The 72,089-nt window shown below is 39.8% G+C and overlaps 2 protein-coding genes across 3 annotated transcripts in view; both read right to left on the bottom strand.

Moving 5' to 3' along the window:
* Positions 1 to 26,383: 26,383 nt before the first annotated feature.
* On the bottom strand, positions 26,384 to 67,118 carry PARP15 (poly(ADP-ribose) polymerase family member 15). Its single transcript, XM_077767734.1, has 12 exons — positions 67,064 to 67,118; positions 52,666 to 52,782; positions 49,060 to 49,296; positions 47,057 to 47,278; positions 45,862 to 45,940; positions 44,335 to 44,484; positions 41,647 to 41,709; positions 38,146 to 38,313; positions 34,838 to 35,044; positions 30,560 to 30,693; positions 26,984 to 27,158; positions 26,384 to 26,673 (listed from the first exon to the last, which is right to left on the bottom strand). Exons 1-12 carry the CDS (start codon positions 67,064 to 67,066, stop codon positions 26,384 to 26,386), a joined length of 1,845 nt encoding a protein of 614 aa, XP_077623860.1. The 5' UTR covers positions 67,067 to 67,118.
* A 4,864-nt stretch (positions 67,119 to 71,982) lies between these two features.
* Positions 71,983 to 72,089, bottom strand: part of DTX3L (deltex E3 ubiquitin ligase 3L) — an 11,827-nt gene continuing 11,720 nt past the window's right edge. For both annotated transcript variants that reach the window (XM_077767606.1, XM_077767607.1), the window contains exon 5: positions 71,983 to 72,089. This exon is cut by the window's right edge and continues 2,269 nt beyond it. The gene's annotated coding sequence lies outside the window, so the exon portion shown is untranslated.

Here is a 72,089-nt window from a genome sequence, read left to right as displayed (position 1 = left end):
GATTCTCTTTCCCTCTGCCCCTCTCACCACTGCTCTCTCTCTCTCTCTCTCTTAAAAAAAACAATAACAACAGAATTTCTTTAATTATCAGCAGTGCCTGATGGCTGCTCAGACTCAGGGCCTGTTCATCAACCCTGGGTGGACAGGGAAGGAGTTACCAGAGGATCAGGATGGCATGTCTTAAAAACCAAGGAAAGAAAATTCTAAGAAAAGCAAATTTCTGCTCATCAACAGCCTCTGAAGTACTTGTCTTTTCTCCTAAATGGTTTTGTCCCTATTCACTTGTTGAGCCTGTACACTATCCCCTCCCACTGTGTGCTTATCCTCTCTTGATTCTCTATCTCCTTAAACTCATTTCCTTCCTAGGAAGCAAATGTCCTCTCAGGGCCTGGGAGGGAAGTGGGGGTGACCAACATGGAAGTGGCTATGTCCCTACCAATGTGACAGGTGAAATGAAATGGAGTCATTATGTCAGGGGTTTTAAAATGGAGCTGGGAGGGGCGCCTGGGTGGCTTAGTCGGTTAAGCGTCCGACTTTTGCTTAGGTCATGATCTCGCGGTTCGTGGGTTCGAGCCCCGCGTCGGGCTCTGTGCTGACAGCCAGCTCAGAGCCAGGAGCCTGTTTCAGAGTCTGTGACTCCCTCTCTCTCTGACCCTCCCCTGCTCACGCTGTCTCTCTCTCTCTCCCCTAGAAGTAAATAAAAAAAACATTAATAAATAAATAAATAAAATGGAGCTGGGAGACCACTAAGGAGGTGGGCCTGATGCCCGTCCTCACTGGGTGGAACTTCTGAACTAAGCCAAACCACAAATACTCCATGGACTCTGCACACCTACAGACTTCCTACATAACTGACTTTTGCCCTGAGATAGGCTGAGTAGCCAATAAGGTTTAACCAAGACTGGTTTTCTGCCACCAACACCAATCAGAATTCTTTGTAAACAACATACACAACACTCCGTGCTTTGTCTTTGAAAACCCCAGAGTTTTGCTCCTCAGGTAAACTCTATTTGGGGTGCTGCCCAAATCGGTGTACCCAGAATTGAAATTTTAAGACCCCAAATAAATGCTTTTGTTATAATTCTGTTCTGCCTCTTTTCTTGGTCAACATCCCTCATAGCTACAGCTGATCTTGATATTACAACCCACATCTGCATTTTGGGGCTAACTTCCCTTTCTCTATTTCATCTAAATTTCTCCTTTCAACTTCTCTACAAACAAGCATCAAGTCCCCACTTCTCCCATTGAAATGTATTTTGGGAAAAGGGTGGCTTTCCCCTCTCTTGAATCAGTGAGTTATGAGCACCTCATGCCCATCTCTCCACCTCACTTTGGTCCTGAGGCTCCTGGCCTGGTTCCTTAACATAGGATATGACATCAGAAAGAAGGCAAGCCACCCTCTGTTAGCACTCCAAATTCAGTCCTCACGGGGAGTAACCGGGGAGTAACCGGATGGACACACCCAGTTTCTGGCCGCACTCCCGGTATTCAGGTCCCTTTCAGAAGCTTTGTGTTCTTCGAACTTCCACAGGGTAAGTCCCTAATACCCCTCACTCCTCCAGCATAGTAATCTCCTACGGTACTTTTTCCCAAATGGGAGTCATTGAGGTTCACTAATAGTATCACTGAGGGGGAAGTAGAGGGAGGATTCTGCAGAAGAGTCCAGAGCAGTCTAAATCTTCCAAGTCTGTGTGAGGTGAACAGTAAAGCAAAGCAACAGTCTTTCCTGGCCACAGAATCAGATACGCATGCATGTCTCAAGACGGGCATTAACTCTCAGAAAGAATACACTCTAGATCATATTTTAAAAGAAAAACATACAATATTTTATTCCCATTTCAAACATGTGACCTCCACCAGTGACATGCTGTTAAATATTGAACAACCAGCTCTCTGGAGAAAAAAAAATTGCATGTACATTTTGGTTTATTATACATTTTGTGGGTATAAACATTGTATAGCACATAATTTGCAAATAATAATAAAATATACAATACTCTTTAATGTAAATTTCAAATAATTGATCCTCACAGAACATTTCAAAGATTTTTGCCCAACTCTTATGTTTGTAGCCAGTGTATGGTTCCAATTATGAAAGAGTGTAATTCTTACATAAAGTTGGTTGATGCTTCTGTTTACATTAAGTGAAATGAAAATGAAACAAGGAAGACATATTTCAGAACTCTTATCTGTCACTGACATGAGCTTCTTCTATGCTGGATTGGATAATAGTTTTCAAATGCTGGAAGATTATTTCTTCCTTGGTGCTCTTTAAAATGTGATGGATGCAGGGGCCCCTGGGTGGTTCAGTCAGTTAGGCGGTTAAGCGTATACCTTTGGCTCAGGTCAGGATCTCACAGTTCATGGGTTTGAGCCCCACATTGGGCTCTCTGCTGTGCATGCAGAGCCCGGTTCTGACCTCTGTCCCCCTTCCTCTCTGCCCCTCCCCTACTTGCATATGCTTGCTCTCTCTCTCAAAAATAAATAAAATAAAATAAATGTAATGGATGCAGACATGAGAAACATTTCAATTTAATCTGCCTTATTAACATCTTTCCATTGTTTTCTTAAGTCTAGACAATTAACAGAACAATAATTCAAGCCCTGATTTGTAGTGTTTGCCAATTCTATGGTGTAAATAATCCCACTATGGCTGAATTGAATTCCAATATGATATCACTGAATGCAGAGTTGGGAAGAGGTAAACTGTAACACACTATTATATAATACTTTACCATACAGATATAATAGACAGAAATAACTCAAATATAGACAATAAAATGTAGTAAAATAATTAAGAAATGATGAATTTACAGTATTTATTATTTTTAATATAATCTATTTTTATTTTATTTTACTTTTAAGGAAATATTAGGAAGTAATAATATATAATCTATTTTTATTTTATTTTACTTTTAAGGAAGTTTAAGGAAGAATTGTTTTTACTAAGGAAATACATGAAAGTGGTTACATAAAATCAAATGATTCCAAAAGTCTTGCAGTAAAAACAACAGTCTCCCCAATCTCAATTGTCCTGATTTTCACTGGCAAGCATTNCGCCCCCCATTTAATTTCTTTGGTAGTTTTTCAGATGAATGGATGTCTTAAGATATAAGACATACAAATTTTTTTGGACTCTTATTAAAGTTTATAAAAAACCTGAGCAGTCTCTTGCCCCATATCCTCCCTAGTTCTCCAGATTTATGGCTTTTAACCTTTAGCAGTTTCTTCTGCTGTTTTTTCTCAAATATTATTTGGTCACATCTTGACTTCTTACTTTACACACTAGTGATTTCCTGATATGACAGATGAGGATTTAGCTCATACCACTCTGCCCACTTTTCCTCCCATATTGTCCCCAAATAGTTATCAGTAGTTACTTAAGTATATTATTGACCGCTTAGATTGCTGCTACATTCTTCTACAAATCTCTAGTAGATATGTAGACGGTTTTCTCTTGGTATTTATCCATGAGTGAAACTGCTAGGTCAAAGAGTATGTGTTTTTGCATCCTTAAAAAATATTGCCAGCATTGTAAAAGGCTGACCATGTTAAGTATTGGTGAATGCCACATGGGATGCCTGCGGGTTGGCACCTTACTGCAGATTTAATTTGCATTTCCCCAGTTACTAGTGAGAATATATATCTTTGCATGTATTTATCAGTCATATGAGTTTCTTCTTCTCTAAATGGCTTGCTTCTTTCTCTTATCAATATCTAAGTTCTAAAAATTCTGGCTACTAATAGTTTGCTGCTGATGTTCCTTGCAGGAAGCTCCATTGTTTTCCTATGGTTTGTAAGTCTTATGCGGTATTGATTCCTATTCTTCTCTGTGATCTGTTTGTTTTCCCACCCCTCTAGGGAAGATTTTAATAAGTTCCTTTTTACTTTTGTTGTTCTATATCCTAATTTTACTGCTGAATGTAAAGAGCGCAGTTATTACCTTAAGTAATTGTTTATGAAAACAAACACATGATGCTTCAAAAAATCTCATCACAATAGGCATACCTGATGCATGAAATAACAACCAAACTCTGATGCTGTCGATGGTTTACAGCATACACTTTTCTATAAATACTACATGCATTTATTAAAAATTTTAGGTACTATACACATTTGCTTCTTTTACTTAGCAGTCTTTGGCATTTTTCTGTCATTATATTATTAATACAACAATCTTTAAGAAAATTAATATCAATTCCATCTGACTATGAGGAAACTGAGGTGCAGGAAGGTTAAATACTTGCCCCAGCTTCACACAGCTAGTAAATGGTCAAGCTGGGGGGGTGCCTGGGTGGCTCAGTCGGTTAAGTGACCAGCCCATGGTTTCTGCTCAGGCATGATCTCATGATTTGTGAGATGGACCCCTGCATCCTGTTCTGTGCTGACGGTGCGGACCCTGCTCAGGATTCTCTCCCTCTCCGTCTGCCCCTCCCCCATGCACTCTCTTTCAAAAATAAATAAACATTTTTAAAAATATTTTTATTTATTTCTAGGAGAGAGAGAGAGAGAGAGAGAGACAGCGTGAGCAGGGCAGGGTCAGAGAGAGAGGGAAATACAGACTCTGAAATAGGCTCCAGGCTCCGAGCTGGCAGTCAGCACAGAGCCCGACGCGGGGCTCGAACCCACGAACCGCGAGATCATGACCTAAGCAAAAGTCGGACGCTTAACCGACTAAGCCACCCAGGCGCCCCTAAACAAACATTTTTTAAAATGGTCACGTTAGGATACAAACCTAAGCTAACATGATGCTGTACCTGCTAAGAGCCCTTCTTCAGGGTAATAAACCAGTCCTCCAGCTGTTGGCAATATTGGCTGTCAACAGCTCAGGGCAGTATCTCACAGCAGCATCCTGCTCTGGCCTTGCCTTTCCTCATGGCAGAGAAGATTTCTGTCTCCTACATTTGAGTCCAGTTCTACCCCCAGGCCAAGTTAACCATATTGTATTTTTTATGTGGCCTCAATAATAAAGCTGTGGTAGTGAGCTTGTGGGGAAATGGAGTCTCTCCTGTGTGGTGGGTGGTTTGTTCACTTCTTGTAATTTTGCCACCTTGTGCTTATCTTCTTTTGCTTTTACTTAATTCAAAGCTGTTTAGGCTTGAGATTTTTATGTCATCCAAGTGAATTGTTCCTTTTCATCATTAATGTATGCCTGTCTTTCTCCTTTATTGATTCTCATTGCCTTAAAAGTCCATTTGTTTTATATTAACATTGCTATGACCACTTTAATTTGGTTGGCCCTCGCTGAGTGTGACAGACACTTTGAGTAGGTTGGTTAGACTCAAGGGCAGTCTCTCCCTTGTTAGAACTGCAATTTTGTTTAGATACTCAGCAGCAAAGTGCTTAGGTAAAGTAGATTCCCTTTCAGACTCACTACAGTAGGTACCCTTTCAGACCTACTAAAACTTAGCTAAGCCAGTTTTAGTCATCTAATTACCTTCTAGTGGGATTGGTTTAAACATGGTCATGTGACCCAAGTGGGCAAAGAGATATAAGGGGAAGTATGCTGTCTGTCCTGGAAAATATTTTCTTCCTCCGTAAAGAAACACTTAGGAGAAATCATTTTTCCCTCTTTTTTTGAAATGTTATCAAGTGGGGTGTAATCATGGGAGATGCAGCAGCCATTTTGTAACCATGAAGCCCAATGTCTCAGAAACACTGAGAATGGCAAATTGGAGAGATAGAGCCTAAGTCCTGGATGGCATCATTAAACTACAGAACCAGCCCTAGTACTACCTACCTCCAGATTTCTTATTACATGAGTCAGTAAACATCCTTGTAGGTTAAGCCTGTTTCAGTTAGGTATTCAGTTGCCTACAGCTGAAAGTGTTCTGATATAGCTGAATAACTTTTTAATTCCTTTTCCGTCAAACGTTCTATGTCCTTGGTTTACTTGTATCTCTCATTAGCAGAATGTGGCCGCATTGTTTTTAATCCAATTTCTTCTAATTAGCAAATATATATGTATAGACATTATATATGACTAATATAGTAAGTCTTATTCTTACTATTTTGTTTCATGATTTTTTAAATTACCTATGTTTTTCCTTGTTGATTTTTCCTCCTTGCTTGTTTCATATTAGATTGATAGCTTTTCTTTATTCTATCTTTCACTCTATTTGGTCTGAATTCACAAATTCTATACCTCTTCTTTTGTAGATCTTAGACTTAATAGTCTAAAATTAATCAACACATCTTCTCAAACCTGAGAAAAATGTATCCCTATCTTGCTATCCATTTGTTATTAACTGTTTTTAAAAGCTTAATCTTTTTAAAACTAGTCAATGTATATTTAGATTTAACAATATGTTTAGCAGTTTCTTTGTTTTCGAAGTCCTCTCTTTTTCATTCAATTCTCTTCTTCCTCAAGTAGACAATTATCCTTTACAGTTCTCTTTTTGAGAGAGCTTATGGATGAACTTTCTCATTCTGTTTGTCTGAAAATCTCTTTAATCTTAAAGATTTTTTTATTTTGAAATAATTTTTGCTTTACAGAAAAGTTGCAAGTGGAGTACAAAGAACATTTTTTTACATTTTTTAATGTTTTATTTATTTCTGAGAGAGAAAGAAAGACAGCATGAGTTGGGGAGGGTCAGAGAAAGAGGGAGACACAGACTCTGAAACAAGCTCCAGGCTCTGAGCCAGCAGTCAGTCAGCGCAGAGCCTGACATGGGGCTCAACCCCACGAACTGAACCGTGAGATCATGACCTGAGCTGAAGTCGATCACTTAAATGAGCCACCTAGGCGCCCCTAGAACATTTTTTTCTGAACAATTTGAAAATAAGTAGTTGATGTGATTATTTTATTTCCCAAAATGTATAATGGTATTAATGTGTCACAACTGTTTGATATTTCATTTTATTTAGAAAAGCAAACCACAATATGAGGTTTAATTGGGTCCCTAGAAGCAAACTCTGAGACAGACAGGAGAGTGCAGAGGTTTAGTAAGGATCCCTCTAGGGAGATGTATCTGTAAAGAATTGGGTAAGGCAATTCTGGGCACAGGGAGAAACTGACTTGCAATATAGTTGCAACTGAAGCCTCAGGCGATCCTATGAGGAACTCTGGAACTAAGACAGGTTTGGTAATTGTCCCAAACTGAGGAAAAAGATCTTTTCATTTAAATCTCTGCATCAGCCAGTCATGAGAGGGGCAGTTCTCTGCAGGCTCAGATCAATTTCCAACGAGGGCTGCAGCTGTGACCTGTCAGCAGCAGATAGTTCTACCAGCTGGGAGAAAAGATAGTCATTCCTAATCTGGGGATCTGGATGGATAGCCCTATATGTAATATAATGGTGAAGGTCTAAGTCAGATAGACTTGAGTTCAAGACTAATTCTGGATTTTACCAGCTATGTGACCTTAACCAAAATCTATAAATCTTAATTTTCTCATCTTTAAAAGTAGGTATAACGTTACTTTCCAGGAGAGGTTGTTTTCAGGACTATGTAGGATAAAAAGATAAGCATATAAACAGCATTATGTAGTGCCTGACTCATAAGTTTAAATTATGTTATTATATTTAATTAGTCTGCTAGAGGTCTGTTAGAGGTCTATCAATTTATTAATGTTTTTAAAAAACTGGCTTTCAGATTTATTGACTTTTTTTCTCTTTTTCTAATTTTGATTGCATTGATTTTTGCTTTTCTCATTATTTCCTTTCTTTGACTTGTTTTAGGTTTAATTTGCTCTTCTTTTTCTAGCTTCGTAAGACAGAAGTTGATGCCATTGTTTTGAGATTTTTCTCTTTTTTAAAAATTATAAGCATCAGGGTGCCTGGGTGGCACAGTCGGTTAAGCATCTGACTTCGGCTCAGGTCATGATCTTATGCTTTGTGGGTTTAAACCCCACATAAGGCTCTATGCTGACAGATCAAAGCCTGGAACATACTTCGGATTCTGTGTCTTCTTCTCTTTCTGCCCCTCCCCGCCTCTCAAAAATAAACATTAAGAAAAATTTTAAATGCCAATTAATAATAANAAGGCTCTATGCTGACAGATCAAAGCCTGGAACATACTTCGGATTCTGTGTCTTCTTCTCTTTCTGCCCCTCCCCGCCTCTCAAAAATAAACATTAAAAATATATATATATATATATATGTATAGGCATCTAACGTTATGTTATACTGCTTGAGCTACATCCCACCCTTTATTGAGGTGGAGAGCAGGAAAGGGTGATGAGGAGTGATGCAGTGACGCCTTCTTTCTGGACTCCTTATAGGAAGAAAATAGAATTCTTGGATACAGATTCTTGGTCCCAGTCTGTATCAGTCCTGTGGAAACGGCTAACAGTGAATATAGCTATTTCCATATTAGCCCTTAAAAATCTATCCTTTGTCTTCTGTATTAACCACAAAACTTTCATCTGTTTAATTTTATGAGTGAATATGTATATTTCTGGCTTAAAGAAAAAGTATAATTGAGAACTTACGATTTACATGTGTAGACTGTCAGAAAAATGATTTAATTACATGTACAATAACATTGTGTTTGGGGTCCCCAAGACCACCCTACTCATTCAGTAATTCTCTAGGATGACTCACCAGATTCAGTATGTAGTCATACTCACTGCTGTGACTGATTACAGAGAAAGGACACTAAGCAAAATCGACAGAGGGGAGAGGTCTATGGGAAGAAGTTTGAGGAAACCAGACTTGAGCATCCCAGGGTCTTCTCCCAGATGGGTCACATAGCATTTGCTTAATTCCTCAAGCATCGAATTGTGAAAATGCATATGAAATGTTGTCTACAAAGGAAGCTCTTTGGAGACTCAATGCCCAAGGGTTTTGGGGAAGCTGGTCATGTAGGCAGACTTTGCCAAGCCTGTACCAAAATTCCAGATACCCTGAAGGAAAGCAGATGTTCAGCACAAACCATGGTGTTTATACAAACAGCTTAGACACTCAAGAGCCAATTCTCTTATCAGTTAGGGAATTGAGGGAACCCTCCCGAAATCTAAGCTCATATGCCAGCCGGGGGCCACCCTTGCAAGCAGGCCTTTCTAAGGGTAACAGGCCTGCTGTGTTAATTCTTTTCTACACAAGCATGTTCCTGTCAAACCAAGGGGACTAAGCCATATTCTTCAAAGTAGAAACTCGAAATACAATGTGATCACCTGGGATTACAAGCTCCTATAATTAAATAATAGGGTACAGGAAAAGTGGCTTTTCACAATACAACATCCAAATCCTTTTTTTTTTTTTAATTAAATCTTGCATCCATAGTAATTTTACTTAAAACTTTTTTCATGTTCAGTGAGCAGTGAAAGATGTGGTCAAGTCTAATCTCAGCCAAATAAAGTCATAGAAATGCAGTTCACAGCCAGAACCTAAAATATTCCGATAACCTTGAGCTGGCACAAATTTTGACTAGAATTTGGCCACATAGCCAGAAACTTTAGGATAATTTAGAGGTTCACGAAATCCTCCCTAAAGCTCTATGGAGACTTCGTCATCTTCTTGAGTCTCCTGGAAGCTCAGGCAGTTCCACTTGAACTGATTGCCCTGGTTGGAATCCTCACATTTGCACTCCCAAAACATTCTTAGAAACAAAATGGATGATCCATACTAAGCCCAAGTTTTCATCTCTTTTGAAGTATTTAGCAACTTGTGGTGGTCACAGTGATGAACCACAAAGAGTGACCTAGAAGGAGGGACTTATGGACTCAGCTGCTGGAAGCGCTATCAGTCAACAGCCTTTAGCTCCTAGCCCACTAGGGATTGCACCAGCTGCACAGCTACCTTGCCCAAGGTCATGCCCTTCCTGGGGCAGTCCCCAGCCAGTGACTGGGTCTGGTAGGAGTATAGAGGTTCAGCCCTTCCAGTCCAATGCAGAGAAACTCGGATGGTGCCTTTTAGTGCTCAGACATCCCCTTAAAGTTGACTCAGGCTGTTTTCAAGCCCCCATGGCAGCTTGACCTCTTGTCCCAATCTTGCTTCCTCTGTCTCCCTTCTGAAGGTGCTCCCTAATAAACATCCTGCACATCGCATTTCAAGTTAGAGGCTGATCCCTAGAGAAGCCAGCCTTTGGCATAACGGGGTATGACATTTTAAAGCATCTTTTCATTCTCTTGAATGAAGGCAGATCAGCAACTGGGAACAAGGGCCATCTGCTCAATCATGTGTCTTTCACAGCCCAACCAGAGCACCTTCTGAAGAAATCCCAGTGTCCTTCCGCCTTGCAGCCTCAGATTCAAGGTAATTGGAGGTTATATCTATCATCAATCTGAAAGTACAATCTTGTTGGTTTTTCTATGTACAGTAAGGTGGTATCTCAAAAAGCCCTTAGATTCTAGAAGTCATTGATCTGTCAAAGAGGCTTGGTAAATTCTATTCTGTAAGTTAGTCATAAGCCTGAATTAAAATAAATAAAACCCCCATCTTACATATCAACTTCTTCTCTAAATTCCATAATCTGTAAGTGAAATAAAGACTTGAACGTAGAGAAATCTTAATATAAATTACTCTTCTATATCAGGCAGTCAACCTCACTTTTAAAAATTCTTGGCACAGCAGGAGATGAGTAAGTTATTCCAGTTATCTTTTGATACTGAACAACACTCCTCAAAATTTAGTGGTATAAAATAACAACAACTACTTATTATTATTATCTCTCAACATTCTCGGCTCATGCTGACAGTCTCCCGCAAAGTCTTTCAAGATTGGTAGTCAGACTGTGACTAAGGCTGAAGTCATCTCAAAGGCCATTTTACTCACACCTGTCTGGTTGTTAGACTGGGGCAACTAGAAACAGCTCGGGGCTCCTCTGGCATCTCTCTCAGTATGGGCTTACCACATGGTGCCTCCAGCATGGTGGCTCCAGAAGAGCTCAGTAACTAGGGCATGTGGGTGGGGACAGGCAGAGAGAGAGAAACCCAAGCTGTATCATTTTTTATGACTTAGCCCTCAGAAACGTCATTTATCCAGCATTCTATTGCTTGGAAGCATGTCACTAAGCCCAGCCTATATTCAAGGAGAGGGGGATTGGACTCCACCTCTTCATGGGAGGAATGTTTTGAAACCATCACATTGCCCACACATTTTTCTTTTGAGCTGAAAAGCTGTTGAGCTTCCTTTGTTTCTTTCTTGGCAGGTATTTTATCCTGGCCAAGTGGTACGTGTTTTCATATGTATTCCAGAAAACAATAGTTCCCAAGTTCTCTATCCTGTTTTGATTATTCCTCACTTACTATCCAAATGAAATATCCCAAGTCCCCCTCCAGTGCACTGCAGGAAGGTCCAGAACCCTCTCCAAAATACTGCTTTTCAAAGGACTACATTTTCCTAGAGGAAGTCCACACTGAAATCTGCTTCGTGGCTCCTATTTCCACACCATAAGAACCATTCTTAGCTTGCAGGCAGTGGGCTGGATTTGGTTTGCAGGACACAGTTTACCAACTCCCATGACAGGGCTGGAGACTCCATATAAGGTGTTTTCCTAAAAATGATGAAACGTGGATTTTGCCACTGCCCTGGAAGCCAGGAGTCAGCGGCAGTTAGTTTTGTGTTTTAGATAGTCTTTCTACCATACATATTTAGTTCCTGTCTTAATTTCCTGGGGCTGCTGTAACAAAGCACCACAAACTAAGTAGCTTAAGACAACAGAAATTTATTCTCTCAACATTCTAAAAGCCAGAGGTCTGAAATCAAGGTCTCTGCAAGGTTAGTTCCTACTGGCGGCTCTGGGGGAGAACCTTCCAGTGCCTTTCTCCTAGCTTCTGGTGTTTGCCTACAACCCTTAGCTTGCAGCCACATCATTCTTTTTTTTTTTTTTTTTTTTTACAAATAGTTTATTGTCAAGTTGGTTTCCATATAACACGCAGTGCTCATCCCCACAAGTGCCCTCCTCCATGCCCATCACCCCCCTTCCGTTCTAGCCCACACCCATCAGCCCTCAGTTTGTTCTCATCATTCAAGAGTCGCTCATGGTTTTCCTCTCTCCCATTCCCCCACTATTTCCCCCCTGCTTCTCCCCCATGGTCCGCCGTTAAGTTCCTCCTAATCCTCCTATATGTGCAAACATATGGTATCTGTCCTTCTCTGCCTGACTTATTTCAATCAGCATAACACCCTCAAGGTCCATCCATGTTGCTACACATGGCCAGATTTCATTCTTTCTCATTGCCATGTAGTAGTCCATGGTATAGATAAACCACATCTTCTTGATCCATTCGTCAGTTGGTGGACACTTAGGCTCTTTCCATGTTTTGGCTACTGTTGAGAGTGCTGCTATGAACATTGGGGTCCATGTGCCCCTGTGCCTCAGCACCCCTGTATCCCATGGGTAAATTCCTAGCAGTGCTACTGCTGGCAGCCACATCATTCTTATCGCTGTGTCCTATTGTTTGCCCAGTGTCTGCCTGTGTCCACATTCCCAACTTCGAATTAGAACACCGATCATCAGGTTAGGGCTTCCTCTAATCCAGTGTGAATTCATTTTATCTTCATTACATCTGCAACAACACTGTGTCCAAATGTCACATTCACAGATACGGGGGTTAGGACTTCAGCGTATCTTTTGGGGGAAAGGACACAATCCTACCCACTGCAGTTCCACTTCTCAAATCACTTTCCGGCAGTGGCTAGGACTTAGCAGTTCCTTTGTGCTCACCAACTAGAAAACACTCTTTTTTGCTAACACTCAGTTGCAGTATGCCCCCTCAAAATATGGTTGTAGGAATTCAGGACACAGCACTCCCAAAACATGCTGCATTGGTATGTTGATTATTTTGAGCATTTGTACAACAACAAATGCAGGGAGAGGCTTTCTCTGAACTTCCTTTATCTACCTAAAGACGGATCCTCCAAGAGGGACTTGGTTGTCATAAATCCTCCCCGCCCCCACCCAGGAGTTTCATCAACCAAGGAGGATTGACTTCACAGGAGAGCAGACTAGAAGTCAATACCACACGCAGACAAATTGTCACAAACTATCATACCTTCCATCTACTCTTGGAAGGGTCTACTCATCTTTCCTAAAGAAGTCATGTACTCTCCCCTAAAAGAGCCCCAACCGCTTTCCTTATTAATGTCTGAATTAATAAGGATGACTTCCTTATCTAAGTCTGAATTCTGAGCCACATCAGGTAGTTGTTCATTCTCTCTAGGTATCTCCCACGTATACATGAGGTATACATATTAACAAAGTTTTGCTTGCTTTTCTCTTGCTAATCTATCTTATGTTACAGGGGTCTCAGCCAAGAACTCAGAAGGGTAGAGGGAAAATTATTTTTCCTCTACTAAAGAACATTCCCCTGGAGGGGCAGACCTACCCTGACCATCGTTTACCTCTGACCTATTTTCTATGAAAACATTAGCTTCAATAAGGTTCACATAACTGAATGGAAACACCATCATCTTTCCATCTTGTGTAGTTAAGCAGGCAGCAATAACTGTATTTCTATAAGCTAGTGAGCTGTCCTGCAAAGAAAAATCTTTCTCTCATTAGAACAATATTAAATTCTTTTAAAATACAGTTTCAACAACCTTACAGGATAATTCACTATAAATCTGTTGATCGTAACCAACTTGAAACATTTCCTATTCTGTCCTTTTGACTCTTTGGCCTTTACATATTCATGGTTATATGATAGTTATAAGGGATATGTATACACAATTTGGTATTCATCCCTTTATGTAACATGATTTCACCAAATATTCTCCATTTCCTGTATCATCTTCATATTTATCATTTTTAGTGTGTCACCAGAGTATATCATTTTGATACAGTATAATTAATCTCTATATTTCTGTATTGTTGGGATCTTTGCTTTCTTCCAGTGTTTTATTATCANGTCGGACGCTTAACCGACTAAGCCACCCAGGCGCCCCAAAACAATATTAAATTCTTTTAAAATACAGTTTTNCCTGCAAAGAAAAATCTTTCTCTCATTAGAACAATATTAAATTCTTTTAAAATACAGTTTCAACAACCTTACAGGATAATTCACTATAAATCTGTTGATCGTAACCAACTTGAAACATTTCCTATTCTGTCCTTTTGACTCTTTGGCCTTTACATATTCATGGTTATATGATAGTTATAAGGGATATGTATACACAATTTGGTATTCATCCCTTTATGTAACATGATTTCACCAAATATTCTCCATTTCCTGTATCATCTTCATATTTATCATTTTTAGTGTGTCACCAGAGTATATCATTTTGATACAGTATAATTAATCTCTATATTTCTGTATTGTTGGGATCTTTGCTTTCTTCCAGTGTTTTATTATCATAAAATAAACATGGTATATGTATAGTTTTGGTTTTTATTAAACATTATTTCCTCGGGACACATTCTATTACTTGGTCAGGGGTTAGGCATATTTATGATTCTTTCAATAAAGTAGCATTTTGCCCTTCAGGAAAACTGGATCCATTTACCTTGCTATCATTAATGCATGAACATATCTGCTTTCCTGAAGCCTTGCAGGCTTTGGGGTCTGTCACTTTTCAGAAGTTTTTCTCATTCTTTTTCTAGTACAGAATGAAACTTCATAGAAGGTTTAATTTGCAGTTATTTTACCCACAAGGTTGGCTGAATATTTCAGCCAAGAAATATCACGTTTCTTCTTGTGGTACTTCTTTTTTAATCATTTGTATAATAGATGGTTGGTATTTTTACCCATTTATATGAGCTCTTCATACTTTTATTTGTTAGACTTCTGTGTTTATGGGCAAGCATTTTCTGCATTCTTCTGAATTTTTAAATATCAGCTTTATTGGTAATCTTGCCATCAGAGCTAAAACTATTAAAGTAATGAACATGTCCATCTCTTTTTCATTTCTATCCCATCCATAATCGGCATAGAATGACCCCCACTGGTGCTAGTCTGTCCACATACATGGGAGTGTATTTATTTTATTTTCAAGTTTTTAACTTCCAATCCACTTGGAATTTTTTTGGAGAGTAGGGCGGAAAGTGTAGGTCTTTTGAATATCCTCATTATTGATATTCTTATGCACCAAGAGTCTCAAATTGGTTACCAGTACATTTTAATGTCTGCTAGCACAATTCTTCTCATGATCCCTTTTGAATCTGGCATACTATTTGACATTCTGGCTTATTTATTTTCCCATATAAATAAAAATTACGTTAATTTTATGAAGCATCTTATTTCTGAATAGTGGCTTGTCACCTGAATCCAATAATGTGCCGTGCTGAGTTGAGGCTGAGTTGCAACCCTGGTTTGGCCTCAGTTTACCTTGATTTTACTCCTGTCTCTTCAGGATATTCAGTGAAAATCCCTTGGTAAATCCCAAATTCTAATCTATGTCTTACAAGATTTCTAAAACTCTCTTCTGCTTCCAGGAGATTCTGCTTTTGTTTAAAAAAAAAATGCTTGGGGCACTTGGTGGCTCAGTGGGTTAAGCGTCCAACTTCAGCTCAGGTCATGATCTCACGGCTCGTGGCTTCTGGCCCTGTGTCACGCCTGCTTCAGATTCTGTGTCTCCCTCTCTCTCTGCCCCTTTCCCAGTCATGTACTGTCTCTTTTACTCAAAATTAAATAAACATGAAAAAATTTTTTTTGGTGAGATCATGACCTCAGCCAAAGTTGGTCCTTCAACTGACTGAGCCACCCCTGCTTTTATTTTTAAATTCCAGCCTCATGCATTCCCTGAATTTTACATTCTGAAGGGAACTTTCAAATCTCCTCCAATAGCTCTGCTGGTCTCTCTCTGCTGGTCTTTGACGGGCATGAGGCCCTGGATGGCCAGCCCTGACTCAGCCTAGGAGTCAGCAAAGACCCCTGGGTAAAGTGGTTGTGGGAGTCAGTTTCTCCCTCATGAAGTTTCCCCTTTTCTGGACTCTGAACACTTCCCCTTTTCAGTGACTCAGCAGCTCTCCTCTGCCTTAAAATAGATGATCTCTCTTTTGTTTGGACTTTTTGGTTATTTGAGGTATGAGCATTGGTCTATCACTAGTTAATCCATCCTACTTGGAAACAGAGGTTCATTTCACATGAAACATTTTCATTTTATCTTCTTATATATATATATTTTTTTTAATTTTTAAAGATTTTATTTTTAAGTAATCTCTACACCCAATATGGGCCTCAAACTTACAACCCCCCAAGATCAAAAGTAGCATGCTTCACTGACTGAGCCAGCCAGGTGCCCCGTCCACCTTCTTCTATTTTTTTTTAAAGTTTATTTATTTATTTTGAGAGAGAGAGAGAGAGAGAGAGAGAGAGAGAACCCCAAGCAGGCTCCACACTGGCAGTGGAGAGCCGGATGCTGGGCTTGATCTCACAAATCTTGAGATCATGATCTGAGCCTAAATCAAGAGTTAGACCCTCAACCCACTGAGCCACACAGGTGCCCACCCACAAACCAAATCCTCTTCTTCTTCTTATTATTATTATTACTGAGATATAGTTGACATGTAACATTGTGTACATTTAAGGTATATAGGGGTTGATTTGATACAGTCATATATTGCAATGTGGTTGCTACAATAACATTAGTAACACCTTAAAGTCTTATTTCTGTTTGATATAGTCCTGTAAGAGGGAAAAAGTCTCTTCCTCTTACTTATCTTAGGTTTTCTGCCCATGGCCTGTGTATTGGACTGACAAAAGACAGGTTAACGAGAGAAAAACAAGTTTATTAACTTGTGCATCATGAATGTCACACACGGGTGTACCCAGAGATGAGTGACTCAAAGATTTGGTTAGCACTTGAGTTTAGATAGCATCCTAGCAAAGGAACAATAAAGTTTTAGAGAAGGAAGATTAAGGAAAAGGGCCCTGAGTGTCAATGGGTGGAAAATCATGGGAACGCAAATATATGAGAAACTATTGGTAGCTAAAGACTAGTTAGCATCTGTTGCATGGATTTCCCTGGTGCCGCCTCCAGGCTGAGAAGCCTCCAGTGTTTCCAGTGATTGAGTTTTGTTCTTCCTGGTAAAGATGGGAAGGGTGCCTTTGTTAATTTGTATACTCTGTTTTTAGGCACATAGAGAAAGAGTAGGGAGCTTTTCTTGCACTTGCTGCTTCTTAATTGCCTTCAGCTCAAGATAATTGTTAACGTCAAAAGGCATACTTTGGGGTCACATTCTGGTTTCCTTCATTCTGAAAGAAAGCCTCCCCTGACTTCTCAGACTTGGTTAAATCTTCAGTTAAGTACATCTTACAGCACTCTCTATTTCTCCTTTAATACTTACTACAATTTTGACTAATTGATTCTGTAATTATTCCTATAAGGTCTCTTTCTCCCCTGCTAAATTATGTGCTCCTTGGAGGCAAGAACTTTATCTGTCTTCTGTATTGTTAGATCCCCAGTACCTAATATAATGTCAGTCATAAAGTCAATAATTGTTGAATGAATCAATGAATATCACTTGTTGAATTAATGAATGATATTCAGATCATTTAAAGTAGTTTTGTTTCTTTCAATTTCTTCACGGATTTTCGGATTGTTCTATTTTATTGCCTCGTATTTTGTGTTTGTTTTTTATGAATTTAAACTTATTATTTACTTAGCCATGTATTTAGTAATCATTAAAGATCTAGTTTACTGCTTTTTGACTTAAAAATATATTTACATTTGATTGCTATGCTTTGATCAGCTTTTAAATTTTGGCCTCTCTTCCTCCCCCCTCCCACTCCCCCCACCCCATCCCTTCTTTATGTAAACCCTAAGCAGCAAATTGGTCTTGTGTGATGCAGCAGCCCTTCCCCCAACTATTATAGTTACAGGTGGCAAACTCAGGGACTAGAATGAGTGATTTTTTATTGTAATGATTAATTTTATGTGTCAACTTGGCTGGGCCATGACGCCTAGGTATTTGGTAAAATATTATCCAGATTCTTCTGTGAGGATGTTTTTTGGATGAGATTAACATTTAAATCCAGAGACTAAAGTAGATTGCTCTCTACCATGTGGAGGGGCCTCGCCCAATCAGTTGAAGCCCTCACTAAAATAAAGCCTGACCTACCCAAAGCAAGCAGTCTGTCAGCAGACTGCTTTCAGACTCAAACTGCAATTTATCCCTGAGTATCCAGTCTGCCAGCCAACCACATCAGAATTTGGACTCACCAAGCTTACACAAGTGTGTGAGTCAATTCTTTAAAATAAATCTCTCTCTATATGTATACACATCTTCTTGGTTCTTTTTCTCTAGAGAACCCTGACTAAAACAGTTATGTACCTCCCAGGCTTTTTAATAGTAAATTTAATAGTAAAGGGCTTTTCTAACTTTTATAATTGAAAGGTAGAACTGACCTGGAAGCTCTTTTAGCAAAATATGGTCTAAAAGTTATGATAGATATGACACTTATATATACTGAAAAATTAATTGTTCCTACATTTAATTTTTTCTTTTTCTTTTCTTTTAAAAAAAATACCTCAGGGTGATAGCTGAATGGAAAGGAAGGAAGGAAAGAGGGAAAGAAAAGGAAGGAAGGAGGGAAGGAAGGAAGGATAAGAATCACCTCCCTCAGGGGAGCATAGGTGGCTCAGTAAGTTAAGTGTCAGACAGACTCTGGCTCAGGTCATGATCTCATGGTTTGTGAGTTTGAGCGTCGCGCATTGGGCTCTGAGCTGTCAGCAGATTCTGTCTCCATCTCTCTCTGTCCGTCCCCTGCTCATGCTCTCTCTCTCAAAAATAAATAAACATTAAAAAAAAATTAAAGAACTACTTCCCTCAGGGCAAAAATACTTTCGTATCCTCTTCCTTCCCTCCACCTTCAGGCACTCAGCTTCTTTCTGACTCCTCCTACCCTGCAGCCTAAAAGGGCTGGTGAAGGAATGGCTCTGACTTCCAAGCAATGTCATAGGTTGTGAAGATTTTGCAGACGTTAAAGGAAACATGGGCCTTGCTCATTGCGGGGGAAAGGCCCATAGTCTGGGAAGGGAGGGAAGGCTCAAAGAGGGGAGGAATAGAAGAGGGAAGAGGGGAGAATGAGGTAGCGGAAGGAGAGAGGAGGACTCCTTATTTTGCATGCTTCACCTGATGAGAGTCTTCATGAGGAGACTGTGTGTATGGCCCCTAGGGATGGGTTATATCAGAGATATGTGGTCTCCTTGTTCCCCTGCAGTGAGGCTTCTTCCCTGGGGAACCAGGAGTAAAGAACATTTGGAGCATTCTTTACGGGGTGGCCTACATGTGTTCACACCACAGAGAGAGGGGAATAAAGTAACTCTCTCACTCCCTCCTCGCCAGTAAGTGACAAACCTGAGCCACCTCAATGCAGACAGAGCCCACGCTAGGGGATGATGATGCCAGGGTTTGGATAGAGTCAAATTACCTCAATAGGCTCTACCCTACATAGAAGGGAAATGGAAATTCTCCCAAGGGCAAAGAATTGTTGAATCCAACTTGAGACATTTTCTTCTTTAATTTGGGAATTAGTTTACATGTGGTTTCTACATGTACAGTCTCTTCCATCCTTCCTCTTACTTTTTATTTGGTATGTTTTTAATTAGGCCTTATCTATGGTACACCTGCAGACCCTGACTTGCTTTTCATAGTAGCTGCTCTAATTTATGATTCTATATCCCCAATACTTGATATTTTCAGACATTATTACATTTTCCAAAGCTGATAGATGTGAAATAATGTCATTACTGTTTTAATGATGTTAATCATTTAAACAATCTATTTATTGATCATTCTAGTTTCCTCTTCTGTGAACTGCCTTTTCAATGGTCTTGTTCATATTTTTATGGAGAAAAGCATATTTATGCTTTTTCTGCTGATGCATAGTTCTTTATGTTGTCATGGATACTAGCCCTTTACTGGTTGTCTGCATTACAAATCTTCCAGTGTCTTTTTTACCTTATTTATTGCCTTTTAAAATTATTGTACAAAAGTTGGGTTTTGTTTTTTTTTTGAGCTGCTATAACTTAAAATTTATTCCAGCACATCAAATCAAATGCCAATTTACAAATTCTTTACTAAAATTTCAGTTTAAAATTATTCTTGTTTGGGTCTTTAAATTCTGATTTTATTTATTTATTTTTTTNCACTTAGGCTCTTTCCATGTTTTGGCTATTATTGAGAGTGCTGCTATTAACATTGGGTGTACAAAAGTTTTTTTAAGTTTAATGGATACTATTTGTTTTTTAAATAGGTAATGCATTTGTGTGACATTCAAAATTCAAAAAATATGGAGGTATGCAGTGAAAAGTCTCCTCCTATCCCATATAGCCATCTAGTTTTCTTCCTTGCAGGGAAGACGATGCAAAAATGCTATGATGCTACATTAAGTAACCTTCTACATACCTTATTCCTCACTTTGAAAGAAAATTTTTTTAATATTTATTTATTTATTTTGAGGGAGACAGGCACAAACGGGGGAGGAGCAGAGAGAAAGGGAGAGAGGGAATCCCAAGCAGGCTCTGTGCTGTCAGCATGGAGCCCAGTGTGGGGCTTGACACACTACTCTATGTAGGATGCGATGTAGGGCTCTGTCTCATGAACCGTGAAATCTTGACTTGAGCTGAGACTGAACGGACTGAGCCACCCAGGTGCCCCTCTCACTCCTCACTTTTATATGTATGACAAATTCCTAGCAGTCAGATCGCTGGATCAAGGATAATGTGCTTGTGGGGCGCCTGGGTGGCTTAGTCGGTTAAGTGTCCGACTTTCGCTTAGGTCATGATCTCGCGGTTCGTGGGTTCGAGCCCCGCGTCGGGCTCTGTGCTGACTGCCAGCTCAGAGCCTGGAGCCTGTTTCAGTCTGTGACTCCCTCTCTCTCTGACCCTCCCCTGCTCATGCTGTCTCTCTCTCTCTCTCCTAGAAATAAATTTAAAAAAATATTAAAAAAAAAAAAAAAGGATAATGTGCTTGTGATTTTGATAGTAATTGCTTCCTGTGTATCCTTCCAGAGATATTCTATGCATATCCAAACATGCATGGGATTTGGAAAAATTTCTCTTATTTGCACAGATTTATATTTTCTCCTGCATTGTAGTCTACAATGACCAGAAGGCCCTTACCAATATTGACTGTTAGAAATCTGTTTCTGTTAGAATTTTGAAATCATTTGCTTCACTGTCTTTAAGCTTCCAGTGTTGGTGTTGCGAAATCTGAAACCATTCTGATTCTTGATCCCTTGTATGTTTTATTTTCTTCCCTCTGGCAGTTTGTCGTTCGTGTTCCTGAAAATTTTTCACTGTGTACCTTGGGATTAGTCTTTTTTTTTTTTTTTCTGTTGTACTGAGTACTAACTATAGACTTTCAGTCTGGAAACTCATGTCCCTTAGTTTGGGGATTTGGGGAATAATTTCTTTCATTGATGATTTCTTCTCTGCTTTCTGATCTCTCATTCTGGAATTACTATTAATCCAATGTTGGGCCCTTTGGAATGGCCTTCTAATTGTATCCTCGTTTTCTTTTCTCCATTTTTGTATACGTTTACTTTCTGAAATTTCCTAAACTTTATCTTCTATACTTTTCATTTCTGTTATAACACTTTTTAATTGTAAGACCTCTTGTTTCTTTTTTTATTTATTTTTGAGAGAGAGAGAGAGCAAGCAAGCGAGAGAGCGCACATGCCTGCGAGAAAAGTGGGGGAGGGGCAGAAAGAGGAGGGACAGAGGATCCGAAGCCCAATGTGGGGCTGAAACTCACAAACTGAAATCATGACCCGAGCCAAAGCTGGATGCTTAACTGATTGAGCCACTCAGATTTCCCCTCTTGTTTCTTCCTTCCTTCCTTCCTTCCTTCCCTTCTTTCTTTCTTTCTTCCTTTCTTTCTTTCTTTCTTTCTTTCTTTCTTTCTTTCTTTCTTTCTTTCTTTCTTTCTTTCTTTATGTTTATTTATTATTGAAGGAGAGAGAAACCAAGTATGAGCAGGGGAGGGGCAGAGAGAGGGAGATACAGAATCTGAAGCAGGCTCCAGGCTCTGAGCTGTCAGCACAGAGCCCGACACGGGGCTCCAACTCAGTCCTGAGATCATGACTTGAGCCAAAGTCAAATGTTTTACCAGCTGAGCCACCCAGGCGCGCCTCTCTTCTTTGTTTCTTAAATGTTCCTTGTAACAGAATTCTTTTTTCCAATAATAGTCTTTTTCTTTAAGTTTTACATTCTGTGTGAGGAGCTTTGCTAAAATATTTGATAAATCTTGGTTGTCTGTTCTCAGGAGTCTACAAAGCTATTGGAAGCTCTGAGCCAGTGAATGAGGCTTATGGCCTTCAGGTTTCACTGGATGTGCTTTGATGATTTGTACTGGGGAAACTGTGCTGTATCTTTTTTTTCTTAGTGTTTATTCATTTCTGAGAGACAGAGAGAGACAGAGCAAGGTGAGCAGAGGAGGGTCAAAGAGAGAGGGAGACACAGAATCTGAAGCAGGCTTGAGGCTCTGAGCTGTCAGCACAGAGCCTGATGCAGGGCTCAAACCACGAACCATGAGATCATGACCTTACCCAAAGTTGGACGCTCAACCAAACTACCCAGGTGCCCCAGCTGTCAGTATCTTTAGGGTAAAATTTCCTCTTGACATGGACAGGTGCAAAATAGAAATGTCCAGTGTCTTGCCCAAAGAGTAAAAGTGTGGGGAGTCAAATAGGGAAGAGGGCTTTTGGAGAACTGTCCTCTCAGGATTTAGTATTTGGGATGCATTTGGCCATTGACTCCTATTTTTACTATGATACATAAGACCTCCCTCCTCTTTTGCTCTAAAATTTGGTCTTTGACCCTAGTTCTTGACCCAGAATTCCTAAGTACCTTGAAATTTCTTGTGTGTGGCAGTAACTTTTGTTCTAATGAAGTGACTTTTGCTGGTTTCCTGGATTGGAATCAGTCACTAAAAAGGCCAAGCCGTGATTAGAAGGTTGGAGCTTTCTGGGTGCCTGGGTTATCGAACTCAAGGAGGGGGATGTGGGCACACTGGCTATAAATCAGTAGAAGCACAGTCAGTCAGAAGTACAGGTAACAACGTGGGTTTTGAGACTGGCATCTGAAGTGCAGGGGAGGTGAGACAGTCTTGTGGGGCTGGGCTCTTGTGGGATCTGATGCTATTAACAGGGAGATAGTGTCAGAATTGAGTTCAACTGTAGGACCCCCAGATAATATTGTAGAGAATTACTTATATTGGAGAAGACCCCACACATCTGTTGTCAGAAGTGTTCTGAGTGTGGAAGTAGTGTAAATAAAGGAGAAATAGAATGCAAGAGTTTTTCCACACAGCTTGTAAATGTAATAATTTAATCAGGTAAGCTCATAAAGCATGTTTACTATAAGAAAATGTATTTGTTCTAATAAATTGTTCAGCAGAAATTGAATTGGTTCATATTAGCTGCAAATGATCTTACCAGCATTATGATAATTAGCCCACCAGCTGAAAATGAATTCACAAACCCTCTGTTCAATTAACCCGTCAGCATATATACTACATGGAATCTGTTTCTCTACTATAGATTAAGAAAAAAATTTAAATGTTTCCCTTGATTCATCCAAGCAGAGTGTGAGTCCTCATCCTTCCACAAGGGAGGGAAAGGATTAGACGGAAAAGAAAGGATGAGAAGGAGAAAGATGCTAAGAGAAGTAAACAGAGAAAAGGAGAGAAGATACATGGGACAGGAAAGCCATCTGACTGCCAGTCAGAATTGTCGTTTAGGGTCTCTGGTCTCAGATCAATCAGGTACCATCAGTCTGAACTCTGAAGATCCATAGAAAAGAAACCTATTTCTTCAGTCATTAGCAAATTAAAGACTTGTAATTTTGGTTAACCTGAAACAGCAGGTTATTAAGAGAGAAGTAGAGGCTATCCTAGTCATATGGCTAGAGAATACCAAGCCAACTGGGAAGGAGAGAGATATAAAAGGTGGAAAAACATGATTTGGCTTCAGACTGATGGAAGCTACTAGAATTTATAATAACTATATAATTATTGGGGTGCTTAGGTGGCTCAGTCGGTTAAGCGTCCAACTTCGGCTCAGGTTCATGATCTTGCAGTTCATGAGTTTGAGCCCTGTGACAGGCTGTGTGCTGACAGGAGCCTGGTGCCTGCTTCGGATTCTACATCTCCCTCTCTCTTTCAAAAATATAATTGCTACATAATTATTGATTGGCTTGTATTTTCTTCCTCAAGAAACCATCATGGCTTTAATAACATGGGTGTATTATATTCAAGACTTCTATGTCTCCTAGTGAAGTGGGAGTGTAACAAAATAAATTGGGGAGTCATTGAATATTGGGGGAAACAGAAGACACCAGTTTACATTGCAAGTAAACTACAATGTAGCTGCGGTATTCCTACCTAACCTAAGTAAAAAGAGTCCTTCCATGTTTCAACCTGCCTCACTAGGATTCTACACTGGAGTTGGGAGCCAAGGCCCACATAGTAACAGGACATTATTTAACCTTGCTTTGTTCTCTAGGTCTATATTCCCCTCAAGAAGTTCAGGAAGTGGTGTCTCGTTGAAGGTAGATTATGGTCCTTTGCATCTCATAATCCAATCATACCTTTATCTAGAAATATAGGGCACCCTACTTTGACATGACATTTATGTAGAAACAATGAAATACTATGCAATCATCAAAATTATATGTAAGATATTTAATGACAGGGGGGAAATGATACAGATATATTATAAAAGAAAAACTGGATTATTAAACTATGAGGAAAATGATGACATTTCAGAACTTTATAATTATATATACATAGCAGGAAAATATATAGTGGAATAACTGGCCATTAAGATTATGTTTACAGTAAAAATTAATAACATGAGAGTAATACTTTTAATGTTAAATGAAAAGAGGGAGACGCAATATTGCATAATGAAGTAATTGAATAAAGTACGATTTTGACTTTGTTGAAGGTGGATGTTGAAGAAACTAGAAGGGAATGCATAAGAACTTTGGCGGTGGTTTCCTCTGAATGTGGCAGTTATGGGTGATAGAGTACAGTAAAGAGAGTTATTTTCTTTATACTTCACTCTTTTTAATGTGCATGTGCTTATTTGTGATGATGTAAACCCTTCTTAAAGTCTTCAACTTTTAAAAAGTGATGCTTCAGGATAAATAAGCTGCTAAACATTTCAAGAATTTACCTAACTCTAATCTAATAGAGGGAAGAGATGAATCTGAAGGGTAACCATCTGTAAAAGGAATGAGTTATGTACTGTGTCCTCCAGAAGGTGGGACAGTGATCAACAGGCAATAGATACAGAGCAGATTGAATTCAATGTAAACAAGAGTTTTCCAGTAACTGGAACTGTCTCACAGTGGAATGTTCTCAAGATGTGGAGTGTTAGAAGTGGTCAAGCAGAGGCTTAAGGGCTTTTGGCCCTGGGAGTAGCAGAAGGTGAGAGAGAAAGATGAGATGACAGTGGGCCTAGATGACCTCTAGGGCCCTTTTCACTGCTAACATTTTATCAAGGTATCAGTCATTCTCTCATTTATGCAGCCTCTAAGATGGTCCCCAATGATCCCTGCCTACTGGTGTCCATGCCCTTGTATAATTCCCTCTTACACTGAATGAGCTGATCTGTGTAACCAATAGGATACTTTGGAAAAGATGGAGCATGACTTCAGAGGCTAGATCATAAAAGACATCATGGCTTCTTTCTTTCTCTCTCCTGAATTGCTGACTGTGGAGTAAGCCAGCTGCAAGCAGTCTAGAGAGGAGAGGACTCCTGCCAACAACCAGCAAAAACTGTCTAGCTATTTGAGTGCTTTGCCTTAGAAGCAGATCTTCCAGCCCCAGTCAAGCCTTCAGATGACTGTATCCCTTGCCAACATCTTTACTCAACCTCTTGAGTCAAGAGACCCTAAGTCAATATGACCCAGCTAAGCCATGCCTGAATTCCTTACCCAAAAAGTCACCAAATCTTGTAGTAATTTGGTATGTAGCATTAGATAATGGTACAACACATTTTTACCTGATTTTTTCCACAACAGATTTGAAGTAATAGTCTTTGATTCAGTCATTAAAAGCTGAGCTATTGCTGATAAGTATTCTTAAGGAGGCAAAATTCATGGCTATTACAGATTCACAACAGCAGCCTATTCATTCAATAGTACAGTTGCGCTCAACACAGTTTGATGTCTTAACGTGTTCTGTAAGAACAACATCTTGGTCTTAAAGTGATTCATCTTATTTCTTCTCTGCTAGAAAAAAGTAATGTGCTCTTCATTCTCCTACAGACTTGGTATCTGTAAATAGTTGTAGCTATAATTGTGTCTTCTACATTTCTTAGCTTCCACCCATCAATATGCTCAGAAAAGAGGTATGCTACAAATTGCAATAGAGCAATTTTAAAAGGCTGTTTTCAGCATTTTAGCACCTAACAGACAAATTTTTATCTATAAAAATAAGCCAAGGGCAACGACAAAAACCCTATAAATTGTTATTTTGAATAGATGACTAAATCATCTCTGTCAGGTAAACACACACACACACACACACACACACACTCAACCCTATTTTTCAATTCCTAAAAGTTATGAGATATTTTGGGTAAGCTACATTATCAGAAAATACCACAAATAGAGTTGGATGTTGTGTATTATCTGTGACAGAGTCAAACAGATCTATGGGGTTGTGAGGGTCCTTTGGTGGAGGCGTAACTAACCCTTCCTTTCCAGTTGTGTAGGCTCCTGTAAGTACTTGTACCACATAAATATACTTTCTCCCATTGCTGTCTGGTCTGGAATATTTATCATTAGCAGAATAACGAGCATCAACAGCAAAATAAGTTCCTTTTCCATAGGCTGCACCTGTAAAGAGAACACAAAAGCCTTCCTAAGAACATAAAATCATCACAGTATGCAGAACCATGCCCAAACCTGACACAAAAAATTTTTAATATAGTTCTTGCCCACCAAAACCACTTTCCATCATTTCTAAAATTTACTCCATCTATCCTCAGAAGGTTGCCAGTCTCCTTTCTGATGAAACACAACGAGCTTTATCCTGGTGATGACAATATAGCTGCCATATATGGTTCTACACTGCTTGGGTGTGAATAGTCAACACTAGAACTATCATTCACCTCATTCTGATCAGCCAGATTACACACTTCCTTACCATTCTTCCCAGCATAACTGCGATTAAAACCATGCTCATTGACATATGCCACTGAGTCTGCATCTGTCCCATGAAATAGGACTTTCTCATTATCTGAATGGCCATTCTTGATGTCCATTTGAGTTTTCTTTAGCTGGTAGCTCTCCCAGAGACATACATTCTGTATTCTCTCTATCTGCAAGTGACAAAAAAGCAAAACATTTTGAAAATGACTTTATAGCTCAGTATGTTGTGTTTGTTGTGGATTTTTAAAAAAGCAATTTGGAGAAGAAGAGAAGGAGGAGGACTGGAGGAAGGGAAGGAGAAGTAAAAGAAAAAGCAAATGCAAATAAACAGCAACTTCAGAGAGTAGATAGCTTTCCACTTTTAGAAAAAGGCTAGATTGAGTCCTTATACTTTGTAATAGTGCTGATTATTATCTATTTTATATAACAGAACTTAGTACATATAAAAATGTTTACCTGGAATTCCTGGAGATTCACTAACATTCAAATTCCTACTCAAAAATTTGTCATCATTGAGTAATGATTTCCTTAACTCCCTCTGATCTCTAAACCCATTCCATTGGCTTCTTCCAGTAACAGTTCTCTTGTATTGCTCTAATTATGGTCACAAATCACCTCATAACAGCCTAACTTAATGACTACTTCTTTCTAGGCCCTCAATAACATATCAAACTATAAATCATCCCCAACTTGAAATGTTGTCTTTCTTGAACTTTTTTTTCAAAATATCATTCTCTACAGTCCTATTTTCTTCTTGAAAATGAATTTAACATACATTCAATAACCATCTATTGAACATCTACTACAAATCAAGCTCCGTGTTGGATCTCTGCCCTCAAGAAAGTCTAGTGGGGGAGAAACACAAGAAAAAAAATCACTACATCTCAGAGTGATAAGGGGTGGGCTAGGGGAACACACACAGAGTATGACAGCATAAGAAAAAGATCCAGATGGGGCACGTGGGTAGCTCAGTCAGTTAAGCGTCCGACTTCGGCTCAGGTCATGATCTTGCAGTTCATGGGTTCGAGCCCTGCATCGGGCTCTGTACTGACAGCCAGCTCAGAGCCTGGAGACTGTTTCAGATTCTGTATCTCCCTCTCTCTCTGACCGTCCCCTGCTCACGTTGTCTCTCTCCCTCTCTCAGAAATAAAAAATAAATAAAACATTTAAAAAAAAAAAAGGAAAAGGATCCAGACAATCTAGATCCAGGGAGAAAGGAAGAAATCTGAAAGAATATGTTCTAAAAACACGAGAGTTCAAGAAGAATTGAGTGCACCTCCATGTTCACTGCAGCATTATTCATAATAGTCAAGATACAGGATCCACCTAAGTGTCCATTGATAGATGAATGGATAATGAAGATGAGATATATATATATTCCATAATAGTATTCCATTATATATATAATTCCATTATATATTTATATATGAATATAATTCTATTATATATATAATTCTATTATATATATAATTCTATTATATATGTATATTCTATATATAGGAATATACCATACACACACACACACACACACACACACACACATATATATAATGGAATACTATTCAGCCATTATAAAGCATGAAATCTTGCCATAGATTTTGAGGATATTATGCCAAGTGAAATAAGTCAGACAGAGAAAGACAAATACCATATGTTTTCACGTAAATGTGGAATCTAAAACAAATAAAACCCACAAAAAACAAACTAAAGCTCAGAGATACAGAAAATAGATTGATGGTTGTCAGAGGCAGGGGGTGGGGCCTAGACAACATGAGTGAAGAGGACCAAAAGGTAGAAACTTCTAGCTATAAAAGAAATAAGACATGGGGATGAAATGCACAGAATGGTGACTATTTAATTATACTGAATTGCATATTTGAAAGTTGCTGAGTATATCTAAAAAGTTCTCATCACAAGAAGAAAGTTTTTTCATAACTATGTATGATGATGGATGTTAACTAGACTTATCACAGTAGTCATTTTGCAATATATACAAATATCAAATCATGTTAGATACCTGAAACTAATATATGTCAGTTATTCAGTAAATAATAATTTCTGTAAATTTCAGTAAATAATTAAAAACAAATACGTAAATAAGAAGAATGAAGTGGTAACTTATAGCAGATGTTGAGGGGAAGCCAAGTAATAAAAGGAGGAAAAGTTGTTTTGAGAGAGATGAAGACCTCAAGAAGAGTGTTGAAGTTTTGCAATGGAGAATATGTGAGGGAGTTGACTGGAGGAAGCAATAAAGGATTTCAGGCACCCTGATGGTCCAGCAGAGGTTGGGGACCATGAATTAAAATGGTTTTTATCTAGGGGCAGCAGGAGAGAAAGTAGGCTATGGAATTAATCCAAAGTTGAGGTGTTTCAAAATGGATATGATAGAAGGATAAGAGCCAAGAAAGTTGAAGATATTGGGTAAACACAATCGAAAGAGGTTCTTGTACTCTCAACAACTTTTAGCATCAATGAAGCATCTCCTCCTTTAAATTGTCTCCTTTATGCAGGACTCTCTCTCTTTTGATTCTTTCGTAGGAATTAAGTTCATCTAGTAGGTATTGTGTCCCACAATATGCTAGGCATCATGCTACGTACTAGGGATGCAACTCCTACCGTAAGAAGCCCACTGTCTAATGGGGCAGTCAGGCATGTGAAAGCTTATGAAGGCACAATTTCTTAAGTGCCATGATATGGTTAAGTACACAGTTTTATGGAAGTAGCAGCTAGATTTTTAAGTGACTAGGATGGAAAATATCAATTTCCACACCCTACTCTGATATACATGGTATGATAATGACCTTCTAATAAATTCCTGCACTGGCTAAAATTTTTATGCAGCATAGTGGATGTTGTAGGAATCTCAGAACATCCATTCCACTTCATCCCCATTGTACAGCAATTCCTGTTGGGGTGGAGTTGGCCTCACCTACAGTTCTCAGGTGGAGCCTAATTGGTTTAAACCAGTCTGGATAATCTCATGATGGGATCATACAATGATGGCATCTGATAGTGGAGGTACAAGTCTATCAGCATATAGCACTCTCCAAACACAGACTGGTTGGAGTGATACATTCAACACAAAGCCTGGGACTCTAATCCAGTGGTTGTATTCCTTCCATGGTATATGAATGAAGGACGTAAAAACCCCGATTGCCACCAGCAGCCATTCCACAATTATGAAGGGAGTCCAGCCTTCAGATGAAGATGACAAAGCCAAAGAAACTGGATCTATGACATCACTGAGTCACTGGATTCATCTGTTCCAAAGACCATCCTACTTCTGGACTTTGCATTAATTTCAAATATGTTTCTTCATGTTTATTCAGTTTGAATGAGTTTGTTTGAAAATTGTAGGTAAAAGTATCCAAACATATATATGTCACTTTTGAGAATCTCCTTCATTACTTCTAATGAATGAACCATGAGATTTAAAGTCTAAGAGCTTGAGTGAGTCAAATTAAAATAAATCTAGTAAGCTATAAAGAAAGGAAGAGTGTTATTTTAAAAAGATGGTTTTCATATTAGTTCTTCAATATTTAAAAGAAGCAATTTTTTAGCAGAATATTACCTTCTCTATTTTGTATAAATGACAGACCTCAGAGACCTTGTCCTTTACAGTGTCATATTCTGATTGTCCAGGTTGTAGCTCAACCACACAAGACCGCTGCTGATTCATGTCAGTCCAGTGTTCAGGAATATTATCTGGAAAGTCAACATTTGGTGAAAACACAATATTCATTTTGAGGGGTCACTGAAAATCACAGCACTTCCTGTGCTCTTGTTTCTCATCCATCTAATCCTGGTCTTTGAGGAAAAAAAAAAAAACCCAAAATGCTACACATTTCATAATTGTTTCTTTTATCATCCTCAATTTGCCAAACACAGCTGAAGTGAATTGTTCTGACACTAACACGACATATATTAAGGCCTAGCTAAAATGTTTAGGTAAACTTAGGTTCACTATAGCTTGAAATTATAATTTCCTTAGAGAGCACTATGGAATTAATTCCATAAGAAACTGATATACAAATATGAAAGCTGATTTATTGATGTCTTCATGTTTATCAGTTTTATTTAGCATGATTCTTTATTATTTTTCTTTTGAAACATGTACCTTGCCAAAGCTATTTAAAACACATTGTTCTGTGCTCTATCTTCTACACTAAATAGAGAAAGTGCTATATAAATAGTGAAAATACTAAGTGAAAGCTTTCATATAAGGTGATGATGCTCAAAATTTTCCTTTGCTTTCCAATGGCTTCCAGAACCTTCTAACACAGTGAGGCTACACATCAAGTTGCTGAGATGGCTTGACTAATAGAAATATAGACAGACTGTATTAGAGAAGAAAATGCCAGAAAATGGCACAAAACCACAGATAAAGGCCAAAGGATTTCTCCTTACAAACAAAGCCAGAATTTGCTCATCTTTAGTGAAAGATTATAATATACGGGCCTGGGAGAGGGATCCAGGATCTCTCTTTCTGTTTAGCGAGTCCATCCAGGGAATGAAGTTCTGATGACAAAAGGAAGCATCAAATCCTAATCTAGAAGCGTTTTTCAAATTCCACTTTAAACGCTTAAACAGCAGGGTGTGTTGTTTCTGCAAGTTAAATTCTTTCCTTTCTCCCATTGTCCAGTCCCTCCAGACCTTTTGGCCTAATCATGTCTAGTCCCAGGGCTTAGAGTCCTCTTGCACATGCTACATTCTTTTTTCTGAATACAGCAAGCAAGCCTAGGAAGTAAAGAAAGTTTTTCTTTGGAATCTCTCTTCCTTTCATGTCACAGGGTTGCAGAGCAGAAAATACCAGGGCTTGGAATCAGAAGACCTGATCAACCTCAATCTGTGACCAGCCATAAGGCATGGAACAAGTAATACCACTTCGAGTGAATTTTCATGTTCTCTTTTGCAAAGTGGAATTGATAAAATCTGCTGTATTTATCACCTCATGGGATTGTTTCAAGTTTAAAATATAATGAAGGGTGTGAAAGCATTTTAGGGAATGCCACGTCCTTAATAACATGGTTATTATTCTTAAAAAACACGATTAAGCTTGGTCTTTCTTACATCCCAGAGGCATATTAAAGAAGGAGTAAAGTTTAAAGACAAGGGTATTTTCTTGAGAGCTACAATTTAAACCACACACTTAAACCACACCAAACTGTGCTGCTTACTCTGCGGACAAAAGGTGACTCTGGTTGAACAATTTAAAGATGAGAGACCCTAGTCCCAGGAAAGCTGAAAATTCACACATCCAATGTTACATGGAAGGCTGCCATCCAAAGAAGGAATAGAACTGTGTTCTATTGACTTGCAGCCCAGTACTTCATGGGAACCAACACAATGGCTGCCTTTCTTGAAGTGTTTACTACGTACCAGGGACTTTCCCAAGTGCTTTTCCTATAAATCTCTTTTAAAAGATAAATGTCACTCTACTTCTCCACTCCCGATGTTTGGGATAAATGCCCCCCTGCACCTCTCCTTGTGCACCCTGCCACTCTTTCTTCTCCACAGGTAAAGGGGGATTACACACCAACAATCCTGGCTCTGCCTTCAGCCTTCACTCTTTCCACCTTCACAGTCTCCATGGATAATCCAAAAAATCCACACTCAATGGCTTCCACTCCCACCTACATCCACGACTCTCAAGTCCATGTCTCTAGTTTCTGATATTCAGCTGGTGCTTAGTAAAAGCTCTCTGAATCAATGAATAGCTTTAATGTGCATTGGAAAAGCAAGTTTGGACCATCTGCTCAAATGAAACTCTTAAGTTGTCCTCTGTAAGTTCTTTTTTAAAGAAGGCCACATGATAAATGCTTACTAAAATTCAAGTTTGTGTCTGCCAACAAACTTCCTCTTATCTGACATTTTATCTGCTTATTACTTTCATCTAACAACAAAGATTATGTAAGGCAGTTTTGTCGTTTGTTTTTGCCCCCAGTGCCATAGGGTCTCTGGTCTGCTCATTTTAGTTACCTTTTGTTTGTTTATCTCTTTAACTTTCCTGTCTATTTTTTAAATTTCATAAGTCAATTCAAATTCTCCGTGTAAGCAGGGAATGGATGAGCCAGTTTCACTTAATTTTTTACTTTACTGATAATGACTTATTGCTCTTGTATTTAAATACAAATTTTCCTCTACAAAGACCAAAGTGGGGGGAATGTGACTTTATACATCCCTAGATACTTTAGTAGGTATGTATAATTTTTAACTATCCAGCACCCTTTTCCCCTTCTGGTAAAAGCATCCTGAATTTCCTTTGGTGAACAACCTTTCCCCATTGCTTCAGAGAGTGATCCCCTTCAGTTCAAGTATAGAGCATATCACTCTGTATTGCTAATTAGTTTAATTCCAATTCTCTAGCTGCAATCATGACCAAAGCTGATTCAATCAGAAGTAATTTCAGCTTTATGTGAATACCTCTGTTCCCAGGCATCATGTTCCTGATGATAAGTATATATACTTTCACAGGATATACTTTTTCCTATTGGACCTGACCATGTAGGGATGTGAGCTTGAAGCTGCTGGCAGCCATCTTTCACCATGTGAAACCTGAGCATAAAGACAACACAGCTGACAAGAGAGTGAGAGATGAAGAAAGCCAGGGTCTAGATTATATAATATGAGCACCTGGATCAAATTGGACCTGAAGCCAAGTATATGTCAACTTTATAGTCATGTGAGTCAATTAATTCCATTTTTTGCATAAGCCAGTTTAAATTGGATTTTCTATTATTTGTTATTGCAAAGTATTAACAGATCCTACTATTATTTTCATTTCATTTCATTTCATTTCATTTCTATTTAGTGTGTGTGTGTGTGTGTGTGTGTGTGTGTGTAATTCTTACATGTGCTGTATGTGGAGGCACATTGAGAATAGATGTCAGAAAATAGGTGTAAGGGTGCCTGGGCGGCTCAGTAGCTTATGTGTCCAACTTTGTCTCAAGTCATGATCTCACCGTTCCCAGTTCCCAAGTGTGAGTCCCGCATTGGGTTCTGTGCTGACCACCCAGAGACTGCAGCCTGTTTCAGATTCTGTGTCTTTCCCTCTGTCTCTGCCCCTTCCCTGCTGTTAATAAACATTGAAAAAAAATTTTTAAAGAGAGAAAATAGCTGTAGAGAGAACTGAAATTTCTACTGGCAGTGTCAGACAACAATTTCCAGTTTAGGGAGGCTCCTGATGACAGGTACACTTCATCACTAGTAAAACTCACAGTGCCCTATGAGTGAGTGCTCAGAATGAACAAAAACAGTAATCGCAAGAGGAGGCTGTTTTTCTAGGCAGTCACAGAAGCCACAAAAGGGGGGACAGAGGAGCAGGTCAGCACAGATGCTTAAACATAATGCATAAACACACACCTTACAGAGAAGCAACTGGGAATCTGCTGGCTCAGGAAGTAGCACAACCAAATGACCTGGACCACTCCCTTCTTCCATCTGCTTCTATTGCCAGGCTAACTTGTCTAGCGGTGGAGAATCAATAAACCAGTATTGGTCCACTGGTTCACAGCTACAAGGGGGCACTGAGGGTCAATACTAATCAATAAGTATATATTGAGATAACCGCCTAGGATTTTCAAAGCTTATCTTCCTCTTTCTGGTTTCTCACTTCTATCTTCTTTCTGGTCCTTCCTTTGCTATTCCTGTTTCCCAGGACTGGTTTTGCCCCTTGGAAGAATAATCAGCTGACAGGAGGCTGTGTTCCATAGTTCTTGCACTTTTCCCACATATTATAGGAGGCTCTCTGTAAAATCCTAAAACTGATAAAACACTGAGCCTTAATATCTAAACATTTGCTAAGTGATATGAGAGAACCGCATGATCTTTTTAAAGAAGAACATCTTACTTGCAGTCTCAGAGAACGCGGACTGAAAGACGGATGACACGAAAATGTCTCTCTTTTTTAAGTTGTCATAGAATACATTTAGCAGTTCAGGCAGAAAGATGACAATTTTAACTTTTTTTAATGATGGGGTGGAATGTTTCCGTGCGAAGTCTATAACAGCACTGATCATGTCATCAGCAACTTTGACTGGGTTTTTCCTGGCGTTTCCTGAAAAAAAATTTTTTTCTTAGTGACAAAAAGAAGCTTCAACTGGTGTTAGTCGAGTGATGGCAAATGCAGTTTTTGGTGTTGAGAAAGAAGAAAGCAGCCCCCAACAGCCAGAAACAGATCTGACACTCACAGCTGCGTATTGGTATCTCTGGCTGAACTCAAACAACTTCACAGAACATCATCGAATGTAACCACTCTGTGGCTGTGATGAGTTAAGTCAAAAATCACCACTGAATAATCATGTCTGACCACAGATAAAAACATGAACACCAGTTAAACCACAAAAATAGCCAAACAATCCCCATCTTGACTAATATGAGCAAGCACTGCCTCATTTATAATCACGGCTTTAGCCACACCATTCTCCCGTTCCAGGTAAGATACCTAGTCATAGAACTATGTCTGCTTCCTTCAAGTGTCCAACCTAGAGCAAATCCCCACTTACCTGAGACTGCCGGAAAGTCACTCAATACAAGCTCATATCCGTTAAGGATTCCTGAACAACCCCTTGGTGAGATGCTGCATGGTTATTTATAGTGTGTGCTCCTGGTGGTCTCTGACTGAAGGGGTTTGGCCGCGCAGAGAAAGGAGCAGGTGACTGGGGTGCAGAAGATCTAGGTGTGTGTTCTGGCTCTCTACTGATGAGCTGTGTGATCTTGAGGAAGTCATTTGATCCCTCTTATTATTAGTTTGCTAGGGATGCCCTAACAAATTGTCATGACTGGTGGCTTAAGCAACAGAAATTTATTTTCTCACAATTCTGGAGGCTAGAAGTCTGGTGTCAAAGTACTGGAAAGATATCAAGGTGCTGGAAAGATTGGTTTCTTCTGAGGCTTCTCTCTGAGGCTTGTAGATGGTGGTCTCCTCCCTGTATCTTCACATGGTCCTCCCTCTGTACCTATGGGTGCTCTAATTTCCTAGCAAGGACACCAGTCATATTGGATGAGGGAGAACCCTAATGACTTCACTTTAACTAAATTACCTCTTGAAAGACCCTTTCTCCAAATACAGTCACATTCTGAGGTACAAGGATTAGGGTTTCAACATATGAATTTGGCAGGGGGACACAACTCAGCCCAGAACACCTTCAAACTTCAGTTTCCTCATCCATAAAATTGGGATGATAATAGAAGGTAATAGCTAAAAGAGATAAGAATGTGGCAGCTAAGAATATAGTAATTAAGAGCATAATGGGAATAAAAACCACATAACATTAAAAAAATGTAATGGTTGCAATGTACAGACCAGGTTTCCTGAGTTTGAACATTGCTTACCAGCTATATGACCTTGTGCTTTAATACTTCAAGTTCTTATCTGCAGAACTTATCAAGTTCTTACGAGTCAGGGATGGGTCCAAGTTTTGTAGGATTTGAAACTTATACATCTCAGAAAAAAAAAAAAAGACAAAATAAAAATATAAAATTATGCATACAAGTGAATATTTAGACTAAAATAAGAAATCACAATAAAGTATAAATTTTAGAATGTTGAAAATCATATTCCCAAGTCAGCTTTCCTTAATTACCTTCCAAAAATGCTTGTAGCCTCCCCAATGCCCAGAACCAGAAAAAGTCTGAGGAGTCAAAGCTGGAAGAAATGGTGATCCTAACCCACAGTGGTTAAGATGCCTTACTTTTGAAGCTTTACTAAGTCATATAACCATGTGACAGCTTTATTAGGGCCCTCCCAGTCCATTTTAAAAAAACGGTGGGGGGTGGNAGCCTATGGGGGGGGGGCGGGGGAGGGCGCCTGGCTGGCTCAGTCAGTTGAGCATCCGACTTCGGCTCAGGTCATGATCTCACGGTTTGTGTGTTCAGGCCCCGCGTTGGCCTCTGTGCTGACAGCCAGCTCAGAGCCTGCAGCCTATTTCGGATTCTGTGTCTCCTTCTCTCTCTGACCCTCCCCTGCTCACGCTGTATCTCTCTCTCTCTCTCTCTCTCTCTCTCTCAGAAATAAATAAAACACTTAAAAGCCTATGTAACTGGGCATGAATGAATCAAGGGGTGGGTCATTAGCATCCCCTTCAACTGAGAGCAAATTACTGTATGTTATGATGGAGATGGGGTGGAAAGTGTTCCTTAAAACTGAGCAGGACAGACCTGAACTTGTTGCTTAAAGGATGGCAACTACATCCTACTCATTAATTTTATTCCTAGGGACTTGCAGTGGGCCTGGGAAACAGCATTTCAATCTGGTGAATGTGACAATGAGGAGCCAGTGGGAGATGCTGCCATAAGCCCAAAGGGGGAGGGATTAAGGTTTTGGAAACGAAAAGGAAGGCTGAAAAGGAACAACCCCTGGAAGAAAGATTTAGTAGAATGTGCTGACTGTGCGGTCCGGGGGCACAAAGAAGCAGGGTGCAGGACAGCTGGGAGCATCATGGCACCCCTGAAGGAGGAAACCAGGAAATGAGGCAACTAAAGAAAAGTGGCTGTTTGCAAGGGATGATGATGATGATGATGATGAATTTGGATTCTGATGTAAAGTTTCTGGTAATAGAAATCTCCAAGAGGAAATCTGGGAGAAGGAGAAATGCTGATCTGAGAGTAAGGGCAGAAAAGCCAACTGACATAATATGAGAAATTATCATCCAAAGGGAAAAAAAAAAGTGAACAGTAAGAAAACCATGAAGTTAAAGACCAAACATGGAAAGATATTTAGGGACTATACAATTAATAATATAGATGTATGACGAGCGCGTGTGGGCGGCTCAGTCAGTTGAGCGTCCGACTTCAGCTCAGGTCATGATCTCACGGTTCGTGGGTTTGAGCCCCGTGTCAGGCTCTGTGCTGACAGCTCAGAGCCTGGAGCCTGTCTTCAGATTCTGTGTCTTCCTCTCTCCCTCTGACCCTCTCCTGTTCATGCTGTCTCTATATGTCTCTCAAAAATAAATAAAACATTAAAAAATTAAAAAAAAAATAAAGATGTATGAAAGAGGCATTAGGCCCCAAAGATGGCCCTCAGGGTCTGAAAGTTTGCCTACTCTGGTTTAACATTACTGTTGCTGCCTGGACTCAACACGGAGTTCACGAACAGTAAGTCTAAATCTAAAGGAATCTGGATTATTCAGAATCTCTGAGTGACGAGAGGCTACAAACCTGTTCCGATGGCTGGAAGGGAAATGGAAGTGTAGTTTCTCTGCTCGCACTCTTCTAGAACAGTGGAAACTGTATTTCTGACATCATCTTCCCCAGGAACATGAATTATTATCTTGCATTTTAAGTGCCCGCCTTGTGTAATAATAAAATTTCTGTGAGCCTGTGCAGCTGGAACAAAAGAAGGAAGGAAACACATAGCACGTTACTTACAGAAAGCCACACGATGATCACTGAGAAATGCAAGCAGCTGACGTCAGAAAAGCTGTGACAATTCCTAACCAAGTTCAGCCTTCCTTCATCTAGCTGGCTTCCCTCACTGGGACTGTGACAGGTTCATTTTCTTTACAATCAGGATTCTCTACCCCCCCACCCCCGCCACCCTGTTTTATTATTGTTTTTATTTTAATTTTTTCATTTTTATCCAAGTTAGTTAACATTTAGTGCAATAATGATTTCCCAAAAAGATTCCAGTGATTCATCCCCTATGTATTATACCCAGTGCTCATCCCAAAAGTGTCCTCCCTAATGCCCCTTACCCATTTAGCCCATCCCCCTCCCACAACCCTTCCAACAACCCTCTGTTTGTTCTCTGTATTTAAGAGTCTCTTATGTTTTGTCCTCCTCCATGTTTTTATATTATTTTTGCTTCCCTTTCCCTATGTTCATCTGTTTTGTAACTTAAATTCCACATATGAGTGAAGTCATATAATATTTGTCTCTCTCTGACTAATTTCGCTTAGCATAATACCCTCTAGTTCCATCCACGTTATTGCAAATGGCAAGATTTCATTCTTTTTGATTGCTGAGTAATACTCCATTGTGTGTGTGTGTGTGTGTGTGTGTGTATACCACATCTTCTTTATCTATTCATCTGTCGATGGACATTTTGAGCTCTTTCCATACTTTGGCTATTGTCAATAGTGCTGCTATAAACACTGGGGTGTATGTGTCTCTTCAAAACAGCACACCTGTATTTTTTGGATAAATAGCTAGTAGTGCAATTGCTGGGTTGTAGAGGAGTTCTCGTTTTAATTTTTTGAGGAACCTCCATACTGTTTTCCAGAGTGGCTGCACCAGTTTGCATTCCTACCAACAGTGCAAAAGAGTTCCCCTTTCCCCGCATCCTCACCATCTGTTTGTGGCCTGAGTTGTTAATTTTAGCCATCCTCACTGGTGTACAGGATTCTTTTACCCAACAACTATATTGTTGAATACTTGGGGTACTTTTTGAAAGCATTGTACCTGCATTAATCCACTCAGTCCTCAAAACAAGGCTATCAGGTAGGCACTGTTCTCTCCTTTCACAGATTAAACAGAGGCTCAGAGAGGTAAGTTCTCCGAAGCAAAGGTTGCCTGGGATTTGAACCTAAGCAGTCAGTGTCCAGAGCTCTTAACCCCCACGCTGATGTCCAGAAGAGCAATTTATGTGCTCATTTAGCTAGATTAATTTTTCTAGGAGACAAAAGCAATGTATTCAGTGATGTGGAGGTGTGAATGGATGAAAATTCCTCCCTCTCTCTGGACCCTGAGACCTCTTGAACACATGGAAATCACCAGAGCTTGTTTAAAGGCACTGAGTAAGTACCTGAGGAAGGCTGGCCTCTGGCAAACACAGGAGGAGGAGAGTGGGCCCCTGCCCAGGCACTCCTGGCTGCCCCTCGGGTGTCCCAACCCATGCTATCCCATCCCAACCAGCCTCAGTTTCCAGCTTGTCCAATACCCCGTTTCATTCTCTGCTTCTGCCTTCCAAGGCACAGCTAGCTTTTCCAGGCCACAAATTCCTGCTAACAGCCTCATGTTAGTGATCAGTACTCCCTTCCTCTGACCCCTCTCCAGGAATATATTCATTCCAGGGAAAACGTCTTAATCAGAGGAGAGCTACCAAGATAGGAGTTTCGGGCACAACAGCAAGTCAGTTGTGGGACTGTCAAACATGGGACCTTGGGACTTCAAGGTCATGTGGGACCTTTAAATCACAGTCAAGCTAACAGTCTCCTCAGCAGGGCATGAGTCCTGGCTTCAGAGGATAAATAGTTTAGCATCACTCTTACAGGTTCCCCACTGTGATATAATAAAAAACAAATATTTGATCTTTGTTGCTGGTTCTTGGCTCAGAGTTCCTAGAACACTTTGGAACCTCCTGAGTGATAAGTCTTTTGTAAGAGAATGGGATCACCCTTGAGGGTTGTGGGGCTAGATAGCTTCAGAATAGGGGCTCATCTCCAGAAAAACAAAGCCAGAGCCAGAGCCCCACCCTCTGACCTCTGCGGACCTCCATCACAAATCCAATGACTTAGTTAATCATGCCTACATAATGAAACCTCCATAAAAACTACTAAAAAAAAACCAGGATCTGGGAATTTCCGGGTTGGTAAACATGTCTCGGTGCTGAGAGGGTGGTGCATCTGGAGAGGGCATGGAAGCTCTATGTCCCTTCCCATATACCTTCCCCTTTGCATCTCTTCCATTTGGCTGTTCTTGAGTTATATCCTTTAAAATAAACTGGTAAATGTAAAAAAAAAAAAAAAAGTGTTTTCTTGAGTCCTATGAATCATTCTAGGGTACTGTCAAACCTGAGAAGGGGTTTTTGTGAATGCCTGAATTTATAGGGGATGAATAAGAAGTACACATGGTTCCTGGGACTTGTGACTGGTGTCGAAGTTGGGGGAGTCTTGTGGGACTGAGCCCTTTACCTTGCGGGATCCAATGCTAACTCTACAGGTACATAGTGTTACAATTGGAGAATGACTGGTGTCAGAAAACACCTCAGACCCACCCCGGCTCCACATTCCTTCATAGCAGGTAGATGTTGGGCTATAAGAAGTAGAACAAGGCTGGGAAAAGTGAAAGATAACTTATACAGGACTTTGCAGTTTACATAACTTTTCACATTGATTGTCCTGATCCTCACAACCACATGTAAGATAGCCGTTACCATACTCTGTAAGAGCCATCTTACAGATGAGGGAAACAAAGCTCTTACAGACTAGATGTAAGACGGCACACCCAAGAGCCTTCACTAAATGGTTGAGCCTGGACTTTTAGGACCCAGTTCTTTCTTTCTTTTTTTTTTTAAATTTTAATGTTTATTATTTATTTTTAAGAGAGACAGACAGAGCACAAGCAGATGAGGGGCAGAGAGAGAGGGAGACACAGAATCCAAAGCAGGCTCCAGGCTCTTAGCTGTCAGCACAGAGCCTGACTCAGGGCTTAAACTCATGAGCTGTGAGAGCGTGACCTGAGCCGAAGTCAGATGCCTAACCGGCTGAGCCACCCAGGCACCCCAGGACCAGTTATTTTAAATAGTCATGAAGAGACAGGTGGGATAGTGGGAGAAAGGACCTTTGAGGAAAGCCACGTTATACCATCTGTATCTGCTCTCCCAGGGAATGGACCTTTTTCCAAAGCACTCAACACTTACTCCTCCCATAGGTCCTGTTAGAGAACTCTCAGCTCTTTAATTTGCAGTAGATTGTAGCCAGAAGTAACATGTGACCATACCTAGTACAGCACATTCATTTTCCACAGCTCGTCCAGCCCCTTCCAAAATTGCTTTTGACACCCCTAAATAAGACATGTTAGTGATAAAAAGCATTAGTTAAAATCCAATACACGACTGTAGCTGTTGTACATTAGACTTTTGTTCAGCTCACTCCTTTGTGCATAATTCATTGATATCTCCCACAGAAAAACCCAACTTTTCTATAGCAACCTCCATTCAGCAGCTGATCTGTAAACAATCTGAACTACAGTGTGATGGCACTGCCCAATAGCTGACAGTCCCCTGTGTCTGCAGTTTTATAGACTCTATTTGTACAGGGATAGTTTTGCAGTTATGTGAAATTATTTGCATTCTACTCTTACTATCTTATAAAACTGAAAAATGAAAACATGAAAGTTCTGATGCTAATGAGAAGCATGGATCTCAAAACTGAAATACAATTGAGCATGTTGCATAAATTCTTTGGTTTTAATGTTGTTTTGTTCAGCTTTGTTTTTCACAGGTAGGCAGATTCAGTCCAGTGAATCTTCCAATCAAGGCTGTGGCTTCACCGCTTTGGTAACCACTAATAACAGCTAGGTTGAGTGATTAGAAACACAACTATGCATTCTGACAGACTATTAAAGTTGCCTCCACCACTTACTGGTTAATATGTGACTAGTCACTTTCTAACTTGTTGTACAGAGGCTAACACAGTACTTCCCACACAGGGTCATTTGAACATTAAAAGAGACAATGCATATAAAATGCTTGGAATGGAATCTGGCACACAGAAAGCACTGAATAATTATTTGTTATTTTCTTTTTAATGATCTATCTTCTATCTATCAACTGTCTATCTATCTTCTATCTATCTATCTATCTATCTATCTATCTATCTATCTATGTCTCCTTGATTATGTAGGTGCATTATGAATTGTTTCTTTTTTAAAAATTCCTTTTTTTTAAATTTTGGTCTCTGACTTTGTGATAATGGAGGTGTTCCCCAAATATCAGATGATCTTCACCAGTCCATTCATATTTAAGAGTGAGTTTGGGAGTGCCATGTAAAGGACATTTGCTGACTAGTAGGCTTTAGTGTAAGGTAAGCAGGCAGTAAATACTAGACTTTAAGGCAGTCGATTTCTCCCCAGAAGGATCCTCCAATTTCATGTCTTGGGGGCATAAGCCGGTGTGCTTTTCTGGGACCCACACAGGGGCAGGGGCTGGGCACTCAGGGTTCAGTACAAAAACTTTCACTTGAACACTATCCAGCTCCCCACTTTCATCTCACCTGTGCCTGCTGCTAAGTCCAGAATCTCTCTGGTTCTGTTTCTCCAGAGAATAAACCTCCCATCTCTGGCCAAGGACAAACAAGGAAAGTTACTAGTGCATTGGATGGATAGAGGAGAGAATGAAGGATGTAAGTGCTACTCATACAGAATTGCATCGATTCTGTTTTCATCTCTTTACTTGTCCCCTACCTTCCCAGGTACTTACTGCCTCCAACTCTTGTGTCTCTAGCGCCTACCATTCTCTCCTGCTGATGCTAAGCTTTCACCACTGGCTAGCTGCTTCTCATATTCTAAAAATACATTGCTGTCTCTTGTTCATTATTGGTTTCCCTCCCCAACTCTCCTTTTCCTTGTGGGTTTAGGCCCTTTTATTACCTCTCCTATTGCTTTTTTAAAAGTTTATCTATTTATTTTGAGAGAGAGACAAAGAGTGAGAGAGAGAGAGAGAGACCGAGAATGTCCCAAGCAGGCTCCTCGCAATCAGCACAGAGCCCAGTGTGGGGCCCAATCCCACAAACCGTGAGATCAGGACCTGAGCTGAAATAAGAGTTGGACGCTCAACCAACTGAGCAACCCAGGTGCCCCTCCTTTACTGTTGTTTTCATGGAATTTTAAAAAGGGGCATGGACAAATGCATACAGTCAATTTATCATGTTTCACATAACCGAATGTTCTTTATGTCTACAGACCGATACATTGGATAGATCTTCTACATATTCATAGTAAGTTCCATAATATTTTGCAGTTTCGAAAATATTTAAACTTCTGTTTCTATTTATGTTTTATCTTACCCTTTTAACTTCAAATTTAATTGCTTTATAATAAAAATACATTAGCATAAGCTTATATGTACGTAAGCTATAAACAAATAGACATGTGGGGAGGGCATGCTCAGAGATGTTATATCAGTAGAGGTGGTCAGATATTCCAGGAAAAATCGAGAAAAGGCTGAATTTCATTTCTGGATCAGTGTAACATACAGAAGGGAAGAGTTACAAGAGGTGAGATATGAGTACCAACTGAGTTACATAAAAAGGGAAATAAAAATAGAACTTAAACTTATTAAATTATAAGTGTGGCATTTTGATAGCTCAGGGCTAAAGCAGGGACAAGAGCTAACAGAGACCAGGTCTGACATGTCAGTTACACCTACCTCACCTTTACATCGTTACACCCTATCTAATCCCCCTGTGGGAAATCAACTTTTGACAGGCAGAGAAACCAAGGTTCAGAGAGGTTAAGTGATTTTTCCAAGGCCACACAATAGTAAGTGGCACAGTAGGGATTCGAACCTAGGTCTTTCTAATTCCAGGGCCTACCTATGTTCCACCTAGGTAACATTGGCCACAACTTCCCTCCCAGACATGAGTCATATTAATAGTTACAGTCAACTACATTGCTTAAACAAAATACCTGATTTCACAGTAAATGTCCTTGATGTTGAGTTTACAATCACATCAGCCTTTTCTTTGGTAATATCTCCAGTAGCAATCTCAAAAGTAACTACACCAATTTTCATTTGATATGCTGTGAACTCAGAGTTGGAGGTAGTCTTGAAGATTCCTGAAAGAACACAAGCAAATGGAAGAGTGGTGGAGAAAGAACAAAAAGAATGGGGCCTTATTCTCTTCCCGGTCCTGTTTCTCCCAAACAGTACCATCCCTCCCAGCCTGTTAAGCTGCTGGGTTTTCTTTTTTAAGAAAATTAGAAAATAATGCTTTGTGGCAGTAGGAGTATCATTTTCTGAGTTAAATAGGATGAGGCAGAAACATCTGATTGGACCGTCTGCCAGTCTGCAAAAGTTGCTGTAGCATCATAAGAAAGGCAGGAGGAAGGATAGAGGGCAAAATGCTCTCTCATATCATCTCAACACCTCTTGGAGACTTTTCAGCTTTTTTGAAGTACGATTAACAAATAAAAATTTTAAGTATTTACTGTGTACAATGTGACATTTTGACATTCACATATGTTGGGAGATGATTATCCAACTGAGCTGGTAACATACCCATCGCCTCACATTTCGTGTGTGGGGGTGAGTGTGTGCACATGCACGCAGGAGTGGTGAGAACACCTGAGATCTACCCTCTTAGTAAACTTCAAAAATATGAAACATTCAGGCACCTGGGTGGGTCAGTCAGTTAAGCGGCCAACTCGGTTTCAGCTAAGGCCATGGTCTCATGATCTCATGAGTTCAAGCCCCACGTCAAGCTCCATGCTGTCAGTGTAGAGCCTGCTTGGGATTCTCTCTCTCTGTCTGCCCCTCCTTTGCTTGCTCACTCTGTCTCTCAAAATAAATAAATAAACTTAAAAGTTAAAAAAAGAATACAAAATATTGTTATTAGCTATAGTCCTATGCTGCACATTTGGTCTCTAGAATTTATTCAGCTTATGACTGAAAGTGTGTACCTCCAGGTGATTCTTTTATTACTGTTTTACAGAAACAGAGCAGAATGTGCAGAAGAACATTTTGTTCAGTGTTCAAGGTCAGGAGCTGTGTGTGGAAGGGGTGGCCAACCCTGAATGTCTCTTTTATAATGAAGAGTGTCCAAGTATCAGGACGAAGGGCCACTAATAGTTGCTAGGTAAGTTGCTGTGATATGAAAACTAGCTGCATGTAGATCCCAATTGCCGCTCTTTGACTCTCTGTATGTAAGTTTCCCCAGTAAACCTATGTCTCAGTTGGTGTCTCTGGGTCTTTTATTTTGGCTTCACTGGACCAACACTCACCCTAGGCTTAGAGTTTGCGGGGGTGCAGCAGAACAAGATCCATATGATTTATTCTTTGTGTGCTCAGAAAATGGTACATGCTCTAACACTCCCTCCATCACTGATTTGTTCCTCATGTGAATTAGCTTTGTCTCCTTCTATAGGCCTTCAGCTACCACTAAGAGCTACTAAGCAGAGGGAAATAATTTCCTTAGCAGAACAACTTTGCCAGACCTTGGCCACTTCCAGACATGAGAATCTTGTCCTTGTTGGGATTTCCTCTCAACCTTTTATTGAATTCATCTAAAAATGCCTGGAAATAGAAATATAGTTACCAACGACAACAATATTCTGTAAAAATACTAATCCAATTCTTTAGAGCACTGATCACCAGACATCAATTAGGAACAAAAGTTCTCCCTAGATTTCCACTTACCCAGAGAATAATTAAAGGATTGCAGTTCAACCTAGGACTTTTCTCAGTAAATATCAGTGCTGATTTACTTTATTTCATGGGAAGCCCACAATTCTATCTCAGATACCTGAGAATAACTAAGAACTTAGAAAAGAACATTATATTTGATATCTTCTTAAAGTACCCATGTTAGTAGTTTGTAGCAATAGCCCTTAAAGTCAGGTAATGAAAAGGTAACATTAACTGCTTCTGCAGCCAGTTTTGAGCCTTGTTTATATGCTAGACACAATGCAGAACATTTCAAAAACATTCTCTCTTAATTCCCACATCAACTTGAAGAGGTATTATTCACTCTGCACACAATAAAACGAGATTAAGAGAGGTTGCCTCACTCAAACTTTAAATGAATTGAAAGGCAAACCTAGCGGCACCTTTCTTCTTTGTACTTTCATATTGTTTGCACTTTTACTATAACTATGTACAATTTACGTAAAACCAATATAACTTTTTCAAGAGTGAAAACCAGATTTTGGTACTCAGAGTAGGCCAATGGGCTAAGGGGTGCATCTCAAGGAATGCCACCTTACAAAGGCAGGTGTCAGGGGTTAAGTACTTACTAAATGTGCTTTGATTGCTTCCCTACTACTGTATACTGCACTGCTGTTTCTAGCTTAAGACCCTCATAGACTTAGATAGACTGGCTCTATTCTAGCCAATACAAAAAACACACAACATTCAGTCAGTGCTAAAATGTCTGGGCCACTCTTATGCCAATAACTTTCTGCTTCTTCCTAAGAATTTATTAAGTACAAATTATCTTGTCTCTTGCTAAACTATCTGCGAAGGATTATATGAGTTCTCAGTGTTATATCATACGTCTTATGACAACTCCCTATCAGTAACCAACACTTATGGATAGGAAAGTGAAAACATTATTGTTTGCAGGTCTACAAAGACATTTGATTGCACTTAGTTTCACTTGCCAGAATGACCAGAAGAGATACTTAACCATACCTTATGGATTTCGTCATCATCTGGAAGTATCAGAAAGTGAACTTCTTGTAAGATTTTCAGCCATGTGTCACTACTGAATTTGAACACTTCTGAAAGGATTAGTTCAACAAAAACAGCTTTGGGAAATTTCAAATTTCCTGTTCCAATCATGGGAAATGTTATTGATGAAAAAGATAACTCTTCCACAGCTGTCAAACATTTTTTGATTATATTTGCCATTATCTGAAATGTACAAAATGCATTTATATAAGTTAGGGCTTAATCTGGTGAGAAATAGGGGCACCTGGGTGGCTCAGTTGGTTAAGCATCTGACTTCGGCTCAGGTCATGATCTCACAGTCTGTGGGTTCAAGCCCCATGTCGGGCTCTGTGCTGACAGCTAGCTCAGAGCCTGGAGCCTGTCTTCAGATCCTGTGACTCTTCTCTTTCTGACCCTCCCCTGCTCATTCTGTCTCTATCTCTCTCTCAAAAATAAATAAAACATTAAAAAAAATTTTTAAAAATCTGGTGAGAAATAGAGAGAGAGCTACAGCTCCAGAAACTCTGACTAGGCCTTCTCTGCTATGCTTGGCTTTGTCCAGGTCTAGGGTGTCAGAAAGGAAAACTGAGAGGGAAGAGGACATTCCAGAGAGATTCTAATTTATGCAGGAAGAAGGTTCCAATAGTATAGGAATGGTCACATAAACAATGGTGTCTTGTTGCAATTAAAAGTGATGTTTATGAAGAGTTTCTACCAACATGGGGAATGTTTATGTTAAGAAAAAAAAAGGCAAGACTTAAAAAATGTTTGGAAGGGAATCTCAACTAAGAAATATGTATGCATAAAATTGAAGGGATTGCATAAAATGTTAACAAAAGTTAACTCTAGATGGCTGGATTATAATTTTTATTTTTATTTTTGTCTTTGTACTTCCTGTATTTTCTCCAATGTATATGTATCACTTTCATATTCTAAAAAAAAGAAAGTGGGAGTTAAACTGGGAATAGAGGTGAGAAGTCATCAAAAGAAAGGCAATGACTCTTCATCCTTTACCACAGCTCTGGCCGCATCTCTTTGTTATACTGAAGGATTATTGTGCTAATTTTCAGATAATATTCCCAGAGAACCCCAAGGAGTGTTACTACTTTCAAGATCAATTATACTGTAATAATTGGTAGCTATTTGAAGAGCCAAAAATTAAGTCCTCCCATTAAGAGAAACCGGGCTGCACTTAGCCCCAATCCCAGTTCCAGGAAAAGCCTCAGACTGTTGAAGGCTAAAGCCATCCTCCGACCGCCCTCAGTTCAGCTAATCAAAAAATATTCCTATGGTCTGAGTCAAGGCTGGGAACTGCAGATACAAACTAGCCAATTTCTCACCGCTTGCCTGAACCCCACGTGGGCCCTTTGAACTCACCTCATAATTGGTCATTTTCAAAGTATTCTCAAAAGTCATGATTGGGTCCCACCAAAAGTAATGAACACCTCACAGATACTGAATGGTCAAAGCTGTAATTGTAATTGCTGCTTATGTGATGATGCTACATGTATTGCAACACCCCATCCCTTACTCCTTAAAAACCCTGTTCGCTATTGTTCTTCACTTCACCTTGCTGCCATGACACCGGCAGGCTGGTGAGCCCCTGCTCGAGCTTGTAATAAAGATCCTTTTGTATTTGCATCGGTGCCGGCTCCTTGGAGGTCTCTGGGACTCGCGATTCGGGCACAACACTATGATGGACTGTTCATGGCATGTAAGAAAGATTTCAGTAAATAGGCAAAGTTCAGCCAATTCTAAAGTTTCTCAACCTGGGCCGGAAAAGTCTGTGTGATGGAGGCTTATGTATGCTTTGTAGGAGGCTTAGCAGCATCCCTGGCCTCCACTTCCTAGCTGTCAGGAACCAGTGTAACAAGCCAAATGTCCCCTGGGGAATAAATTCACTTTGCTTGAGAACCACAGATCTCTACCCTGCCAGAAGATTACCAGAGCTATCAATGAAGCAGAGAGCTAAGGATTTTCTCTACCTGCTGAGAAGACCCTGCTCCATTTTTCCAGTATGGTGCCACAGTATGGAGCACAGCTTTGCAGTCCAGGTTGCAGCCACTTGTCAAAAATATGCTACCTTCTTCCTCTTCTGTTCCTTTCCTGGTGGCATTTAACTCTTCCTGGAGCTGTGGACCAGCTTTCTTCAAAAGAGCCTGAGACAGTGATCCTCTTCTAAGCTGAAGATTCTTGGGAACAGTGTTGACAATGACATCAGCCTTAAGGAAAACAGCAACAGTTTGTTAGAGTTCGAATCAACAGTTTTTAAGCACCTATGACTTGCCAAGTATTATGAGGTAATGCACAAGATATGTTTTGTCTGTCATAGTGACCTCTCAGGCCTACCTTCAAGGGGCTTACAATCTGTTGTTACTACTTAGATATGGTAATGAAGTGAGCCCCAAAACATACAAATTAAGGAGATCTATCACCCACTACTGTTAACATATGAGTCAGAGTAGGGCTATGAAGATGAGCAAACAGAAAGGAGAATCAGAATGAAAGGTAGTAGCGGAAACAGAAAGATAACTAGACAGATGGAAACAAAAATAGAACTCCAAGAGAGACCAGTGAGGAAGAAAGAGTTGCTTTTAGGTTCACAGGAACTGAGAGTAATTGTTCTGTCTTTATTAACATCCTAAAGGAAGAATGGGCCCATCTGAAGATCAGGGGCAGGGAGGGGGTGCAGATTCTGATAAGCCCTAAAGGCCTAAACAAAGGAAGGTCATCGAAGTGAAAGTAGGCAGTGTCCACTCAAGCCTGTCCAGGGTTGTGGGGCTCTCCAATGCTTGCTGAGTCCATCCCTTTGGTGAGATGGGGTCATGACCCGATGCCGACAGATATTAAATATTCAGTTCATCCAATTCCATTTATTCCGATGTTGTATTCAAATGTGGAGGGCAGAATGCTTTGCTCATGTGGATTTTGAGTATTCTGGTTCCTTGGGAGCTCTTCCTTACTGTAAATTACAAGGTGTCTATGTCTTTGGGCCACATAACAGTTACATTTCTCACTGTAATAGGTCCACCTCAGTCTTATATGAGGTTAGTTAACAGAAACTAAGCTCAGGACCTGAGAAGCTGCCTTCAAGGAAAAAAGTCAGTGAGCCTTCCATGGGGCAGTTGGTTAAACGTCTGACTCTTGATTTCAGCTCAGGTCATAGTCTCTCAGTTCATGGGATGGAGCCCAGCGTTGGGCTCTGCGCTGACAGCACAGATCCTGCTTGGGTCTCTCTCTTTCTATCGCTCTCTCTCTGCCTTTCTCTCTCACTCTAAATAAATAAATAAATAAAAATAAGTCAGTGAGCTTTCCAAAAAACCAAGATCCAGCCCATTTTCACCCCACTCCCTGCTTATTGAATCCTATACAGTTTGGGGAGCTATATATTTACATGTAAAACAGCAAAATAGCCTTAATATTTATATCAGTTCAAGATAATCAAAAGAAACTATGTTAAAAATACAATTAGTAATTGCTATAGAATTTTTTAAAAAGCAGAAATCCTTCAGACTGGACTAGTAAAGTCTTTACAAAGAGGATAAGGGATGAATCTGGGACAGGGGAAAAGAAGGCAGTACGCCTTGGAGGTGGGTGAATATTTTAGAAAACACATAGAATTGAGAAAGGTCAGAAAGCAGTCCAATTTAGCGAATGGAGAGTGTCAATGGTGAGAGACAGGGCTGGAAAGAGATTTGGGGCCAGGTGGTGGAAGACTCTGTAAGCTCACACGTTTTGGGCTTTATGCAGCAGGCAGTAGGGAGCACCTGATAAATATATCACACAGCTATGGAAAGGACAGACAGAGGGTGAGAGGGTAACTGGGGGTGATGAGAAGTGAGTTGACTGTGTGAACGAAAAGGAAAGGGCATGTACACGGGACAGTGTGCAAGGAAGCTGGGAAACCATTTGGATAGGGAAAGGAACTCAAAGAAGAAAAATTTAGAGGACTCCAAAGTTTATATGGCACCATGCAACTGTGAGAATAGGTATCCTGACAGGGTTGATGAGAGTTTAACACTGAACAGACTATGTCATGAAAAGACTTCAGTTTCCTCATCTTATAGATGTATATGTAATATCTATCTCAGTTAGATTGTAGCACTAATTGGGTGAGGTAAACTTTCAAGTGGTCTGTCCTAAGTGGATAATGATGATAGCTATCATTTTTTGAGTCTTCACTATGTGCCAAGAAGGTGCTTTATGTGGATTATTGGATTATTGTATTTTACCCACCTCACACGAACCCTAATATCGTCATCATCCATCATCATAGATAAGGACACTGAGACATAAGGGAGAATGTTGACAGAGATCAATGGCTGGTCAGTGGTAGAGTGGGATTTGAACCCTGCCAGGACCAGCTTTGAAGATGGTCTGCATAACCACTACACTATGCCTTCCTCTAGAGTAAAAAAGAAACTTCCTATACTTGTATGTGAGCCAGTTCTTTTCTGGTCTGGGTATGCTCACCAAGCAATCCCATAATAGGCAGCTACAGAGCTATTACCCACAGTCATGGCAATTAGATTCCTCATTGCAAATTAAATAATTACAACTCCAGTTTTATAAATAAGTCTCCTGAGCTTGATTAGTGCCACCTTTCTGGATAAAATTATAAGGCTCAACTTTTCAACTTGAAGCTCTGACAAAAAGGTCCTAAAACCATGTGACAAAGGAGTTTAAGGACTGTAGCTACTCTAGAGAACATGAAGAAACTGGCTGGCTGCCTCCCTGCTGCTATCTCGTTAGCTGCAGCAACAGCAAAGAATATTTGCAGTGGCTTATGATCCAAGAGTCTCCAAATTTCTCAGAATTCTCTTTCCATTAATCTTGAGTGTATGCCATCTGGTAAATATCAAGTGTCAAAATGGTATAAGGATTCTGAAGAAGAATCCAAATCAGTAAATCTCTGCATATTAGAACCACCTGGAATTCTTTTAAAAACTACTGACTCCTCCCCCTCAGCCCCGCCAGACCACATAACCGACCAATTAAAATCAGAGTCTCTAGGGGTAGGTCCTCGGCATTTATAGTTTTAAAAAGCTTCCCAGATGATTTTTATGTGTAGTCAGCATTGAGTATCATGGATGTCAACTGCACCTGTAATTCCTGCTAATTGGTGATTCTCAGGGGAAAAAGCAACAGGAGGGGAGGCAGCAAAAGCCAGGCTAAGTTTAGTACCTGTACTGGTAATCTTTCTCCTTTCCTGTTCTGCCTGTGTCTCAGAAAGTGCTCAGAGAGGAGCAACAGGGTATTTGTGAAGGATAATATTATAATAGGATGTGATACGCCCTCCCCATAAATGTTGATTGGAACAGGAGAGAAAAACAGAACTGGGTTGAAAGTAGGTCAAGATAAGTTATAGAAAAATGAAAGAGGTGGATAATCACACCCCAGTTTGTGGTCAACTTGGGTCTCTTCACATGAGAACATATGAAATACAGGGGATGGTAAGTAGAGCCCTGCTTGAACCTCAGGTGAGTTTAACTGCCCAAATTTATATGGTTTTCATCTTTGACCTTAAATCACAGAAGCAATTAATCAGACCCCATTGTTTCTTGATGGATTTACTAGATAGCACCACTTACCAGGCACCAAGTAACATCTCCACTTATCAACAAAAGCTTTAGACCTTCTTCGGTTTGGGTTGAGGCTACCACATTTCTGGAGGAAAGATGATTTTTCCAGCTGGCTTGGTTTCTTGACTGTGGAGAAAAGCAGTAAAAATAGTTACCAGGCAATGCTATCAGGAGACTTTTCTCGTAGATGTCCAAACAGAAACTATTAGATTCCCCACTTCTCTAACTCAATTCATAACCCAACCCTAAGATTGAAAAGCAAATAATGTATTACCACAATTTTTGAGTACCGACTGTATTTAACACTCCAAATGCCAGTTAGCTCTTTTAATTATTTCCCCAAGAATTCTAGCTTAGCAGACCCTGCTCATATTTCCCTGACTCTTACTGTTTAAGGGCCCTTGGGTCTTATTTCCAGCTCTATTTCTGTTTTTATCTTTAATGTTTTTTTTTATTTATTTTTGAGAGAGACAGAGCGAGTAGGAGAGGGGCAGAGAGAGAGAGAGGGAGACACAGAATCTTAAGCAGGCTCCAGGCTCTGAGCTGTCAGAGAGCCCAATGTGGAGCTCGAACTCATTAACCATGAGACCATGACCTGAGCCTGAGTCAGACGCTCAACTGACTGAGCTACCCAGGCACCCCTCTAGCTGTATTCCTTGTCCGAGGACTTTCTGTAGTGCCAAAGCCAGCTTTGCTTGCAGATGTAGCAGAGAGGAATCACAGGGAAATTAAGCAGCCCTCCCCGCACCAGCCCCCACCAAGCCCTCATCCAATGATTGACAGGAATTCCTGTAAAACCACCCCAGCAACCTTGCCTTCCAGCTAGGCCTCAGTCTGAGTTTCCCCAGTGTGATTAAGTGATAACAGATTTGATAACACACTTTATCAGTATCTTTTACCTTTCTATTTAGATCATTTGCACTTGAATCCTGTCTCAGATTCTCTTCTGAAGGAACTCAAACTAAGACACACCCCTTAGTTCTCCACAACAACCCATTTGTAGCTTGACTATTAATCAGTCATAGAATTTTAGAAGTTAAAGGCTCATCACAGATCATCCAGTACAGAAACTTCATGGGAGGGAGGGAGGGAGGAACCAGTGTACAAAGAGATGAAACCACTTACTCAAAGTCAAATTATTAGCTGATAAAGGACACAATCCTTGAATCTGCTCTTCACAGAATCTACAAGAGGAGCTTATCTACCTGACAGTATTGTCACACTTATGTAAAAACATGGGACATATCATCACACTTGTCACATTGTCACACACATGTAAAAACATGAGACATATCACCACCCCATCCCATATACCTTGTCATCCACATTTGTCATAGACATGAATTGCTATCAACACTCTTTTTCAATCAATCCAGATAGAGTTTCAGGATTTTGCTCAACACAGAATTCCAGGCAACAACTGTCATTTGATCAGAGGTAACCCATGAAATGAAATGTATTTTCCATGCCTGATCTAACTCAAAAAGGATATGACTTTTTTTGCTTAAAATAATCTTCAAGAATTTTCCACACTCTACTTTCTATAACAAACAGAAAACTCCACAAGGACTGGAAATGGGCTTCTTGAACATCCTCTTCACTTGTTCAAGAATTTCATTTTTTATGCTTTCCTGCATGTGCTATGGTATGTTTGGTGCAAGCATTATCAATGACCTCCCACCCTGGTGAGCAGTGGGATAAATGGGTATTAAGGAGGGGCCTTGTTGTGATGAGCACTAGATGTTATATGTAAGTGATGAAACACTAAATTCTACTCCTGAAACGAACATTAGACTCTGTTAACTAACTAGAATTTAAATTAAAAACTTGAAACAAACAAACAAAAAAATGACCTCCCACCCTGAGAATTCCTTGGGTATAGACTCTTTCCAAGCACTGGTATGAAGACTAGAAAACCTTCTAGAAGAACCAGTCACATTCTCTATCAAATATTGTTTTTTCCTTTTCAGTGTTACGATTCGTGTCGTGTTAAATTCTTTTCACATCCTCCAAACAACCTGTTATTATGACCACCCCCTTGACTATATCAGACTCAATAGAAATCTTATCATCCTGTATGCTGTTTTTTATGTCTTCCCATACTGCTGGCTTCATATTCAATTTGGTGATTTGATATTTAGAGATGATATGGCAGAAGTTTTTAGAAATGTCCTCATTCCAGGTCTTGATGACGTTGATCTTTGTTCTTCCTTGAGTGAGTTCAGTGGCCGCAGACCTGAATGTTACCTCTAGCCTCTTACAGTTCACTTGGTGCCATGTTACCTCAGAGTGAGGCCTTCCCCTTTTGTAATTTATCATTCCAATCAGGTGATGCTTCTTCTGCAAGATCCTCCATATGAGAGGATGCAGAGCCACCCAAAATAGTGCTGGCAACTTTCTCAAGGGCTTCTACTTTCCATGCAAGGCTATACCCAAGGTCACATAATGTGGAAACACAGTAATGGGCCTTTCATTAAAGACAAGCTTTTCGGCCATGTAGGTGTCCACCACTAAAAAAAAAAAATAAAAAATAAAAGGTAGACATTCAGACAAAATCTTTGGCACAAAAAGAAATCCTGATACTAATGAGACTGAAATATGGTATATCTACCTAAAATAGTACCACTGTCAGACAGCTCAATGGAAGATGTGACATTCATTAATACAATGGACCTAATTCTTCCTGAATGTGATAGATCTATTCCATTCATGTTTACTTTGCAGTGAAGGTCTGTACAATTAATCTGATATTTCCATTGACATTCATTATAATATTGGGGAGGTGATATTTTTTTCTGAAAACAAGAAACTTAGCTCTTAAAGATTCAATAAATACAAACAATAATGCATGAGCAATTAAAAATGAACTGTTAGAAGTAAAGCCAATACAAGTTTTATTTTTTATTTTCTTACTTAAAAAAATTGTTTTAATGTTTATTTTTTTCTGAGAGAGAAACAGAGAGACAGAGTGCAAAAGGGGGGCACAGAGAGAGAGAGGGAGACACAGAATCTGAAGCAGGCTCCAGGCTCTGAGATGTCAGCAGAGCCAGATGCCGGGCTTGAGCCCACGAACCATGAGATCATGACCTGAGGTAAAGTCAGATGCTTAACCAACTGAGCCACCCAGGCACCACAAGCCAATACCATTTTTAAAGGAATAGTTATAATAGTCAAAAATATTAAAAACAATTGCATACTGTAATAAAAATTTTCATAAAATTGATCAGATTCCCTAGAAGCAGGGCCTGAGATGAGGATTCATTACAAGTGAATTATTAATGTAGTACCCTCAGGAAAAACATGTAGAAAGTGAGAGACAAAGACAGAGAATGTGGTTCAGGTTCAGCCTGGCTCCTGCCTAACCCTGCAAGGAGCTCTGGAGTATATAAATTGCATCATGGTGCTATCCTAACCTTGAGACTGGGAGCTGGGTGTTTTGAATCTTATACCAGTCACTTATTGCCTACAGGTCATCCTGGTTGGGTGATTAATATAAACTCCCAGGAACCTCCAGTCTCTAGACCTTTAGCCTCCTGAAGGCAATCCTTCTGGAGAAGGTTGTGAGTCCTCTACAGCAATACATATAGCAGTTGGGTAAAAGGGACCCCAAGACATTTTGAGAAGCATGAAAGGAAAGGCAGGGCACTAAGGAAAGTCCAAAGAGTAACTGCACAAGTTGGGGAAAAGATTATGTGGCTTAGGAGCTACTATAAAAACATCTAAGGGATTTCTTAATACTCTTTCTTAATATGATAATTACAATAACTTTATTTATTGAATACTGTTTTGTGTCAGGCAGTGTACAAATATTATACTACTTAATTTAATTTTCACAATGACCCTGTGAGATAGGTTTTATATCCCACTTTTTTCTTTTTCTTTTTTTTATTTTTTTAATGTTTATTTATTTTTGAAGGAGAGAGAGAGAGAGAGAGGGGCATAGAATGAGCGGGGGAGGGGCAAGAGAGAGGGAGTCACAGAATCCGAAGCAGGCCATAGGCTCTGAGCTGTCAGCACAGAGACCAATGTGGGGCTTGAACGCACAAGCCTTGAGATCATGACCTGAGCCAAAGACAGATGTTTAACTGACTGAGCCACCCAGAGGCCCCTATATCCACTTTTTAAATGACAAAACAGAGAATAAGAAAGTAACATGGCCATCACTATCCAGCTAGTAAATTCTAGAAATTAGGTATATATCCTTGAGATTCTGAAGGCCAGTGGTGCTCTATTTCTATATAGAAGGCTTAGCAGTGACAATCTGGCTAGACGTAGGGGGTGGTACATGGAACTTGTCTTGAAGCAGTATTTCCTTGAGTTGCGTAAGTAAGATGGCACCAATGATCCCTGGTAATTGTGCCTTTCTATAATTCCCTTCCATCTTGTATCAGAGTTGGTTTCTGTGGCCAACAGAATATGACACAGTGATGCTGTGTCACTTCTGAGGCGAGATTACAGAAGGCACTATGTCCCCCGCCCCTGCCACCCTCTCTCTCTCAGATAACTCAGCTGGGGGTAGCCAGCTGCCATGTCATGAACAACCCTATGGAGAAGCCCCCATGGCAAGGAACTGAGGCCTCTGGCAGCAGTTATGTGAGTGAGCCTAGAAGAAACTCTCCAGTCTCCATCAAGTCTTCAGATAACTACAGCCCCAAAGAACCAGGTGATAGCAACCTCATGAGATTCTCGTCCAGAATCACCCAGTTAAGTTGCTCCCAAATTCCTGGCCCTCAGAAAATATGAGATAATAAATGTTTGCTCTGTAAAGCCACTAAATTTGGTATGGGGCAATAGAAAACGAGCACAGATTGTATGCTTATTTAGGACGGCTTGAAGAGTAAGGCTGGTAGAGATAGTGGAGGTTAAAACCCCTACCTCCCTAATCCTTTGTGTCAAAGTCATTGCTGAATGCCGACCTCTAATAACTATGCCAGCAATATCAATTTTAAGGGTCTTAACAAAAAATTATAAACAACAATAACAACAAAAGCCTCAAAACCCAAGCAAAAAAAACCCAAACCAATAGAATAGAAAACAGAGTATGATAGTTCCATAGCAAGAAATGCATGTTGCAGCAAAACATTTTTTCCAAATCACAACAAATGTTTTTGTGTTTGTATAAGGTTTGGGTTGGGATATAAAATATCTATTCTTGGTGCCTTCTGGTTTACAAAAAGTTTGTAAATTGCTGCACTGTACTCTATATCACTCTGCGTCCCCTGCTGGCTTCTTTAGCTCAACAATGGCTGGAGTGCAGACTGAGGCTTTTAGCTAACCCAGCTTGCAAGTTCTATCCAGAGACATTGAATATGCTTAGCCATTAACCATTTACCAGAGTATAACCATAATTAATGGTTTTAAAAAAAGCTCTTCAGATGTCAACACTAGCTAAGGACTAGGTGACAAGTATGCAAAAGAGATGAGATCTTCATATTTTGCAACTTTGGGAGGTTGACATGAGTCCTAAGAATTAGTTTTAAATGTAGAAGTCTGCTAAGTGAGGGAACCCGTACTAACTATTTGTCTTCTCACAAAGTACCAGTTGAAAATGTCCAGTGTTATGAGGTGTCTGGGCTAAGTGTCAGTTAAGTGTCAGACTTCAGCTCAGGTCATGATCTCCTGGTTTGTGGGTTCGAGCCCCATGTGGGGCTCTGTGCTGACAGCTCAGATTCTGTATCTCCCTCTTTCTCTGTCCCCCCTACTTGCACTCTGTCTCTCTCTCAAAAATAAATAAACATTAAAATAAGTCCAGCGGTATCCATTCATTGCTGTATGGAGAATCAGATATTATTTCAGTCTAGTCCTAAGACTATTAGCTTCTTAAACCACTATTGAGGGGCACCTCAGTGGCTCAGCTGGTTGGGTGGCTGATTTCAACTTAGGTCATGATCTCACGTTCGTGAGTTCAAGCCCTACATCAGGCTCTGTACTGGAGTCAGCTCAGAGCCTGAAGCCTGCTTTGGATTCTGTGATTCCCTCTCTCTCTTCCCCTCCCATGCTCATGCTCTGTCTCAAAAATAAAATAAACATTAAAAGTTAAAAAAAAAAAACCACTATTGAAAGTTAAGCTCTTTTTCTTTCTAGAGAGGATCTCAATTTTTGGCTTTCCTGATTGACTGGTTTCCTTCAAAGCTATGTGACAAAGATCCTAATTTTTGTGTCTCTTCTCTTGACCTCATTCACTTCCACCTCCCAGCCTTCTATCTCCACCTATAGTTTCTGGGATATTTTTTGGCTTTAGCAACATTTCCTAAGGATCATAGTTGGGAGGGGATGTGTAGGTGAGATATGGCCATTAATAATGGTATTTATTTAGTCATATTATCTAAAACATAAACTTCTCTGTGGCATAAGCTCTTTGGGAGACTATTACTACCTTTAAAATGGTTCACTTAATTTTCCAAATTCTTATTGTGCCCTTTGAGAAGTGATCAGATTCTGAATATATCTTGAAGCTAGAAGGAACATGATTTCCTANAAGGTGATTTTATTAAAGCACAGGGACAGGACCCATGGGCAGAAAGAGCTGCACTGGGGTGGTGAACAATGGCTGGTTTTATACTATGAAGTTGGGGGGTAAAGTCAAAAGGGAAGCCTTCAGAGGGACTTTGATATGCTAAAGAGGTCTCCTAAAATACCTGTGGCCTTGTTATTGTCAGGCTATGGTTTTTTTCCTTCTAGTAAGGCTAAATTAACATTAGGATGGTAGGGGGTTCCAGGAGAAATGTTACACGCTGCATTTGCCTCAAGTATTTGTCAATGGGCTGCAGGTTATGACGATATTTAATTTTACCTGCCATTTTCTTCTTGCCTTTGTTCCCCATATCACTATTGAGGGGTGATGTTGGGGCTCCAAGAAACAGACTCTCTAAGTTTCCAGAGATTAATTAGGCTATTGATAAGATTGCCTTTTTCTTATAATTTACCAAGACATTTGTAAACTGATGGAGATCATGTCCTGTATGACTGCACTCTCTATCAGCTAGTCATTTGTTTTCTTTCCTCTCCTTTGTCCTTATAACCAGGAATGCTTGAGGAATATCACACAAATCCCACCTGGGCTGTGTGTGTGTGTGTGTGTGTGTGTGTGTGTATGTGTAAAGAACTGAGCTCTAAATTAAGAGTTGAAGAAAAGAAGGTAAAATGAGAAAAGAATGAGGATTAGCAGCTACCACGGCAGGAAAAAAACCAAAGTGTGGCATCCTAGCAGCAAGTGAACAAAGTGCACTTAGAAGGAGAGAGTGATCATTGAGTGGAATGTTACAAAGAGATTAAGTAAAATTAAGCCTGAAAAGTGGCTAGTGAGTTTAGTTTAGGAGGTCATTGGTAACTTTGATGAGAGCAATTTTGATGGAAGGGTGATCTAAAGCTTCTTCTAGAATGGATGTAAGAAAGAATTAAGAGGAGAGGAAATGGGATGAGTAATGACAAACTCAACTGAGAAATTTTTCTGCAAAGGGAAACAAAAAGAGGAAGTAGTAACTGCAGAGAAATTGAGGTCAAGAGAAGTTTTTGTTGTCTGGGGGGTTTTGTTGTTTTGTTTTGTTTTTTGTTTCTTTTTACTGCACAAAAACCAATTCTTTTGGCCAGGTCTTCACAAAGACCTATTCAAAGCCTTGAGTTAATTCATGGCATATTCCAGTAAGAATGGGTGGCTTTGATGGATTTCCTAAAAACTTCTGTGACCTCTAATTTGACTTCATTTGTGCATGAAATGATTATAATAACTGCAAAGATCTAGAAAGAAGAGAAATCAATTACCTTTGTAGTCAGAAAACTCAATCTGGGCTGAACTCTACTCTGGGAAAAGCTGCACTTTGGTTACCCCTTCTCCTCCATTTGTGGTGTTTTCCAAGAAAATTGTTATATAATTTTATCAACATGAGGTGGCAGATTTTTAACCCTTATGGTTCTTGTCAGTTCCAGAAATCTTGGGAAGATCTGAAATCGCTGAACTCTATAGTGTCCGACAAACATTAACAAATTTCTTGACATCTATAAATAAAAATCAGTTCATTGGTACTATAATTTAATTTCATAGCAAAAGAAAACAGATTTTAAATAATAACCTGATTTAGAGGCTATAAGTAAGAATTAAAATTTAGAGACTATATTTCTACATAAAGTTAAATTTCACAGTGTTGACTACAACCTATCCCACATTGCTTACTGGGAATGCATGAGTGCACACTGGCCTCCACTTAAGACCATCTTGGGAACATGGATCAACAGCTATCTCCCTAAATGAAATCAAGTGTGTGCAGCCATTTTGTAAGCTGATATTAATAATGATGATTATAATACAATGTTGTTTCCCCAATCTAATTTCTCTCTGTTCCCTCCCCTCCACTAATTTCACCATATCTTTGTCTCTATTTGGATATGTCATTGTCATAAAAATAAATTTGTTTATGCTCATAGGAAATCTGAGGACACAGGCACAGTGGTTAAGAAAATACACTCAAGGGGTGCCTGGATGACCCAGTCGGTTGCCTGTCTGACTCTTGATTTTGGCTCAGGTCATGATCCCAGTATTGTGGGATTGAGCCCCACGTCAGGCTCTGCACTTAGCATGAAGCCTACTTGGAATTCTCTCTCTGTCTCTCTCTCTCCTTCTGCCCCTCTCCCCTGTTCATGCTCTCTCTCTAAAATAAAAAAAGAAAACAAAGAAATACACTCCAAACTCAGAATTTTAAAAAAATATTTTTTTTACATTTATTTATTTTTGAGAGAGAGACAGAGCACAAGTGGGGGAGGGGCAGAGAGAGGAGACACAGAATCCAAAGTAGGCTCCAGGCTCTGAGCTGTTAGCACAGAGCCCAACGCAGGGCTAGAACTCAACAAACCATGAGATCATGACCTGAGCTGAAGTCTGACGCTTAACCAATTGAACCACCCAGGTGCCCCCAAAGTCAGATTATTACTAGTAGTGTGACTGTGACCAAATCATTTCATTCTCACTAAACCTAGATTTCTTTATCTGTAAAATGGGGATAATAACAGTACCTATCTCATAGTGCTATATGTTTTAAGATAAAGTAAGTAAAATTTTAGCACAGTGCTTAGCATAGAGTAAAGCACTTCATAAATGCTAGTTATTAGAAATATCAGAAGTAATAATACATAATCCTTTGCAATCGTCTTACTGGGAGTTAGAAAGAGCACAACTTTTAAACAAAACCCATTGTGGGATGCCTGGAATCTCAAAGTAAGATACAACCACAATTTGCAAATGAAAGGGTAAAAGATATTGTCTGCCTTACCAATATTTTTGAGAAAAATCATGACAGCAACTTTAATATTGGGTATTATTTCCATCCTGAAGTCACCACTGGTTTCTTACCGGCTACTATTCAACTCCACAAGCAAGGAGAGCACATTCTCAGGCAGGTGTCTTGAATATTGTGAAATGCAATCAAAATAGAGCCTTGTGGAGGGTATTTTAAAAATTCCTCTATTTTATCCACTTCCATTTCATCCATTTTTTCCAGTCTTCTGAAAAGTGTTACTTTGTACTGAGGTCTTCCAACTTAGCAATTTTTAAGGAGACAAGAATGCTTACGATGTTAGTTTTTATATCTGATTTGAGATTTGAAAGGCTTTGGCCTTATGTATTACTTTCCAATGTTTTAAATGTTTTGAAAGAAAATAGATTCACTCATTGCCAGAAAGAAAGAAAGAAAGAAAGAAAGAAAGAAAGAAAGAAAGAAAGAAAGAAAGAAAGAAAGGAAGGAAGGAAGGAAGGAAGGAAGAAAATAGAGAGAGAGGGAGGGAGGAAGGAAGGAGGAAAGAGAGAAAATAGTAACTCTGGCTAAATGATTGTGTAAAATTTAATATATTCTTTGTAAGGTCAGGTCTTCTCACCAAATCACAAGGAAAAACGAACAAACAAACATGACAATAAATGATGTCAATTAATAGAGCTACAACTCATTACTGAAAAGAAAGAAGTTTCTGTTACTGACAGGGAAAAATCTGTTATAAGATGGTTGACGGGACTGATAAGGAATATAAAATGATACAACTACTTAGGAAAACACTTAAATTCACAAAGACTAAAATATATTAGTATTACCAGAATCTGTGGGGAGGAGGGAAAGGGGAGTGACTTCAAATCCAAATGGAGTTTCTTTGGGATGATGAAAACTTTTAAAAATAGGTAGCAGTGAACACTATGAATACACTAAAAATCACTGACTTGTACACTTTTAAAGAGTGAATTTTATGGCATGTAAGTTATATCTCAATAAAATTATTTTAGGGGCTCCTGGGTGGCTCAGTCGGTTGAGTGTCTGACTTTTTTTTTTAATGTTTTATTTATTTTTGAGAGAGAGTGTGAGCAGGAGTGGGGGAGAGACCGAGAGGGGGAAACAGAATAACAATGCGATACGACTACACACCTAATGCAGTGGTGACAGTACCAAATGCAGACAAGGGATGTGAAGCAACAGGAACTCTCATGTATTGCTGGTGGGAATGAAAATGGCATTCACTTTGCCAGACAGTTTGATAGTTTCTTACAAAACTAAACATATGCTTCCCATACAATCCAACAATCATGCTGTTTGGTAGCTACCCAAACAAGTTAGAAATTTATGTCTACACAAAAACCTACACATGGATGATTGTAGCAACTTTTTTCATAATTGCCAAAACTTGGAGGCAACTAAGATGTTCTACAATAGGTAAATGGATAAATAAACCTTGGGACATCCAGACAATGAAGATTATTCAGTGCTAAAAATAAGTGAGCTCTCAAGCCATGAAAAAACATGGAGTGAATGTACATGTATATTACTATGTGAAACAAGCCAAATGTGAAAAGGCTAACGTATGATTCCAACTACATAATATTTTGGAAAAAGCAAAACTAGGGAGACAGTAAAAAAATCAGTGGGTATTAGAGATTAGAGGAGAGGGAAGGATGAATAGCAGAGCACAGAGGAGTTTTTGGGCAGTGAAACTATTTCATATGATACTATAATGGTGGATATATGTTTACTAAACATTTGTCAAAATTCATAGAATGTAGTATACCTAGAATAAACTCTAATGTAAACTATGAATTTTGAGGGGCGCCTGGGTGGCTTAGTCCGTTAAGCGTCCAACTTTCACTTAGGTCATGATCTCGCGGTTCGTGGGTTAGAGCCTCGGATCGGGCTCTGTGCTGACTGCCAGCTCAGAGCCTGGAGCCTGTTTCAGTCTGTGACTCCCTCTCTCTCTGACCCTCCCCTGCTCATGCTGTCGCTCTCTCTCTCCTAGAAATAAATAAAAAATATTAAAAAATTTAAAAAAAACCCTGAATTTCGAGTGATAATAACACGTTAATGTAGATTTACCAATTGTAACAAGTGTACCACTATGGTGTGAGATATTGATAATGGGGGAATTTGAGGGGGGCCAGGTGGTATATGGGAACTTTCTGTATCTTCCACCCAATTTTTAAAATACATCTTTAAGTAGTAATTATAAAGCTAAATAGTTCTTTTTATAATTTTTTTTAACATTTATTCAGTTTTGAGAGACAGAGCATGAGTGGAGAAGGGAGACAGAATCTGAAACAGGCTCTGAGCCATCAGCACAGAGCCCGATGTGGGGCTCGAACCCACAAACCGTGAGATCATGACCTGAGCTGAAGTCGGATGCTTAACTGACTGAGCCACCCAGGCGCCCCTAAAGCTAAATAGTTCTAAATTAAGAATAGATGATGTGACAGGAAATATAATAGAAATTCCAGATATAAACCTTAATTTATCAAAGAGCTTAGCATAAAGTATTAAGAGGAATAAGAAAGTGAAATATTGCTGGGAAAGTTACTTTTTATTATGAAGAAAAATAGATTTTAAGTTCAGACCTCATAATCAACATCTAACCATAATCAGATTAGACCCTGATGAGTTAAAAATGTTAACTTTTGGGGTGCCTGGGCAGTCAGTTAAGCATGGACTTCAGCTAAGGTCAAGATCTCACAGCTCGTGGGTTCAAGCTCCATGTGGAGTTCTGTGCTGACAGCTCAGAGTCTGGAACCTGCTTTCGATTCTCTGTCTCTCTGTCTCTCTCTCTCTCTCTCTCTTTCTTCCCCTCCCTCACTCACACTCTCTCTCTCTCAAAAATAAATAAACGTTGAAAAGTTTTTTTAAATTAAAAAAATGTTAACTTTAAACACTCTAAAAGTAATAGAATAAAAGTTCTATATTTATATATTTCTATAAATATATATCAGTATATTATATAATATCTGTAATCTATAATGTAACATCTGTAATCTATATTACTATAAAGAGATTCTATATTTATGTATTTATAAATGCTTATAAATATAAGAACATTTATTCTACATCTTTTGGAGTAACAAATAAATATATTCACCAAGGGGAATTCACAATCCTAGGCATGTGTACAGCTAATAACAGACTTTAAAAAATATAAAACCCAACTTGATAGAATTCCAAGGAGAAATAAATCTATAATTATACTTGGAGATTTCAGCGTCCTTTCTCAATTACTGACAGTACAACTAGTCATAACGTAAGTAAGGATACAAGGACTTGAACAACACTTTCAACCAACTTAATCTAATCGATAGAACACTTAACCCAACAACAGAATGTATCAAGCAAGATGGTCCATATTTGTCTAGAAAACAAATCTTAATATGTAAATTCAAAAGGATTCAAATAACACAAAGCATGTTCGCTAACTACTGTGGAATTAAATTAGAGTGCAATAGCAAATTAGTGATAGGTCCAGCTATGTGGATCAAACTCAACTGCCTTTTGCTAAGTGGAAGAAGCAAGGCTCAAAAGACTATGTGCTGTATAGTTTCACTTATATGACATTCTGGAACTATCAGCACCAGAATCGGACAAGTATTTGCCAAGGGCTCAGCTTGAGTGAACTTGATTCCAAGGGAACTGGTGGGTATTTTGGGGGAGTGATGAAACTCTTTTTTCTATCTTTCTATCTTTTATATCTTGTAGTTGTTACATGATTGTATACATTTGTCAAAACTCACAGACTGTACACTAAAAATTATAAATATGCTTTATATAAATTGTACTTTACTTTTAAAAATGCAAAGAACTCAATAGCATTCATATACAAAATTGAAGATACAGTGAATGAAAAATCTCATTTATAATAGGAAAAAAGATAAAGTATTTAGAAACAAACTTAACAAGAAATATTCTATGTAAGAAAACTATAAATACTCTTAAATGTTTTTATTTATTTCTAGGAGAGAGAGAGAGAGACAGCGTGAGCAGGGGAGGGTCAGAGAGAGAGGGAGTCACAGACTCTGAAACAGGCTCCAGGCTCCGAACTGGCAGTCAGCACAGAGCCCGACGCGGGGCTCTAACCCACGAACCACGAGATCATGACCTAAGCGAAAGTCGACGCTTAACCGACTAAGCCACCCAGGCGCCCCTATAAACACTCTTTAAAGACACAAAAGTAAACCTGAACAAATGAAATGGAATCTTTTGTTCTTGGTTAGACCATCTCAACACTCTCTCAAAGTGTCAGCTGTCTAATTTATAAGTTTAATGCAAATCCAGTTCAAATCCCAATAAACCTTTTTTTGACACTCATCACAAATCAGAAGTCAATCCTAAAGTTCATAAGTAAAGATAAGCACATAAGAAGAGCTAGGAACACATCAGGAAGGAAGAGCTTTTAGAACTAGTCCCGACATTAAAATATGTAATAAAGCATCTCTGCAACAGATGAATAAACCTGTCAGTGGAATAAAACAGAAGTTCTAGAAACAGCCAAAGCACCTATACAAATCTGGTATATGACAAAGGTATCTCAAGTTACTGAGGCAGTGCTAATCTTTTTAATAAATGGTGCTTGGACAACTGGATTCCATTTGGGAAAAAGATAAAGTTTGATCCATTCCTCAAATCGTAAACAAGAATAAACTCCAAATGTATCACAGATCTAATGTAAAAAATAAAGCATTACAAGTAAAATGCATGACTATAACCTGGGCAATGAGGAAAGCTTTTAAAATATGCCCCAAATTCCAAGTGCAGTAAAATAAAAGATTAGTAAACTCTCCAATAAAAATAAAAACCGTTTGCATGGAGGGAAAAAACCACCATAAGCAAACTCAGAAGACAAATGACAAACTGAAAGGATAACATAATATAACGTTATAGTAGTGATAATATTATTATCACAGATGAAAGATTAATATGCCTAATTTATAAGGAATTTTTGAAAATTAAGGGCAAAGAGACCAAAGATTCCAAGAAAAATGATGTCCAGCATCCTACTCTCTTCCGGATCAAGACCGGCGGTAAGCTCTTGCCTAGAAAGAGAGCGTTCAAAGGCAGAGCTGTCTCCACAACGGGTGCTAGTGTCGCGAGCCGCCCTTCGCACCCCCGCTGGTGGTTCCCCTTACCATCCTCCCGGAGGAAGGGGGCCAGGAAGCGGGTCTGGTTGCCCCGCTCCTGGCCGACCTCAGGCTCCGGGCCTCTCGATCTCTTGGGCTCTGTTCGCACAGTCACAAGTTGGTGCCCAAATTCTTCGCGTGTCCAGGCCCTGAGAAGCAGGGCGCAGCTCTCCCCAGCTTCGCTGGTCACTGTCACCGCCCCGGGCCTGCCCAACCGGCTTGTACCTTTTCTTTCACTTTCTTTTCTATGAAAAGCACTTCTGCCTACGTTGTGGTCTTGAGGTTGCAAACAGCTGTCTAAAGATTGTATCACCCATTTGGGACAGATTTGTCACAAATTTGGGGTCCAGATTCTGAGCTCTGCGATTCATCAGGTGTGGGATCCCAGTCGATTGCATCTGTTAACAGTAGGCATAGCTACTTTATATTATCATGGAGATTAAATGAGAAAAAGTATGAGATACCCTTCGAATTTCTTTCCAGTAGTGAAAACAGGTACTAATGTAGGTCTCTCATAAAAGCAAATTATCTGTAAAGGTGAACTTTCCACCTGGCTGACTCAGTGGGGTGGAACATACCCCTAAGGTCAAGGGTCCTAAGTTCAAGCCACAAGTTGGGTGTAGAGCCTACTTTAAAAAAATAAATAACTAAAGGTGAACTTTCTAAAGGGGTTCGGGTCACCTGTATACTCAAAATGGGTAATCAAAGAGAGTTTAGTAAACATATTACTTATATTGGTGGAAGCAAAGGGATAAGAGAAATCAGTGAGAAATATTGAAGCAGCCTCACTCTCCCCTTACCATCTAGGCTGAAGAGAAAGGAGTGTGTACTGAACCTGTTACAAGAATCCAAGTTCGGCTGCCCTTGGTTAGAAAGGCCAATACTCAAGAGAGGAGTTTTGATTGAAAAGGAATATAAGCTTTATTTAGGAAGCTGTCTACCTGGGAAGAAGGCAGACTCTTGTCTGAAAACCAACTTCAAGGCTTCTGCCTGGTCAGTAGATTTTTAAAGAAACTAAAAGGGAAGTTAATCAGTAAAAAGAGATCACAGTGGTCTGTAGTCTGTAACACCTTTTTTAAGATTTAATTTAATTTTTATGTTTGAGACAGAGAGCTAGTCGGGGAAAGGAGGAAGGGGTGCAGGGGGGAGGGGGGAAGGGCAAGAGGCTCCAAAGTGAGCTCCATGCTGACAGCAAAGAGCCCATGCAGGGCTGAAACTCAGGAACCATGAGATCATGACTTGAGTCAAAGTCGGAAACTTAAGGGACTCAGCCATCCAGGTGCCCCTTAACACTTCTTGATTGCATGCAGACTCAATGGTGCCAGCCACAGAAGTTCTCACGGTGGGTGATCAGAGGTTGTGTTTTGGTGCCAGGAGCTGGCCAGACTCTACAAGAGGGTTTGGTTCCAAGTCTTTCTAGGAAACAATGCATGATCTATAGACATACCAAGAAGGGTTTAGTTAATCAATCACACGGGCCAGAGGTGCTTGCTAAAACTTAAAGACTACTAAGTTGGCCAGAGGGGCAGAGGCAGTGGCTTCAAACTGGATATGAGCCATATACCTACAGGAGAAAGTCATTCCAGGGGAATCATGGCTGTTTTCCAGAGACAGCAAGGGAAATAAGTCCCCCGACCACTGGCTCCCCCTACCTTCCCATCTCTTGCTGCTACTTTCTATTGCTGAACCTAACCAACAATAAGGGCACAGAATGGGGTTGATTCAGTCCCAAGGGAGTGGATTTTGATATCACATCTGTATTAATAAAGATTATATATGAAGTATTAGGACACAAGGAAATAGGGGATTTGTAATTTGAAGGCAAGGTTGGAGGAAAGTCCCCATAATAGTGGCATTTGAGTGAGACCTGAATGAAGAGTAGGGCATTTTTAAATGGAGAATGAAGCAGAGGAGCATTCCAGAGAGAACAGGTCCAGAAGAAGCAAAGGTATAGACTGTGGCTTGGAAAGCTGGTAGTCTGGTGTGAGCAGACCACAGGCGTTTGGTGGAGAGGAGGGACATGAGGGAAGTGGAAATAGAATGAGAAATCCCCAAGGCCATGCTGTGGAGTTTGAACTCTGTTCTCAGCTAATGGTCCTCGTAACATGGTCCCCAGGTCAGCAGCATCAGCATTACCTGGAACTTATCAGAAATGCAAAGTCTGGAGTCCAATCTCATATCTACAGGGTTAGGAACTTGGGGGAAGGGGACGTGTGTCTTAGCAATCTGTGTTTTATTGAGCCCTCCAGTGATTCTGATCCAAGGTCAAGTTGAAGAAGCACTGCTCCAGGCATCAGGGAGTTAGTAACTGAAGGCATCTTATCAGAGGAATGATGAGATCAGAGGTATTGTTTTTCAAAGGGCATTTTGAAGTGACAGGAGGAGAGGGGGGGGATGAGGGCAGAGAGAGTCATTAGAGGCTATTTTATTCATTCTGGAGAGAAAATAATGAAGCTGCCAAGTAGGCTGGGAGATGTGAAGTGAAGGAGAGGCAGGGATGGATATTGTTAAGACCTCCCTTTCCAAAGGAGAATCACCAAGGACAAAGCCCACAAAACACAAAAGGAGTTGGTTATTCAGGTTTAGAAGAGTCCTCAGATGAGCACCCCACCAAGCCATAGCTCAGGGTTTATATAGGGAGAGGGGTGAAGCCGGTGTACAGAAGCGAGAATTTTGCGGTTAGAGGTTGCTTAGGGGGTTGCTTAACAGTTGCTTGAAGAACATGTTTGACCATTCTAATCACAATGTTCACTAAAGATTTACATCTCAGGGGCTTGCTTCAGCCAGGAGGAGGTAGGTGGCTCAACCCCTGACCTTTTACCCGAATAGAGTTTGAGATCAAACAATGGTTGGTATTTCCTCATTTGCAAGCCTCTCACCTTTACCCAAGGGAGTTTTTACAGATATGATGATGGATATGCAGGAAGCAGGAGAGGGAGAAGTCAAAGGTGCCAGTAAGGCTACAGTTGTGTTATAAGTGTAATATATTTTACACTGTCATCTTCCCGGGAAATAAAACTGAGTTTCTTCCTCTATGAAATAAGACATTTAAATTGCTTTCTATATTCTCTTTCAACTCATATGCCAAGTGAATGAAGCTGCTGAGTGCTGTATCTTTTCAAGGCTCTTTGTGGCCTGGACAGTAACTTGCATTGCACTGAATTGTTCTTTGGTTTGCCTGGTTTTCCTTTTAGTTGTCCTTGCATTCCCCAACCTGGGCTGCATCTCCCAAACAAACTGTTAACAGTTGGATTTTTGCCTTAAGGCTGTGTGCTTTGGAGGACTCAGGACCCCAATCCACAGTAAAGGAAATAGTGCCCAACTCCTATAGGGAAATCAAAGCGATAACAGTAGTAATCCATAAGATAAATGTAAGGAAGCCCAACAAAGGTTTGGTTTTTCTCCTAAAGGACTGCTTTGGTGCTCTTTGTGATGTATTTAGTCTTTGTTTCAGGCACAGAGCTCCTAGAGCTCTTGGAATTTCCTAAAGGCTGAGAGCAATAAAGATGTCTTTTGTTACGCTAATGAGATGACCTAAGGATGGTTGCCAGAGGAACCAACTCTAGGATTGAAGGATTGGAACCTTCTGTTCCAACCCCTGACCTCTGGAGAGAGGTGAGGGGGTGGAGGTTGACTTCAATCCTGACCCAGCCAATGGTTTGGTCTTTTGCCTATGTTTTGAAGGCTCCATAAAAACTTAGAAAGGATGGGGTTTGTTTGTAGAGCTTCCAGATGAGTGAACAGGTGGAGATTTGGGCACAGTGGTTCTCTTAGAGGGTGAGAAAGCTCCATGCCCTATGGATCTCTTCCATCTGGAAGTTGGTAAGTCATATCCTTTTATAATAAACCAGTGATCTAATGAGTAAACTGGTTTCCTGAGTTCTGTGAGCTGCTATAGCAAATTAACTGAACCAAAGGAGAGGGTCATGAGGAACCAGAGATTTATAACCCTTCAGTCAAAAGCACAGGTAACATCCTTGGCATCTGAAATGGAGGGAAGTCTTGTGGGACTGAGCTCTTAACCTGTAGAATCTGATGATGTCTCTGGGTAGAGAATATCAGAATTGAGTTGAGCTTCATCCAATTGGTGTCAGATAATTGCTTGGATGTATGGAGGGAAAACCCACACATAGAAATTGGGTGCAGAGCTTTCTGTCTTTAAAAAACATCAAATATCTTTAAAAAAATTGTTTAATGTTTATCAACTTTTGAGAGAGAGAAAGAGCACAAGTGGGGGAAGGGCAGAGAGAGACAGAGACACAGTTTCCAAAGTAGGGTCCAGGCTCTGAGCTATCAATACAGAGCCCTACGTGGGGCTCCAACTCATGAGCCATGTGATCATGAGCTGAAGTCAGATACTCAACCAACTGAGCCACCCAGGCACCCCGAAAAACATCAAATATCTTGATACTATTTTCAATTGTCTTTTTCTTTTGGAGAGAAGGGAGCCCTGATTTGCTGGTACCCAGTGAGCCATCTTCATATTTCAGCACTGATGCTGGAAAGGCAGAAAAGAAACTCTAGGAGCAAGGAGGGGGCAAGTGTAGTTTGATAGGGTATTGCATATGCTTTCTCTAGAAGGAGAGAAGAGATGAAGCCTGCAGCCTACTTAATCTTTGTAATAACTTATGTGTTCTTCTAAGCAATGTGATTTTCCTGGCTGAAAGTGGCAGCTGTGAAGTCAATTATAGTTACATTTTGCTGTGATACTACTTAGCATGTAGAGCTACACACAAAATCAACTGCAGACATCTGCACACATGGTATATTCTTGTACACTGTTTGTGTTGTAGAAAACACCCAGAATCTCATCCTAAGGGAAAACAAAAAAGGAGTAGGGAAAGAACACAATCTGTTCTTAATATGCATATAACTTTATTTATTTATTTATTTATTTATTTATTTATTTATTTATTTATTTTGAGAGAGAGAGAGGGAGAGAGAGAGAGAGAGAAAACCAGCGTGGGAGGGGCAGAGAGAGTCGGGGGGGAGGGGTGGGGACAGAGGATCCAAAGTGGGCTCTGTGCTGACAGCA

Source organism: Crocuta crocuta, unplaced genomic scaffold (genome assembly GCF_008692635.1).
Source record: "Crocuta crocuta isolate KB4526 unplaced genomic scaffold, BGI_CrCroc_1.0 scaffold45, whole genome shotgun sequence".
In the NCBI taxonomy this organism is placed as follows: Eukaryota; Metazoa; Chordata; class Mammalia; order Carnivora; family Hyaenidae; genus Crocuta; species Crocuta crocuta.
Note: the sequence above shows the minus strand (reverse complement) of the source record. Positions and strands in the feature narration are given on the sequence as shown.

What these genes read in the sequence shown, in the direction of transcription:
- PARP15 (XM_077767734.1), bottom strand. An exon ending in CGCGTTCTCTGAGACTGCAA is followed by an intron (nt 30,694 to 34,837) that starts GTAAGATGTTCT and finishes TTGACTTTCCAG; the next exon opens with ATAATATTCCTGAACACTGG. An exon ending in CAGTTATGCTGGGAAGAATG is followed by an intron (nt 26,674 to 26,983) that starts GTAAGGAAGTGT and finishes TTCTCTTTACAG; the next exon opens with GTGCAGCCTATGGAAAAGGA.